Here is a 72089-nt window from a genome sequence, read left to right as displayed (position 1 = left end):
ACTTCATCTAGAAAAAAATATTCTTCAAAAGCTCCTAGAGAATATACTATATGAGTCTATGGGTCCTGCTCTGTTCTTATTACATCAGGAAGGCCCCCTTTTCTCTAGTAGTGCACAAAATTTTTGATTCTTTAGGTTTAATGCCAGATGAAGTCACTGGCTGGTATTTAGAGCAGCGTGGTCTAAACCTGATTATTTCTTTCAAATATTATTTTTATTTAACTGTGCATATTGGTACAAGTTGAATGTCAGCTTGTCATACACAGTGTGTGTACCACATGCTGTAGCAGCTCATCTTGGCATGTTGAGTTGTTCTGGGATTAAAGCAGAAGGCTGAGGTCACTGTGTGCTGCCAAGGATGTCACACAGCGGGGAGGCCTTGGAGTCGAGAATCATCTTACAACTTGTGCAGCTCTTACATTCAGACCCTTGGAAATTCCTTTGTTCTATATTAGATAAAATAGTATGTCACGTTCTGTCATTACCACACCTCATGACAGTTCTCTCAAAATTGTTCTTTATTCATGGTGAGAAAATGTATGTTCCTCTGTACTTATGAAGGATGGAGTTTATGTCCAACATATTAATTCTAGGAACTCAACATTTGGCAAAGTAATCTAATATAGAAGAGCTGTGTATTCAAGAGTTGAGTTAGAATGTCCCTTAAATGCCAACACCACCCGCCCCACCCCCACCCCACCACGCCTTATTTTCTTAACTTTATGTAGCATGACTTTGGAGACATCAGAATCTCTCTGGACCCCAATTCCTTTCAAAAATTTAAATTGAAGTACAATAACTACACATTGTTATGTGGAAGAGTATGGCATTTCAATACATGTTTACCGGGTGAAAAGATTAGCTAAGATTGATTTCTCACATATGTCATTTTTCCTCATTGGGGTTGTACGAAAACCCTCTCTGCTAGTCATTTTGAAATATTCAATTAATGGCTTCAAGCACGGCTTCCTTTCTGTGCCAGAGAACATAGAGAACATACTCTGCTTCTCCAGCACAGTCCTGTACTCATTTACCACCAGAAACTTTCTTTTCTATAATATGGGGCTCAAAAAAATACTTGCTAATGTCTATTTTCATCTCTGTTGTAAAGATTAAACAAAGCAATATGTAGGATATAGGAAAAGATTTTATGAAAGAAGTGGAGGTGATAAATTACTATAGTTTTCTATTATGAATATCTGAATTTTCGTTCTGTAATTTTAAAGAACTATTTCGAACTATTTGTTGATGTATCTGGATATGAAAAGTTATTTTTACTTGAGAGAACAAATTATCACATTTTAGATAAATCATTTAAGGGAGAAAAAGAAACCTAACTGACTGTGCTAGACAGCATTAGCTTAATTAGATTTTATAAACACAAAGGAGAAAGAAAATCAATAATGGAGGAAGAAATTTAATACAAAATTTAAAATACTCAGCATTGAGGCCATTGGTGTAGATGATGACTATCTCGAATGAGGCAGATGGGATTTGACCAAAGCATTGAATTGCTTTGCATGACTTATGAGTTTGCAGTCTTTTACATGGAAAATGGATAATGTGGCCTGGGGCGATGGCTCAGCGGCTAAATCTTCACCTTGTAAGCACTGGGATCTCACATGGGCACCAGTTCGTGTCCTGCCTGCTCCACTTTCCTTCCAGCTGCCTGCTTATGGTCTAGGAAAGCAGTGGAGGATGGCCCAAAACCTTGGAACCCTGCACCCTTATGAGCAACCTGGAGGAAGCTCCTGGCTGCTGGCTTCAGGTTGGCTCAGCTCTTGCTGTTGTGGCCACTTAGGCAGTGAATCAGTAGAAAGAAGATCTTTATGTCTCTTCTTCTCTCTGTAAATCTGTAAAAAAAATTGATAAGAAAGTGGGTAATGGACCAAAAGAACTACGTGCTGTCTACCTTCGTATAGCTTCTGGGTTCTGAATAACCAGAAACATTTCTAGCATATGTGACTGTGTGATACATTTCATGAATTTTTGATTTTCAAAGGTGGGGTCTGATTTTATGGGTAAGGGTGAAAGGGAGAAAGTGAGAAGGAATCTTCCAGCTACTGGTTCACTCACCACATGGCTATGAATGGGACAGGGCCAAACTGCAAGCTAAGAGACTGAAACTCCACTGGGGTCTTCCACACGGGTGACAGGATCCTGAGTACTTGGATCATCTGGTACTTTCCCAGGTGCATTAGCAGAGAACTGGATTGGAAATGGAGCAGCCGGGAAATGATGCTTTTAGGATATGCCAGCACTGTTCCCTGAGCCATATCATTGGCCCCAGTGCTGGGCTTTATTGAGCCACATGTTGCAACAGACCTAGGTTTGGATGATATATATTACTTATTCTGGTCATCAGATATTGTCTCTCTCTGACCTTTTCTTATGGAATTAGAAATTTATATCAACTCATCAGTGGGATAGACGAATGTTTCATCTTTCTGGATTCAAAAAGAGAAGGAAATTAGGCTTGATTCTTTCTGCTTTTGATATGAAAAATCTCTTACTTTTGCAGATGCTATTCCAATATTACATATAGGAAGGATCTTCAAGCTATTTTAAATAAATGTTCTCTTTGTAGGTGTTGATAAAGTAGCCAAAAAAACATATTTTCTGAAAATGTAATTTTCAGAAAATTTTAGCTAATTTGCTAAAGTTTAGTTTCTGTTCAGCTATGATTTAACAGAAAAAAAGATAAAATACATTAGGGACTGTCATTTTCTGGCTTGACTGATCATATTGTTCTAGTTAATTGTGAACTTGTCAAATTTTTCCTGTACCCTCTGTTATGAAGGAAATCTACTGGCATTTGCTTTGGAAATATGAGCTTTCCTTGAGTAAAAGAGCATAAAAGTTTATTCTATTTTATTAAAGCAACAAAATACAATTTATAAAAGTCAGAAAGGTCAGCTGGAGTGCACCTACCAGAATTAAAGTCAAAAGACTGTAAATCATCTCCTAGGAAGAATTTGAAGTTGAAAAAAGTTCTGGGGACTCTTGATACAGAAATACACATACAAATTTTCTCATATTTATCTCCTTTCTAAGTGTAGAGCAGAATTTTCTTTCCCAGTGGACTGGGCTTAGTGGTTGTCTTCTAGCACGTAGTGATATGATCTAGACAGGCAGTTAGTTCAGGGTCACACGTTTGGAAGCCACACCTTTCCCGCCTCTGTAACCCATTCTGCCCATCTGAGTCAAATGACTCACCTATCATTATCTGGAACCTGAGCAGAGGTGGTATTACATTGTTGCATAACCACTCCACTCCCAAGCCCTTGAAACCCATGTTGTAGGGGTGGGCTCACTCTTTCACTAGCTCCAGCTCACCTGCCTCAGTGCATGTGTCATTGCTCAGGCTCTTGGCCTCTCTCATACCTGCTTGCTCTCTTGTGTCCCATCAAATAACACTGAAGACAGAGGTATCAATCTCTCTCTCTTACCCTTTCCCTTCCTGGCTCACTGTCCCTGAATGTGGCCCATAAATTAATCAGAGGCGACCAAGTGCTGGTGAGGAGATGGAACAAGTGTGTGGTTGTTGGCCTGCTCGTTCAGCACGTGAGGTCCTTTATAATTTATGGAGTTGAGGGTTTGGGAGGGGTAGGGAAATGGATGGAAATGTAACTGTTTGGGTGGGTCAGAGGGGTTGGGGTGGGGGTGTTTCAAACTGAGTGGGGCTTCCTTTCTGGGGGTTGAGTGATTGGAAAGGACTGCAGAGGGTGGGCTGAGGAAAAAAGACAACAAAGTGTTTGCTCTGGGTTTTTGAAAAGGCAGGATGAGAGTCCCTCGGGAAATGGCTCTATTTACAGCCAGGCAGCTACAGAATCTGAGGAACTACAATGGCTGAAGCTTGTGTTCTTGCTCCAGCCAGGGGAGACATGTTGTGTGAGAATCACCAGATAAGGGATACATTTTTACTTCAAAAGTCCCAGGTCTCAGTTCTAGACAAATCAGAATGTCTGTCCCAGCTAGTGTTTCCTGAATTCTTGACCTGCAGAAATTGTAACAGTAATGCCACTAAGCTTTCTGTTAATTTGTCAAACATCAATAGATGCTCATACTAGAGTGCTTGTTTATTACTGTTCATTGCTGGCCTTGTAACAGCAAAACTCAAAAATCAGGGGCTGTCTCAGACACACATTTGTGCAATCTTAAACGTTACACTAACTCTAGATTTCATTGTTTAATAAGTAACTGCCTAAAAATCAAACTGTTGTCTTATTGTCATCTCGTGATCCTTTGAAAATATTTCTTCTTTCCCCTTAAGCTTCATGGCTAACTACCACAGTTTGAATCATCGTTACTAAGTCTATTTTATGAAGACCACCTGCGTTAGACTCATTTGGAAAACCTGCTTCAAATGCAGATTCCTTTACCTCATTCTAGGTCCACTGAGAGGGGAGGAGGGGTGGATGGGGACCAGGATCTGTACGCTTATTAGACTGTGCAGGTAGTTCAGCGAAATGATTTTAAGGAAAGTCCTACACTTAACCATCAGCTTTGAAGCCAACAGATTTAATATGTTGACTGTAATAGGCTATGAAAAGCTGCTCTTGATATCAGCATTCCCATTACCCTTGGTTTCAATCTTCTTTACTTGGGGAAAAGAAAGCGCACTGACAGAGCAGATGGATGAGTTCAGTGATTGCTTTCAGGAGACAAATAATAGGTCAGCAAACATGCTGGGTACTCATTTTGGGCAGTGCCCAGTGTTGTCTGGTGTGAGGAGCAGAGGAAAGCAATTGAAAGCTCATTGGCTGTAAGGTCTCCATGCATGCTCTCCTTGTGAGATTGTACAGACATCAGATGGCCCCACTCATCTGCTACAAAGCTGAGCTGTTCTAACTGGAGTCAGGCTGTTTTTGAAGCAAGATGAGCTTCAAAAGACAAATTGAGGAGATGCAGGAGAGCTAAAATGAGAAGGGCAATTGCATTTCCAACATAATGACACATATGAATAATAAAAACACCCCTTTCCAGCATACGCATCGCTACGAACGAAATACTCTACAGATTGTACAAATAACATGTCCATCAAGACAGGGAGCGGGGTATAGTAAAGTACAGCAATCAAGAAAGGCAACACTTCCTGGGGAGGATGGAACAACCCAAAGCAGCAGATGGAAGCCGACAGAAGGAAAAGGAATAGAGCTGCAAGGCGCCTCTTGTGCTAACATCAACACAGAGCAGGAGGCCAAGGGGGAAGAGCAAAGCAGGATGGAACTGAATCAAAGAACATCCTTTTTCCTCTTTGATTCACTCATTTAGTTAGCATAAAATTGATGGGTTTTAAGTCAGGTTTCCTTTAAGCCTGTCCAACATTGTTAACTGTACTACCCTTTGCATAGGCACTGGAGTTATCCAGGAATGATAAGACAAGGTTCAAATCCTCAAGCTGCTTACAATCTAGAGGGCCACATAAAATATTTGTGAAAGCTTCTCAGCTGAAGAGGAGGTCTGTTCTGTGGACTCCATTGTGGATGAAAATGTCACCAGGTGAAAATGCATTTAATCCATCTAATTTTGTTCCATGATAGGGTGTACTGTAGAGGGCTGGCTGTTTCATGGGTTCACGATTAACTGGGACCTGGACTTATTTCTGCCTCCTAGTAACACGGGAGAGGACTGGGTTGCAAATCAGTATTTGTGGCCAAGATCAAATGTCAAAATTTGAAATAGAATTTCCACCGAAAGCATGATATTTTCACGCCATTTTGAAGTTGAGAGGTCATGTTGAACTGTAATAAATGGGGGCCATCCGTAGTGTACTAATTATATTATTCTTTGCTGGAAGATATACAGCATGCTTTTCTTTAATATTCCAAATGGCATTTCAGGGTAAAAGATCTAACAATCTGTGGAGTATATACAATTAATCAGCAAACTCAAGCAATCTCATTATTGTTATTATTGTTGTTGAGTTGTCACAGAATTTCTAAGTTGCTATTTTTATTTCCTCAGATGCAAAATGTCAGGGGGCATTTATTTACTAAAAACCACCTGGAGAAAGATATTCCTCTCAGACACTTATTACTGAAATTATTACAGATATTTATCTGCATAAGGTTTTCTAATTTTCATGATAATTATATGAAATAGTTATTACTGCCCACATTTTAGAGACGAGACAGTTTGAATTGGGTATGTTGCCCGAGGTTACACAGCTAGTGAGGGGGACAGCTGCAATTATAATCCGTGTCTTTCTATTAGCATGCTCTCTTGAAAATTGTTATGTAGTTTTTGCAGACAGCATAAGAGAGTAAAATAAGTGCTAAGTAGGCATACAAATGCACTGTAGACATGCAGATGAAGAAGCATTTTTGGGGGCAGTTGTGACATGGGGTTAGACAGTTCAAAGGCAAGGTGCCAAAAGAATGGAGTCTTGAAGGATGAGAAGATTGATAATAAAGGCTTGAGAATTGAGGGAGCAGAGATAAGTCAGCTAAGAATGCATCTCAACATTGATTAGATCTCAGGGCACATGGGTATGGAGAGAACAAGACTGAATGATAGTTTCCAACTTGTGCTTGAAAACCTATGAGAAAAGTGCTTGGTTTATTGCAGAAGTGATAACGACATCATGCTGGTTTTGAGAATGGAAATGAAATAACTATGAGTTTAGTTGATAGAGAATGGGAGGCTTGAAATGTTGAATTTGTGAGTCTTATCAAGAGGCTTTCAGATTAGTCTACATTAAGACAGAAACAAAAAGCTAAGACCACTGTTAAGGGCAGAAACATTACAAAAAAAAATAGGACTGAAGATTGAGGCTCTGAAATCTGATTACCTAAAACTCATAACGGTCCTTAAAGTTGATAAATACCAAATATGCTTAAAATGTATCTTAGAGGGCCCAGTGTGAGAGCGTAGGGGCTAAAGTCCTCGCCTCGAACACACCGGGATCCCATATTGGCGCCAGTTCTAATCCCAGAAGCCTTGCTTCTCATCTAGCTCCCTGCCTATGGCCTGGGAAAGCAGTCAAGGACAGCACAAAGCTTTGGGACCCTGCACCTCCGTGGGAGGAGGTTCCTGGCTCCTGGTTTCCGATCAGTACAGCAGCAGCCGTTACACTCACTTGGGGAGTGAATCATCGGACGGAAGATCTTCCTCTCTGTTTCTCCTCCTCTCTGTATATCTGACTTTGTAATAAAAATAAATAAATCTTTAAAAAAATGTTTCTTAGAGATACTCGGCTGTTACGGTCCATCCACATCTGAATCCGCCAAATAGTTGACACACTTATGATCCCAACCATTTGGGATATGGAATCTCTAACCTGTGTCAGGATCTATTGAGTATCTGGGTACAGTAGACAAAGCAGGAAAAGCTGTTGAATTTGACTCTAAATTATGTGTAAGTGACTAGGATATGATGGAACTAGTAAACAAGACAGAATCTCAGCAGAAAAGCCACTTAAGGGAGAGGGAAAACAGAGTTTGTTTTCACTAGAGTTGAGTTTCTGAAAAGCCCGCAACAGTTGCAGTTTTTGTTCTACAGCTCAAAAGAGAGATTGGAGTTGGGGCATCGTCAAGAGTATTTATTCTCATTGTGTAATTTGGAAGATTACCTCTGTTGATTCTATAAGAAATTGGAGAAAATTAAGAAACATTCTTTTATTCACGACCATCATTTAATGAGGAAAAGGTATATAGTACATAACCAGTACAAGTCCAAGAAGGAGAAAAAGAGGTGTTCAGTTTTGTAAATACTTTAAAAATACTTGTTTTGCCTAACGAAATTAACAACCGAAAAACTCTGTGGATCCTTGGTAGAAGGTAGCACCATGAGTTGTGAATATGGGGTTAAAAGGGTTACACAATGCTCAGACTTTAGAACACCTTGCTATAGGCACTGCTGCATCCCAGTATTCATTTTTTCCCTGACTTAGCATTGCTTGATTCTGTAATTAAAGAGATGAGTTTGGCAAATATATTGTTTCGTTTCCTGCCTTTCTGAAAAAAAGTTTGAACATCTATTTATTTTTATTGGAAAGGCAGATGTATAGAGAGAAGGAGAGACAAAGACAAAGATCTCCCATTTGCTTGTTTATTCCCTATATGGAAGCAATGGCTGGAGCTGAGCTGATCCAAAGCCAGGAACCAGAAGCTTCTTTTGGGTTTTCCATGTGGGTGCAGTGTCCCAAGGCTTTGGGCCATCCTCAATTGCCTTCCCAAACCACAAGCAGGGAATTGGATGGAGTATCCAGGATGCTAACCAACGCCCATATGGGATGCTGACATTTAAAGGGGGAGAATTAACCACTTGAGCCATTGCACTGGTCCCTGATTCTTTCTTTTTAAAAATTATTTATTTAGACATAGAAAGGGGAGAGATCATTCCTGTCTAATGGTCATTCTCCAGGTGTCAACAGCCAAGGATGGACCAAGCCAAAGCCAGGAACCTCATCCAGGCTTTCCACTTGGATGGGAGGGGCACAGATACTTGACTTACCCGTACCACCTCCTCCTCTGGTCTGGATCAGTGGGAACCTTGAGCCAGCAGCTAGGGCGAGACATGAACTCAGGCACTGTTGTGCAGGATCTGGCACTTTCATCACTAGTTTGAACATTTATCCCTTCTTCTTTTAGTGGCTTTAAAAAATTATATTATAAAATTATAAAATTATATTTATTTTTTATTGGGAAAGCAGGTTTACAGAGAGAAACAGAGAGATAGAGAAATCTTCCATTCATTGATCTGCTCCCCAAATGGCTGCAACAGCTGGAGGTGAGCCAATCCAAAGCCAGGAACCAGGAGATTCGTCTGGGTCTCCCACATAGGTACAGTGGCTCAAGGACTTTTCCAGGTCATAAGCAGGGTGTTGGATTGGTAGCAGAGGAGCTGGGACTTGAACTGGTATCCTCATGGGATGCTAGTGCTGCAGGTAGAGGCTTAATCTGCTACATCCCATGCCACTCCCCCAATAGCTTCTTAAGAAATAGGAAATACGACTTTCCTCTCTAATTTTACATGGAAGAGATGTTTGCCATTGTCATTCTGAAAATTAATTAACTGTAATGTCACATGTGTGGCATATTATCACACTAATTTTAGAAACACCAGGAGTGCTATTTTAACTATTATATTGTAACGCTGTGAATGTAATTATCATAATTATTTTAAATCATTTCTGATAGACCTTAAATGGATAATATTATTTTATTGCAAAAGGAAATATTATCTTTATTAAAAGTTGCTTGTAACTTGACTTGTTGACTTTTTTTTCTAATAATTCAGAGTCCAAAATTCTTCTACTATTTTATAAATACCCATAAAACACAGGTTTCCTAGAACTTAGACAACTTAAACAGAGTATTAAAAAGTCACATTGTCTAAATGAGATCATCTAAGCGAAATCTTTCTGGTTTATCGAAATGATCTGAACTCCGGAGAGCCAGGGATTAGAAAACTGTAAAAGGGCTAGCATTGTGGCAACAAGGGGCTAAGCCTCTGCCTGCAATGGTGACATTGCTTATCTGAGCACCAGTTTGGGGCCCAGTTGTCATGCTTTCAGCTGAGTGCTCTGCTAACACACCTTGAGAAGCAGAGGAAGACAGACTGAGTTTTTGGGTTCCTGGCACCCAAGGGAGAGACTTATACAAGGTTCCAGGCTCCTGGCTACTGTGGCCATTTGGGGGAGTAAAGCAGTGGAGGGATGACCTCGCTCTGCATCTCTCTGTATCTCTGATTTTCAAGCAAATAAATACATTGTTTAAAAGAAGACAGCACAGACATTTGATGGTGGCCATCTTCCTAGGCATTAATCTATCAGTGCATCCAGAAGAGAGGCATTTCAGAGCTGCAGCCCTTTGAAAACTTGGCATGGATGCGCTCCAGCTGTCCCAGGGATGATTCACCACATTTTCCTAAACTCAGGCTAATTTGCCAGTTTTACACTTAAAAAAATGTTTAACATCTATTGAGAGAGAGAGAGGGAGAGAGAGAGAGAGAAAACTCCTGCTGGCTGTATGACTACCTCAAACATCTGCAGCAGTTCAGGCTGGGCCAGGCTAACACTAGGAGCTGGGAGCTCAGTCAAGGTCTCTAAGCATGAATGGAAGAGACTTGAGCACTTGAGCTAGCACCTGCTGCTTCTCAGAGCATCCACTAGATCAAGAGTGACACTAAGACTCAAACTCCAGGCATTCCTATGTGGGATGCAGAAGTCCCAAAGGCATCTTATCACCTATTGCAAATGTCCCCAGCAGGTGCAAGTGCTTGGAACTAGAAGTTATTCCCAGGGTAGCACCCACAGGATGTTGACAAGTCTTTACCTCTGAGGCGGTGAATGTCCTCAAGTGGTAACTGAACCAGGAATAAGACAAAAATTTATGAGACAACTGCAATTTTATTAGGTTTTAATACTGTGTCTGGTAGGAAAGAGTACAGAGGCTCATGTTACTTCTAATTTTTGAATCAGCAATTCTAATGAGATTGTCTTGGAAGGGGTTCATCTTACATTATACAACATGTAAGTCCCCAATGCTATCTAAAGTGTTTGAAATACTGTGTTTATAAGAATATTGAGAAATCTTCAGCATGTGGTCTATTTTCTCATGAGTAATTAAATGCTGACTTGTCAAAAAGGCAGTTAGATGAGAGCTTTGAATTAAAGCTTTTATGTTAGATCTATTTTGAAGCCTGTTCTGCCATTTACTAAGTGGGTTATGTTGGTCAAACTATTTGAGCTGTAGAAATTCCTGATTCCCATAATCAAGTGTGAGGATTCTATAGGAGAGTGGACATTAAGTGTTAACATGGAAAGTGATGCCTCTTTGGGTCATCAGCCAATGACCATGGCCTCTGTGTCCACCAAGCAGTTTTTAGGTGTTTTACCAAGATGCTAGTGGAGGCATAAGGTGTGGTGGGACCATTGCTGCATGGACTCTGCATCTCTAAGTGACTGAACATGCCTTTGGGGGTTAAGCGTGCCGGTAGGCTCCCAGGTCACTAATGGTGAGATGGCCATGATAAGAACCATTGGAGACAAGCTGGTAAGGAATGTCTTGTCTGCTTTATTATGCACAGGTTACAGATTATAAAGACTAAGGAAGGTGAGGCCAGGAGAGTGTCTTCCAGCAGGCTCCCCAACCACCAAAGACACTGCATTGGGTATATGACACATCTATTTCTCTTGTCACAGGTCATGTTGCATGTGTATTCCCTTAGACCTCCTGGTCATGTCAGAGGTCATGTTCCACATGTAGGTAGGCCTGAAGCTGTACTTCAGGCCATGAGCAGGTGACTCTAAGCCACACCCACCAGGTAGCAGTCAGGGGTTCAGAGGAGAGTGTCCACGTATGCCCTTGGGGCTTGACCTCCCATATCTGACTACTGGAACTATGGCTGTCTTCCACCTGCCAGCACATGTCTGTGTCCCAGAGTAAGCAGCACATTGAGAGCTCCTAGGGCTTGAAGCAGGGTGTTGGTGATCATCTTTATTCCCCCCCAAGATTCGTATTTATTTGCAGAATTAACAATGCTTATTAGACCAATAAGCTTAATAAAACAGTGAAAAGTATTTAACATAGGTGAAAATATGAGTCACTTTTATTTCACCAAAACCAGGCGCAAGGATTGGAACATGCTTTGGAAACCTCCACACCTTCCACGGAAATTATACTGGAGTTGGGCTTCCTGATGTTCACTTTTGAATGGTATCTCGTAGGCTACTGGAGCAGGTTCCTGGCCACCAAAGGCGCACTGATAGTAACGAGCATCCCAGGCCTCATCACTGTTCTGAGGCGATACCCACCAACATGCCCGCTTGCTACAAAACTAGGTCAAGGTCGTGCAGCCTGAAGTGCTGGGCACAGTGCTCGCCTATGGTCCACTGCCACTCCAGGGCCTGTGACCTTAACCACCTCGGTAGTTCCCAGGCTGGCCACGGGGCAGGGATCCCATTTCTGTCGGCTTGTTGCAGTACAGGAGATGGATTAAGAAAGCATATGGTTGTGGCATCATAACAATGTAAACCAGGTTCGAACTAGCCAGCACACGTGTCACTGAAGGTCCTCACCTGTCAGTCCCCAAGGTCCAAGCTCATCTGCCACTTCTGGGTTCTGGCTCCACCCCACTGCTTCGGAGCATTGCTGGCTGGTTTCACTCCGAAGAATTTTGTCCCCAGTGTGAACTGTTTCCCCACCTCTGCCTCTGCCATAGTGATCATCTTTAAAAGTCCTGGTGCTATAGCCTAGTGGCTAAAGTCATTGCTTTGCATGCACCATACACTGTTTCGATGTTACTGTTTTTAAACTTCTTTCATATTGAGAAAAAATGGTTAAAGTATATTTGAAAGAAAGCTCTGCATTAGGCAAAGGGATCTGAACCATAAATTTGTAGGGGTCTTCTTGAAATGGGAAATTTGAAACCATCTCTAAATGTACCTTTCTCCTATTCCCATCTTGGGAACAAATTTTATGTCCCAACAAATTGACTTCCAGTTCTTTTTCTCCCATGCTTTCTCCCTAGGATAGGAGACTTACACTTCTCCCAACTTAATCAATTCTGGAGATGTTGCCTCAATTCTTCAATGATTTATGCAAATTTATACTGAAAAAACCAGGAGCCCTCCATCCCTTGTCTATAACATCTCAAGCCATGACCAGTTCTCGGTGGCATTCATGCCAACACATAAGATGCTGAAGCATTTGGATAGATCACAGCTATTGGATCTGTAATCCTAAAGTAGAAGTAGTAACTGGGGACCTTCCATGTAGAGGATGGCATTAGGAGACTAAGAAAGGAAGGATGAGAGCAAATCCAACTCAGGAAATTATACACAGGCGCAACGTGGCCACAGGGTTGTTTAATAGGAGATGAAGTTAACATCGTGCTTACTCCTGGAAACAAAATAAATCTTTATGAGAAATATAGAATTTATGTAGAGGGAGGATGGATAGGAAAGCAGGCATTTATTTTTCTGTGATCCCTAATCTTATTCCTGAACCACAGGGGACTAAGCCCCCAAGTTTTCAGTGCCCCAACACTGGGGAGTGTTTGACTTTATGTGGTGGGGGGCACCTCATTTCCCCTTTCCTAATCACTTCATTGCACACCTAATGACCCTCTTCTTCTTTTCTAGGGTGGCTAGAGTAAGCAAGTAGACTTATTAGGGACAGGGCTGAGATGATTTCAGGCACTTACGTCTTGATCATTTATTTGCTATGGGAAATGCTTAGGAGAGTAACTGGGAGTCAGAGACATTCGTGCTCCACACAGTGAGTGTGTATCGCATGGCAGAAAGCTTGGACTGCAGGTGAAGAGCATAGGTGTCAGAAACCTGGAATGCAATTCTACTAGGATCCACAGACTTCAGGAAAGGTGGCGCCTACCACAGGGGGAGGAAGCCAAGATACTCACCCAGCAAGAACATTGGACTGTGGGTAGAATGGAGTTTCCTAACTGGGTATACCCAATTTTAATCTCCTGGAAAAGGAGTTAAAAGTTAAAATGTTTATCCAGTGCTTGCCTTAGGAGGAATCTTTCAAAGTTTATTAGAAATGCATAATAGGAAAATTATATAGATTTCAAAATGTTTTGCCTCAACATAACTCATATTATCTTTTTAAACTTAATTTAAAAAGATAGGTAGATAGATAGATAGATAGATAAATGATAGATAATCCACCTATTGGTTCCCTTCCCAAATGGCTACAACAGCTGGGGCTGAAACAGGGTAAAACCAGGAGCCTGAAACTCCATCTGAGTCTCTGATATGAGTGACAGACCCCATGTACTTAGAGCATCTGCCGTTTTCCCAGGCACATCAGCAGGGAGCTGAATTGAAAGCAGAGCAGCTGGGATTCGAATCAGTACTCCCGGATGGGATCCTGGTGTTGTAAGTGGCAGCTTAATCTACTGCACCACAATACCAGCCAACAAATCTTTCAATATCTACATCTATGCATTAAAAGCACATATTAATATGTACTTTGATGACTTGTGTTATGGTCTATACGTTATAATCTTATAAAATAAAATGAATTTGAAAAGTTCAGGGAGGGGTGGTTGTGGTACAGTGGATTAAGTCATAACTTGTGTTACTACATCTGGTATTAGTGTGCCTGGCTCATGTTCTGGCTGTGCTCTGCTTTCAATCCCCAGAGACAGTGGATAAAGTCTCAAGTATTTCATTTCCTGTCACTTTGGCAGGAAACCAAGAAGGAGGTCTTGACTCCTGGTTCTGGCCCTGGCTTAGCCAAGGCTGTTGTGGGCAGTTGGAGAGTAGAACAGTAGCTGGAAAATGTCTGTGTGTCTATCTGTGTCTATGCCTTGCAAATAAATTTTAAAACGCAATTTTTAAAAGTTTATGGAAATTTTGCAGTAATTTTCATTACCTTTCTCCATGAGTTTTTGAAGCCTCTTTCCCTTCTGCAATGGAGATGATAAATTTCCTAAAACTTACAAGATTGAGTTTTCACAAGATTCACACATAAAAATTAAAAATATATATAATTTAATTGTTACTGCACCAAAATAGTTCCAGGGAGTTTCAGAGAGGAGCACTGAGGCAGTAGTCTAGATTGATACCGAGCGCCATGAACTTCTTGCTCATCTCCCAGCTCCATCTGTTACTGTGGGCTTCGCATGTGGGACTGGAGGAAATGGATCAAGAAGAAGACAAGATGATGGATGATGGCTTCAACCCTGAATCAACACAGTTTCTCTGCTGTCTGCAAAGCCCACTTCCCAGTTACCCATTGGAGAGTCTGGGCCACCGTGAATTTGCAGAGACCACAGTAACAGCCCACAAATTGTAGTAGACAACAGAGCGCTCCATAATGACCGAAGGGTAGATGTGGGAGGTGGAGAGAGAAAGCTTTCTGAATCTCAAAAAGGAGGCAAGCACAAATAAATCTCAGAGTGGTGGTGACAAAACATGTTCCAAACCTTGTCATTAAGAAAGGTTTCCCTTGCTTCAGAGTCTTTTCAGTCTCATATCCTTTGGGTTTGTTTTATTTGTTTACCTGTGGTCTCCAAGCAAAATTATTTAGTTGGATGTATAAGCAGCTTATAGATCCATAATTCGTAGTGAAATAGACTTGTCATACTTTGGTCAGTGGCATATGGTGTTAGAAACATGGTAGTGGTAAGCCCAAGATGTTGTGTTCTTGGCAGGATTTCAAGCAAAGGGAAGCCAAAGGTTTGGTGACAACCTGCTTGTGGTCTTTTTCTTCCACAGCCACATCATTTAATGGCATATCCATGTGTGGGTGTGAAAATATCAAGGGATATTGATCTTGTCTGAGAAAGTATTTGAGATGCTGGGAAGATACCAGTGCATATTCTTACTCTCATAGTACGTAGGTTTGTAGTTGGGCAGACAAGGATAGACAATAAGCAAGCTTAGTCAGGTCCAATGTCAATTTAGCTGATGATAATCTTTTGAAAAATAATATAAAGAAGTGTATGGAAGGGGTTAGGACAACTGAGGAGGGGCCGCCAAGGGGACAGAGTTAAGGCCAAGGTTAGACTAAAATGGTGTGAGGTTTCTTTAAGGGTAGCAGGTGTGGGTTTAGCAGATCCTCTGGGGGGAAGACAAGGAACAGCAGAGTGAGAGGGGGAAGCTGTGATGAAAGAGAAGAAAGTGACAATTTCAGGACCATGCTGTTGTGTGGGCAAAGTGGCAGCGGCTTACAAAGGAAACAGAGAAGAGCTTGGGTTTTCAAATATCTGCAGCTGTGTTTTGGTGTCAGTGTTTTCTTCCAACTCATAACAAATAAAGTCAGCTGAATTTAGCAGCATATTTCCTTCATCTGAACGAGTCCTTTCCTCCCATGCTTTCTTCATTTCCTCTCAGAAGGGAGAATTGTTGAAGGAAAAGTTAATTTACCTAGAAAAGCTGAAGCTGACAATGTGGAACTCTGATTTGCTCACAAATGCAGCCCTGATCATTGCAAAATCTGCTGGTGACAGGTCTAATATGTCTCTCTTTAGTGGTAAATTATCATTCATCCTGCAAAGTGTGAGAACTTAATCCTTTGCATTTAAAAAGCCCAGAATCAGAGCACTGCAGTCACCAACCCATTTCTTCTTTTTCTTGAAGCTCAGAAATAGTGCCTAGGTTATGTTCACGACACCTTCTTGGTGTCATTGTGGGCTCAGGTTGGCCAACTGCGTGTTATCCTACTGATGCTTGCTTTCTGATCTCTGATGTTGCTAGTGTACAATTGTGCTTCCTCAGCACCTCAGTAAAGCAAAATAAAACATCTACCCTCATATTGTTTGCACAAGTTAAATATTTTTCACAGTAGTATGAAATACTGGGGACAAATGGGAGACATTTGGAGTCAGGCGAATGTGTCTTTCAACCATGGTGTGTCATTGAGTGCTGCTTTAGCTGAACAAGTCATATTAACTTCTTGAGCATCAGCTTCCTCTTGTACAAAGCAAGGTTAATAAACTTTACCTTGTGTGGTTGTGTTAAGGAAGGTGTGCAATTCGGTACCTGGATACTTGGGTGCCCGATCCTGCCATGTGCCTAAGACATTCTTAATTCACCATGAATTAAGGTTTAAAAATTAACACTAATAAACACTAATTGCTACCCACTTATCATACATTGAATAGCTCAGATCCTGTACTGTATCTTTGAGGATTTGGCAATTGTCACATTTTATCTAGGCCCTTTTTACTTCAATCTATGATTCCTTGTCCTTGTTTTCCCCATTACCTTTCCCTAAATGTTTTTTTTTTCTTTAACAGGAGGAATTTTTAAAGCAATCTTATTCATGTGAATCAATTTCCTTTTTTTTTTTTAAAAATTAGGTTTTATTAGTGAATACATTTTAATAATGTAAAATTATGTGTGTATAAATCCATTCATAACAGTGAACACTACTGAGCACCTGACAGATATTTTACATAACTCATTCTTTGTAGCAGGGGATTAGTGAGAAATTACAGCTGATTCAGAGCAAAAACTAAAGACACACACACACACACACACACACACACACACACACACACACATACACACTGCCAAAATTAGTTTTTATTCAGAGAGCAAGAAGAAGCTCTCTTGTCTACGAAGAGGAATCTTTGACATGTGTTCTGTAATTTACAGTGCTTTAGAAGAACTAAAAGTCAATGGCAATAAAAGATAGCTTGGAAGGATATGATAATTGAGATACATTCTTTCCCCCTCATTTCAAAGCCTTTCTGTTTTTCCTGAGAGCTCACTTCTGAGTTATTCTGACAATACACTGATGGGTTACTTTTGTAGTAGTATTGTCCGTGAATTGTGGTGAGAAACTAACAAAGCTTTATTCTTTGTTTCCAGGAGAATGCTGTTGCCATCTTGACTTTCTTTCCTCTGTTTTCTCTGTTACATAAGCAAAATACCAGTATATTGGATGTGTCCAATAAAGGCTAATTCCCTCTTGCCCTTCCTTGCTTGTTCTCCACTTGTCAGCTCAGTGGCTGTCATATGCTTTTTTGTTATTTCCCAGAGTTGAAGATATTCTACCCACTGTGAATTTCCACATATCTGTATTGTTATTGTATCACAAAGCAGGGAGTGCATGTCAACTGCTTTCAGAAACAAGTAACAATAACTGATGCATTTGTTAATTAGATTTAATCCTTCCAAAAATATTGCAAAATGTTATATTGTACATAATAAGTGCATGCAAACCCATATGTGAATTTTGATAGCACTTTGAAATCTTACAATTACAGGCTTCATTGAGAAGAAAAGAATGACTTTTTCAGATTGTGAGGCAAAAATAGGCAAAAGTTGTTTACATTTCATAAATGGAAAAGTGATCTTATTTTTCTGAAACTGTTCACGGTGCTATAATTACGTGGAACTGTGTTTATCAAAGTGGCCTAACTGCATTAGAATCATCCATGGGCTTGTTGATTTTAAATATATATATATTATATGTATTTAATAATATATTTTTAAGCTGGGTGGTTTACACATCAGTTTCTAAAACAGAATATCTGGGAATGAGTCTCAAAAGGCTAAATTTTCAGTCCAACTTCAAGGTCGGTGTCTTAGTTACCACAGTGTGGGAACAAGGCTATAGAAAACACCTTCATTTGATAATGATGATGCACTCCTGTTGTTAGCAGGGCCACAATAGGGACATAACTATGCAGGCTAGTGGGATGGTCAGTAGCTCAGCCTTGAGAAGACCTGGAGTGTGACCGGTGTCCACTCATGAGCTGGCAGAGTGCCTGGCTAAGTCTCCAGACACTTAGTCCACTCAGAGAAATTGGTGGATCGGATGACCCTTCCTTCTCTTCCACTCCAAATTCAGCTCACTGTTTTTTACTCACCATGTTCATAAGTAAGCAAGAGGATATCGTTGTTTTTCTGATGACAGTGCTTAGAGGGTATTGTGCTGTGTCTTTGGACCTGACAAACATATTAATTGAGTTCCCAGATGACAACTCTCTACAGAGAAAGACATCATCCAAGGTTACTAATATCATTTCATGATCCATTAGTCATCTTTGTTCTATTCATGTGATTGATGTTTGTGTGTATATTTATTTTCCTTCTCTTTTTTTGTGGCGCTATTTTTCCCTTGAAAGAACCAAAGAAGAAAAACTTCTGAACTTCCTCCCCTAGGGTTATGGCATACCTGATGCCTAAGAGAGAATCAAATAAGGATGCAGACAGACAGCGTTATGAACACTAAGAGCCTCATTGTTCTTTCGGAAGTAAAGTGAGTGGAATGCTCAACTTCCCTTGCACTCGAGCTCAATTAATTTAGCTAGACTAATTTTTCTTCTTTTATTAACTGTCCTCTGTGCTTAATGGGACCAAATGTGAGAAGGGAAGATGGAGTGTTCAAGTGTCTCTAGGACTAATTTTAGCATCTGGGACAGTTGTGCGGGACTTGGAGGAAGATGCATTTCAGTCCTAATGAGGTGGCACCTTCCTGATGCTTTTGACCTTGTCTATTCTAGGTGGGAATTTGTAGAAACCATTTAGACAGCTTAAAGCATAGTTGACAGAACTGTCTGCACCATTCATCCTTATCCATTTTAACAGGCCAAAAACAGGCCAAGTGCTGTTTCTTGCAAATAGAGAATAACATACGTTTACCTAGTCACAGAGCAGATATAAATGTGAGTTGGCACTCTTTTTGACTCTCCCACCCAACAGGAATTCAGCATGGATAAACCCCAATTGTCCTCATTGTATTTTTTATGCAAACACCGAGTTGACAGATTTCTTAGAGCACCACTAAAATCTAAGGCCAACACCTGACGACAGCAAATGAAATGTGAAGCTCAGCAAAAGCAGTGCATGGTGGTCTCTTCTACTGGAAGTTACAGGCCAGCCACTAGCAACATCCTTGTTGCTTGAGCCTCATCCCAAAACAAGAAAAATCACAAAAATCTATGGAGTGACTCCTTATGAAAGAGTTACTTATTCATTTGTAAAGATCAGAGAGAGAGGGAGAGAAAGAGAGAGAGATTGATTTTTCATCTGTTTGTTCACTCCCCAGACAGCTGCAAAGGCCGGGGCTAAGCTGCGAGCTTTTCATCCACCATCTGCTAATTGTCAGGATGCATAATATCAGATAGAAGCTGGTTGTAAAGCAGAGGGGGGACTCGAACCCATGCATTCTGATATAGAGGGTAGGTGTCTCAAATGGTGAGTTCACCAGATTTGTCACAGCTCCTGCTTCAAATTTTACAGCAGTTTGGACTTGGGATTTTCAGATTAAGGATACTCAATTTGTACAGAAAGATGCTACATCAGATGCAGATCAGTAATGCAACTTAGCAGTCCTTGGATGAGTTGAGATGCAATGAAAGCAGAATCAAATCTCTGTTTTCTGCAGTTATAATCAGGTGGACTTAATCCTACCTTTTTTAAATTAATTTTTTTTGTTAACATAGTTTCAAAGTTAAAAATAATGTTAAATATGAACAGACTGGAAATGAGCAGATTTAAGTATATACAAGTAGCCTGTGGACATGATTTTGGTGTCTGGCAAATCCCAATCTTGGGGGAACCTTGCCTTGTTTGTTTTTACATCACTAGAACAAAACATCTGAGACTTTTTTTTTAAGAGAGAAAGGTTTTATTTAGTTTGCAATTCTGGTGGTTCAAGTCCAGGCATGTGTTGGCTCACTGGTTTGACATCAGTGAGGCTACAGGATGGCAACAGCAGAGGGCATATTGGGAAATGAATTATTTGTTGAACCTGGAATCAGACTGGGGTTAACCTTGGCTGTTTATAGCCACCCTCTTGTGAGAGTTCCATTGCTAGGGCATGCCATCTAATAATCTAAGGACTTTCCACTGGGCCTCACATCCTGAAATTTCTATCACTTCCTTAAGCGCCACTCTTGGGACCAATGTCTTTTAGCACATGGGCCTTTGGGGTATATTCCACATCCAGACTGATATCTAAAACATAGACCTATTGCAGAAGCATAGAACATCTAGCTAGAACCAGAATAGGCACTGTTCAATGTGTGAGTGTACCAGAAAGGTCATAGGAAAGCTTTTTTGAAAAGCCCGAGATGTGATGAAAGTGCAAGGTTTGGTTACACAACAAACAAACAAAACACTCCTTGGCATAAATGAATGCTAGAAGGCTCTCTGGTGAGGGTCAGTTAGCTGTCTCTCAAAGATCCCATTCATATGGTCCTTCTCTTATGGGGACCCTAAGGAAATAACAGAATACTATGATTAAACTTCTTATTATGGTTACAGGTGAAATAATCTTGGCCTATTAACTCTTTCTTGCCAATATGATCTCCCTGGTTGGTGGCTTTACTAGCTTGTTAAATCCTTGCTTGAGTGTTCACACTTCATTCAGTAGGGTGCCGTGCATTGCAGTTTCATGGTCCTGTAGTCATTTGCCACAGACACAATTCCCCTATACCTCCTGAAGCTGACTGTGGAGTAAGAGGGTAGAAATAATGGAGATACTGATGTGGATGAAGAAAACCTATGTCGTTTTAAGCACTGGGCTATTGGGACAAGGCTTAGCAACCTGTGAGACTACATCACGTTAGGATCTGCTTCTGATGGGAGTTCAGGGAACGCCTCCGGGAAGCAGTGACTCTTAACCTCAGACTTGAAATGTCATGGGAAATGGGATAAGCATGAGAGGGAACAAGATGTGCAGAGACGCTGAGGAACTAAGAGAAAGCCAGTGTGGAGGTGAGTAAGCAGGTGAGATGCAAAGCCAAGAGAGAGGCTGGGCAAGGAGGGAGGCTGGGGTTGCACTGTGTGGCAGAGGACAGTGGGGAGCACTGTGGGATTTTATCCCATGTGGAATTTCCAGGCTGATTTCACAAAAACTAAATTTTGAAAAATTACTTGGTTATTGGAAAGAGTTAGAAAGAGAACAACAGTGCCGTCTCTTAGTTGATTTACTCCTCAAATGCTAACAATAACCAGGGCTAAGCCAAATGGAAGCCAGGACACAGGAACGCTGGAGCTCCCGTGTGGGTAGCAGGGACCCAAGTTCCTGAGCCATCTTCTGCAGTTTTCTGAGGCATGTTAGCAGGGTAAAGGATGGGACGTGGACAGTGCAGCAAGGGCTTGAATCAGCACTCTTATATGGGACATGGGCAGCTCACTGTACTGTATCACTTGTCCCTTAAAAACAAAGAAGTGCTTTTTGAGCCTGACGCAATGGCTCAGTGGCTGATTCCTTGCCTTGCAAGCTCCAGGATCCCATAAGGGTGCTAGTTCATGTCCCAGCCACTCCACTTCCCTGCTTGTGATCTGGGAAAAGCAATTGAGGATGGCCAAAGGCCTTGGGACCTGGCATCTACATGGGAGATCTGGAAGAAGCTTCTGGCTCCTGGCTTTGGATCAGCTCAGCTTTGACATTGTGGCCACTTGGGGAGTGAACCAGTGAATGGAAGATCTTTATTTCTGTATCTCCTTCTCTGTATATCTGCCTTTCCAATAAAAAACCTTTAAAAACATTTATTTATTTTACTTGAAAGGTAGGTAGAGATCAAGATGAGAGCGATGGAAGAGGGGAGAGGAACAGGGATAAGAGAGGAATAATGATAGGGATAAGGTTAGGCAAAGAGAGTGAGAGCAAGAATGAGAGTGAGTGAGACTCTTGGGTTCACTTACCCTATTTCTAAATGCCTACCACAGTCAAGCCCGGATCAGAATGAAACCTCTCTGAAATCCTACAGGCATCCCAAGAGGTAGCTTAACTTGCTGTGCCACAATGCCCACTTCCTTTTTAATTTGAGAAGTCAAGAAATTATACATGCTTATACACACACGAGAGAGAGCGAGAGAGATCTTGAGATTGCTTGTATGTTGGCTTATTCTTCAAACACCCATAGCAGTTGGGGCTGGGGCAAGTATTGAGTAACTGGGAGCTAGGAACACAATCCAGTTCTCCCATGTGAGGGATCAGAGCTCCCATGCTTGAACTATCACTAGGGCTTCCCATGGTATGCCTCAGCAGGAAGTTGGAGGTAAACCCAGACACTCAAATGTGGGATGCTGGCCCCTGTGTCCATGCTTCTTCATTGTCACGCTCATGTCATCTTTAAGTCTGTGATTTCCTCATGCCTGGATTCGCCAAGCAGCTTTATACTCTGTCCTTTGGTGGTTTCTGCTTGGTCCTCGGCGTTTCATCCAAAGGTGTATGAAAGGAAATAACTGTGTATGAAATAATGCCACAGTAAAAAATGAGACACAAGAGGCAAGCAATGAGAAGCAACCCTGAACATAATAGAAAAGGGCATTTTAGAGGTGTGAGGGGCTTCTACCCTAGGAGCATGGAGGTGCCATCCAGGGCATTCTCTCCTGCAGTATGTCCACACTGCCACCATTACTGTTCAGCTAATCCAAGGCAAAGTGGACTAGATGGAGATATGCTAGAGGGACTCCCCTGCCTTTTTAAAAAAATTGTTTATTTCTTTGAGTATTGGAATTACAGGGACAGAGAGGGATTTTCCATCTGTTGGCTCACTCACTCCGTGGCTGCAATGGCCAGGACTGAGCCAGCCTGAAGTTGGAAGCCTGGAGCTTCATCAGAGTGCCCTACATTGGGTAGCAGGGGCCTTCTTCCTTTGCTTTTCCAGGCACATTATCAAGGATCTGGAAAGGAAGTGGAATAGCTGTGGCACACATGGGTGCCGGCATTGCAAGTGGTGGCTTTGCCTGTTACACCACAATGTTGGTCCCTGAGATTCTGTTTTTATTTTACTTCTTCTAGTGGTAATTTGATTTTTGACAGTTATATGTCATACAAGCAAATAACAAAGAATTCTCTCTTTTTTTGTTCTCTGATTTCCTTCTTTAAAAAAATTTATATATATAATTTTGGATTTTATGATGCAATTCCATAGGGTTTGGGATTTCCCTACCCCCTTCCCAAATTCCCACTCCCCGACCGATTTTCCCCATATTATTATAATAGTATAGTCCTTGATAAGCAGTAATATGTTCATCAGGCTGTTATTTAAGTGTGTCCTGACATTGTCGGTCCAGCATTCTATTGTCAAGATACATCCAATAGTTTCACTGAAAGTTCATCTTCGATTTGGGAGTAGAGATGCAATTCTAAAGCCTAGCGTGTTCCTGGTGGTGCCTGGGTTTGTGGCTCTGTAGCCAGAGCCTGTGGATTCCATGACCACTTGCCTCTGAGATGTCCTCAGCAGTATGTCCCTGCTCAGCTGCGTGCAAGGGCACCTCTGGCTGTCTCTACCATCAGGGAACAAACAGGAACACCTGCCCAGGGGGTTCCAGAGGGTTGTTCTCTGGCAGATTCACTCTTAAGCTTTTACATTCTCTCTCTTCCCGAATGTATTCCCCAATTACCCTTTTCTGTGTTAATACTGAGGGTCCTGAGGGGAGGGCCAAGAAGGAGAGGAGGTATTAGGAAGGAATAGTGACTGAGAAAAACAAAACAATTTTTAGTAGAGGAAAAGTTCACCAGAGACTTCTGTGTCTTTACGCCCTGAAAAATATCCGTCATGAAAAGAATGCATAGAATCTCAATAGCTAGCAATTTTGAAAACTGTTTAAAGTGGTTAAAGGAGTATCTAAAAATGAGATTCTAGGGGTGAAAAACCACTCCTAAAAGGCCTAAGTTCATTTTAATCCTTGGAGAATTTTCCGTTAAAACAATAATCAACAGACTGTTCATATTCTTCCATTATTATTGCATTTTTCCTTAAGGAAAATATTATCTTAGTCACTTCCACAGATTTTATGGAGACTGTACCTGTACTAATTTTCTTTCTTCCGCCTGTCACTTGGTTATTACTGCGGCTGTAAGAATAACAATGGGCAAATGCCCTTGGGTAAGCACCCTTGGAAAGGTATCATCTGGATTTAAATATCTCGGCTTATAAGTCTCTAGGTGAGCTTCTGGGAGATGAGAAGCTGCGGAGGAAGTTCAGCCACCACGCACACACACCGATCCTGCATGTTCTGTGTGACTGTCTTCCAAATACAACATGGGCCTAAGTAGTGGCACTCTCTTTGGAATTAAAAAAAAAAAAAAGAATAGCCTTTGCTATATTATTTGGGATGAGGAATGCAGTTCTTTCCTCTAAACATATAGGTTCATGCCATGAATGAAAGACAAACAGTATAGGAAAGACAAACAAATAGGAATCAGTCCCCATGAAAAAGGCACTTAGTTGCAAACCAGGTTCAGCTAATTGCATGAGGGGCAGAGGATGATGGCCCAAATACTGGTGAGCCTGCCACCTGGCTGGGGGTCACTCTGTCTTAGTCCTGGCCATCACAGCCATTGAAGGCGTGAACCAGTGGTGAAAGAACTTCGTCCCTGCTCTCTCTCTCTCTCTCTCTCTCTCTCTCTGTATCGTTCTGCCTTTCAAATAAATAAAATGAATCTAAAAAGCTGGGTCTGTACTGCACAGATGTTTTCCCTGTCCTAATTTCCCAAGTAATAAATTCAAGCAACTATACAGAATTTGATTGCTTTAGGGACCATAAGTAATCTAGAGATGGCTAAAAGCATAGGAAAGCATTGCGTAGGTTGTAAATAAACGTTACATCATCTTATATAAGGAACCTGGACATCTCCAGAGTTAGGTATCTGTGGGGAGAGACGGCCAGTTCTGGGAATAAATCCTTCTTGGCTACCTAGAGATGACAATAGCAGAACTGGGAATTTCTACCATATAAAACATGACTCTGGAAAGACTTGTTCTCCTTCTCTGGAGAGAGCTACTTTCACATACTTTCATTTCTAGGATTGCTATGTCTTATACATACAGGAATGGTGATATCCTCAAAGGCCTGTTCCCCAAGTGAGGTGATATAGTCAAAAGAATCCCTAGTAAAGATTTTCTAGAGAAAAGATGTGAAAAGCAGAGCTCGCCTTTTATTTTGTAATCATCTTGCAGTTATGTGGAATTTGCATGTACACAGCCATGGCAAGGAGACATAGGAAACTCAGTTCAGGAAATTCTGTAAAAGTATAAGTCATTATAAAAGGGATTATGATGCAGTGGAAGAGGTAAAACTGGTTGCAGGGAACTTTAGCAAAACTACCAAGACTCAGAGATCACCAGGATATGGGAAAGTTAAGGAAAGGAAAGCTTTTGAGCAATGTTCAATTTCTTTGCTAAGTGAATCTCATTTTGGATATGTCAGTCAGGATGGGCTAGGTTAGGATGTGCAAGCCACAGAGTCTAAAGAGAGCCATTCCTTGGTTCTTGTTCACATAACTTGGCAGGGGCTTGTGTGCATTACCAGATGGGCAAGGTACTGTAATGACACTATTTCCGCATTTGCCTCCACATGCAGAGTCTGAGCAGGCAAGGCTGGAGACTTATGCACCAGCCTTGGAACCTACAGGGAATTTGTAGACACACATTCATCTGCTCATTTTTCATTACTGGCCAGACTCAAAGTCAACTATACCTTATCATTAACGAGTAGGGAGGCATAACCTTTCACGTACATGAAACTCTGGGAGATCCAGTGAATATGAGTGATAATACCATGAGGGGGAATGTGAACAGAAGGAGCTAGAGGTGGTGGTGACAAGCATGATGGATGAGATTTCACAGTGTGATGTGTGGCAGTGAGTGAAGATGTGGTGAGTTGGGGCTCACCTGTGAGAGCTAAGTATGCAACATCCAGGGGAAATGATGAATACTTGGGACAAGACATACAGAGAGAGATCGCTGGTTTTGAGTCATTGAATACTGCCATACCTAAAAGTCTTGGGAGTGTATAAATTCATACAGGGAGAGTGTATTCAGAGAGAAAAGAAACAGATAGGAACATGACTTTGAAAAATCTTAACATTTACTGTCTAGTTGCAGAGAAAGAAGCAGAAAAAGATCAAGATAAACAATTAATAGCAATAGGGGATTTATAAAATATAGGATGACACATGCTTTGAAAAGCCAATACAAGGATACATGCTTTTTTTATATTTCCCACAGACTTGCTGCACCCAGGTACGGGGAAAGCGCCTGGCAAATAACCTTGAAACAGTTCCGCCTGCCAATCAGTCAGCTGCAGCAAGGAGCTCAGAGGAATTAAATGGCTCACACAGGGAAGGCAGCAGTCTTGTTAAGTTGGGCTCCTAAGTGACCCCTGACTGACATCCCTCCAGCTTGGGAAGTCTTTGCCTTCCACGGTGCAGACATTGAAATCTAAAGAGCAGCCTGTCTCTTTGGAGTCACGAGGACAAAACCTACAAGAAAAGTGAACTTTGAATGTTAAGCTCGAGGGAGCTAGCACAGATGATCCTTGCTGCTCCCTGAGATACTCACTCTGGTCAGCTGAGGCGCAGGTGTGGGACAGGGTCACAGGTCCACTTAGGTAAAGCTGTAAGGTTCCAAATCCAAGGCAAGATGGGGGCTACCGGAGCTGGGAAGCTCAGAAAGTCAGGTGTTAAGGGAAACCTCCTGTGCTAGTGGTTTCTGGAGTGAGACTGCTCCGGTGAAGAGATCATTACCTGTGCAATAGCAAGGCCTGAACGATGGTGGAGTGGAGTGTCAGGGGACCAAAGCACAATTCAAGACAAAAAAAACTTTGATGTTTCCTCCTGTGACTCCCTCTCTGGAGCCCATGGGGTGACAATGACTGCTCCATGTGGTAGAAGTGACTGTAACATTATAAAAACGAAGGGAGCATGATACTCAAGTGACAGACAGAAGGGAGGAGAAGGGTCTGTGAGTGGAGGGTGTTGTTGGAGACACCAGGAAGTGGGTGGTCTCCAGAACTGGGGTGGAGTCCTGGCTGTTTTGGGGACCTCACTGAATATCCATCAGCTCTGCCTCACACTGGAGGAGGAACTCAGTGGGACATGTGACACAGTGGCTGCCTTGAACCAACAGGGGACGGCGTATATTCCTCTCGTCGTCAGAAGGTGTCAGCCTAAGTAAGGCCAACAACACCTCAGGCGGAAACACTGCCCTTAGAAAACGCACATTGAGGGACCACGAGATTTCCCTTTAGATGGAGAATTAGACCCAAAAGCAGCAATGACAGACTGCAGGGACAACGAATGATGAGGGAGGAAAACAGCAGCCACCATCTCATTTACCATATTTTTCTGATTGCTTTCCCCTGATCCTCATGAATTAGCCCAATATTTCATTGAGAGTTTGGATTCTGTCTTGGTTTCCTGGTTTCATGGCCAAGTCAGCCAGAGACCTAGAGGGTAATAACAGCAATTTCAGCCATTATTTCCATATGCCTCTGTGTAACACGCACGCGTACACACACACACACACACACACACACACACACACACACACACACACCCCAAGGTGAGGACTCCTCTGGCCTGGTGATGATGGCTGGAGTTTCATCTCCTAGAGATTTGTTGCTGCCAGGAATATGAATTATCTGGTTTTCTTAAGATGCGTGGCTTCTTCTAATTCTCTCTATCCCCTTCTTTTGGATTGGTTTTTGGCTATAATCTGCCTCTCTATGTTTCTCAGGATAAACTAGTTTCTGCTCAGATAGCATACTGCCCTTAAAGTCTAACTAGATACCTATTTATTGCTCCCATGGAAAGCCCATTGGCTGGGAACTACAAGAGCCTGCACTGTCTGGAATGCAGCGACAGAGAGAAAGAACTATGTGAGTTGGTGCACTGACATTCGTGGGTGTCTTCCCTGAAGTTACATGTGGCTGTCTCTTAATTTTGTGTTCATTAGTCAAAGGGCAAGTCCTGTGGCTTGAAGTCTAGCAGGGTGGTAGAAAGCTAGCAGATGTCTGGAAGGGAAACTGGAAAACTCACTGATCACCTCAACTGCTCTGTCGGGCATCACTCTAGCTTCAGCACAGGAACATGGCCTGAGATCTGTTGAGGAGTGGAGTTTTTGCTACTCTGGTTTTTCTCTCCACCTTTGTGCATACTGGCTACATGATTATTGCCTGCTGCAAATTGTAGGAATCTTCTGTCCTTGTGCTCTGCCCACTACAGCAAAGGTTTCTAAGCTCACAGCAGAAAACAGTGTCTGTTGCAGATACAGTGCACACGAAGCTGGTAAGACCTTCTAGGTCAGCTTTTGGATGCAGTTCTGATCCTTAAAGTTTTGGACAGACTTCCACCTCTTTTGCCTTCCTTTCCTTCTTTCCTAGAAGGGCCTCTCATATCTTAAATCCTTGTTATTAATTATAAAAAAAGCCAAGGAGGTTTGTGTAAAACATTAGTGTAGGAAGCCTATGATATGCAGAAGAATAAACAGAGTGAGGAAGAGGAGGAGACCTCTAGCGAGACAGGGGGACGATGCGTGCTGTTCTCACCGGTGGCAACACATTGTGACCAATAGTCACATGGAGGAGAATCTGAGTTGCTGGTCTACTTGCCATGGGCCAGGGCTTTCACAATGTGCTCCCTGCACTGGCAACACCCACATCACCTGGGGACCAGTCTGAAGTGTATATTCTTAGGTCCCACTCGACACATACTGTGATGGTTCAATGTATGTGTCAACGTGACCAGTTCACGGAGTACCCAGAATTTTGTTAATTATTGTTCTGGTTGTGTCTATCACATATCTAAATGAGACTGACATTTGAATTGAATTGCAAGCGTATTGTTCTTGCAATCTACTGGGCATTCGGATAGTATGAAAGGGTAAGGAAGAATATACTTCATGTCTGAATGTATAAGCTGGTATGTTAGTCTTCTCTTAAACTTGAACTGTGATATAACCTTGGGTTGTCTTTATTCTTTGGCTTTTGAATGTGGATGAGAACTATTCCACCAGCTCTTTGTGATCTCCAGTTTGCAGAGAGATTATGAGATTCATCCATCTCTTTCATCATGTGACTCTTAGATCAAATCTCTTTCTCTGTAAGCATATACCCAATTTGTTCTATTTCTCTAGAGAACCCTAATACATCTACTGGTTCAGATACTCTGGGGATTGTATCCAGAGATCTCCATTTTACCAAGCTCTGTTTTGATATTAAACATTGAGAACAGGTGAAGGAAAGAAAAGACATTGACTTGGATGTCCCTTATGAGGGTTTACATTCAGAAACGTGGCAATTTCTCAAATGTGTCTGTCTGTATGACACAAAAGGAAAGGTTTTCTAGACCACAGGCAAGGTAAGGCTCGGAGATGGCCTGAAAAGGTACGTTTCGAAAGAGATGCACAAAGTAAGAGTGAGAATTGGTTAAGGATGCTATGATTCTTCTCTCTGAAAATCCTCTCTATTTAACTTTTAGAAGAATATATTGATAAAAAGTCCAGCATCCTATTGTCAAGATATGTTTAACAGCTTTATCGAAAGTCCATCTTTTATTCGGGAGTAGAGATGTATATTGCAATGTATTTTCACTTCTCAGTATGCTAGTCTCTATTATACAGTTCCTCTAGATGAACATATGTACATACCTGTTTACATATATGTATATATGTATGTATATATGTGTATATGTATATATGTATATCTGTGTTTTGCATGAAGGTTGCTTTATGTCAGTGAGAATATATGATATTTGTCCTTCTGGGGTTGGCTATTTCACTGGCCATAATGGTCTCTAGTTGGGATCATTTGTTGCAAATGATCGATTGTCTATACCTACAATGTCATTATATACTTAAATAGCAGAATGATGGACTTGTGACTGTTGTCAAAGGATTATACTATTATAATAATATAGGGGAAAGCAGTGGGGGGGAGTGATAAATGGGGAGGAAGGCAGGGGAATGCCCTGAGCCTATGGAACTGTATCATAAAACAGAAAAATGAAGTAATAACAAAGAAGACTATATTTTCTCTGCTCAGACTTTGAGGAGCCCAACTGGAATGTTAGGGATGATACGCTGGGTACTTTAAAGTGTTTTGATCTCTGCTGCATCTCGTTGACTTTCCTCATGGCATTGACCATCATTATAGGGACCAACTGCGGCAAATGCAAATCAACATCCAAGGAATTGCCGGTGTTTTGCTTTTGGCTTCTTCTTTTTTCTTTTACGCTCACCATAGAATATACTGGCAGGACTGGCAGGGGCTCCACCGGGCCATTTTGACCTGGAAATGTGAGAAAGTTATCATTCTCTACAGTGACATTTGACAAAAAGAAGACAAATTCTTGGTCTCATATTATGGGGGTCATTTGGGGAGAACTGTGTGGGTCTTAGGAAGTCTGTGTTGGACTCAAGACGCCACTGTTTCATGTAGTTATCATAGTACTACAAGGTGGCCCTCACGTTTTCTTACATAGCTTACTCTCTGCAGGCACTACCTCTGTATCACAAGTTCAATCCAAAAATAAACTGCCCCAAAGTAAGCTTGGTCTTTTTTTTTTTTTATCAAAAACTATTTTATTAGAAATGAGCTATGTCGGGCCCGGCGCGGTGGTGCAAGTGGTTAAGGTCCTCACCTTGCATGCCTGGGATCCCATATGGGTGCCGGTTCTAATCCTGGCAGCCCCGCTTCCCATCCAGCTCCCTGCCTGTGGCCCGGGAAAGCAGTCGAGGACAGCCCAAAGCTTTGGGACCCTGCACCCGCGTGGGAGGCTCGGAAGAGGCTCCTGGCTTCGGACCGGCATAGTATCGGCCGTTGCACTCACTTGGGGAGTGAATCATCGGACGGAAGATCTTCCTCTGTCTCTCATCTCTGTATATCTGCCTTTCCAATAAAAAAATAATAAAAATAAATCTTAAAAAAAAAAGAAATGAGCTATGTCATCACTTGCTCTGAAAACACGATTACACTTTACTTTTTATAACTTGACAAAGATTTCACAAAATTATCTGCAGATTATTTGAACAGTTGTTCACCAGGTTTCAATCTTGCACAAACATTACTTGTTTTATTTTTTAAATTTTTATTTATTTTTTATTTTTAAAAATGATTTATTTCATTTATTTCTAAGAAAGAGTAATATAGACAGGAGGAGAGACAGAGAAACAGAGAGCGAGCTTCCATCTGTTGGTTCACTCTCCCAATGTCCAAAACGACAGAACTGGACATGGAGCCGGGATCCTGGGTCCTGGATCTTGAAGCATGGAGCCTGGAGCCTGGAACCTGGAACCTGGAGCCCAGAAGTTACTTTGTGTCTCCCATGTGGCATTTGGGTTGTCTTCTGCTGCTTTCCTAGGTGTATTAACAGGGAACTGCATAGGAAGTGGAACAGGCAGGTCTTAAACGGGTATCTGAAAGGGCTTTAGGCATCTCAGGCAGAAAGCCTTGGTCTTAAACTCTGTTTTTGTTGGAGAATTCTTACCTTTTGGCCCTCATCCATGACCCTTAGCCAAGTGGATATGTCCCTTCCCTGCCACATTTCTGTCTATTTTGGTGAAAACCTTGTTTGAGAAAAAATAATGGCTCAATTTATTTTACGTAAGCTCTTTTATAACAGCTTTGAAAGAATATTTGAATACTATAGAGAGTTTTCATATACTTTAGATGTACATTCTCCTGTTACTAATTGTTCCCATTAGTGTGGTGCATTTGTTACCACAAATGAACTGAAAGTGATGTGTTGCTACTAACTGAACCCACACTTTATTCAACTGTCCTTAGATTTTAATCCAATGCTTTTGCTGTTGTCGTTCTAGGAGCTCAACCAAGATACAGTACATTTACTAGTCAGGCCATTTTGGACTCCGTCAGAGTTCTTTATCGCATTTATCTTTCTCCTGCTTTTCATGCTATGCTCTTCAGAGGGAAGTCATCTTGTACAACCTATATGGAAGCACAGGGCATTCTTCTTCATCTCCTTGTACGCAGAGTAAAGAAATTATTTGAAATTCTCTTGCACAGAAAATTGATCTATCTATTCACTTACCTATTCATCTAATCATTCATTTATATCACCATGAATTCATGAATGCTTTTTAGATTTTGGTTTATAATCCAGTACTACTACTTTTTTTGCATAAGCCATTTCTTTTTTGGCCATTGGGATCTCTGTCCTTTCGATGTAAGTCTCTCATTGTGTGTTAGAGTATTGTGTGACACTGGAAGTTACCCCAGTTTAATCTTGTAAACTTGTTGCCCTTTTTTTTTCATTTGAAAGTTGCATTAGAAATCAAGATGTGGGTGCTAACAGAGCTCTGAACCCTTCGTTATTTTTTTTTAAATTCTCTTATGTCACTCCTCAAATTGAGTCATCTTTGCTGTTTGCTTTAACTCAGTCTGTCATATCATCCATTCTTTCCGTGGAGGGAGTGAAGGTTTCAGCTGATTTTCATCTGTTTTGGGACCACTTAAAATCTTACACTCAAATTTACTGCATTTCTCTAGGAGTATGCTGGATCAGATGGGACAGATGTACCTGACCGTGGAAATCACTGGTGTTGCTGAATTCTGTATCACACAGAATTAGCTGGCTATAAGGAATGATGAAATGGCCTATTGAAAAATCAGTTAAGGTGACAGTTTGAAGTTGGAGCACTGGTAACACCATGCTTCAAGGTCAAAGAACTGAGGGGTGCAAGCTAATTTAACATTCTCACAATCATTTTGAGTCATATGTGGAATTTGTCTTTTCCATCTATGCATTCTTTTTGGATTGGAGGTTCTGTTTCCTGGTGGGGCAGGGTAGAGAGAGTGTAGTGAGAAAATAGGTAAGGATTTCCACTGACAGCTAAGTGTCACTGAACACGTGAGGATGCCTTGTGCTGTTCTCCCACCTTGTAATTGCAGTAAATGTGACTTTCTGAGGATAAGACAATCAAAAAATAAAACTTCCCAGCAAAAGCCCCGACAGGAAAACAGATTTATCAAAGTTCAGGCTGAGAGTAAGGAATATTTGGATAGTGGCAATAGGAGATAAAGAATACAAGTTATGGATACTTAGTGACAGCAACAAAGACTGTGGTCTCTTCCACTTGCTATTTGAGATTGAGTGTTTTGTAGAGACTGAGTTCACTACCACCCCGAAGGCTCTGAGATGGCGTGAATTTATGAAGGATATGAATAGATGCAAGTCACTCGCGGGTGGGTGATGTGAGTATTCCTTGCTAAATTGCTCTTGTGTGACTGCCAGCTCTGTACTTCATCCTTTCTGCCCCAGGAATTTTCTATTATTGTTTTGTGACATGCTGGAACCAGTCAGCTCAGTCTATTTAACCCTGGAATTGTTCTCTGAGTTAACATCCCTGAGGGTAAGGAGTGGTGGTGGTGGCAATTATTAACCACTTCGGCATCGGAACCCTATTACATTTCCAGTTGATAATGATGTCAATTGCATGTTTCAGAAAATTCCAGTAACATGAAGCTTCTGTGACTCACAAAGGAGACCTTGATATCCTGTGCTTATATTTTACCTCTCACCCTGCTTCATTCTGCCAGGGTTGTTATTCTTCTCTTTTGATTTACCTACCACGCAAACTGCCTTCTCAGATGTCCTTGTGTCAATTTCTGCTCTTGTGACAATCCAAATTAAAATTGATGGATGGAGGCCAAGCATAGTGGCCTAGAGGCTAAATCCTTGTCTTGCATATACCAGGATTGCATATACGCACCATCCAGCTCTCTACTTGTGGCCTGGGAAAGCAGTAGAGGGTGGTCCAAAAGCTTAGGATCCTGCAACTGCATAGGAAACCCAGAAGAAGCTCCTGGCTCCTGGCTTCAGATTTGTTCAGTTCCACTCATTGTGGCCACTTAGCGAATGAACCAGCAGATGGAAGATATTCCTCTCTTTGTAAAAATCTGCCTTTCCAATAAAGTAAATAAATTTTTAAAAACACCTCACAATGGATGGGTTTACAGTGTATTAGGGAAGCGAAGGAGACAAATTTGTGAGTAGAGGACTTTGTTATTTCTATGAGAAATCTCACTGTATCTCAGGCACTGCTCTATTTGTCTTTCAAAATCTGTAGCCAGTGCTTTAAAAAAAATTTCTCTTCCTTTTCCTTCTCTACAAATTATCATTAAGCATAAACTGAAAGTCAAGAACTGTATGATAAAATATGGGGAAACACAGAGTTATGACACTAATGAGCTTATGAAATCTTGGTAAAATGAAGAAGTCTATTGGATACCATATGTATGTGTATACACATGCGTGCACAGTGTGTGAGCATGTACTACATGCACTGGGATCTGGTAGGGATGGTGGGGAATAAAAGGAACCGTAGGAGATGTGATTTTCTCCCATCTGATCTTGGGTTCATCGTTAAGGGCTCAGTATGAGCCCTGGGCACTTGTGTGACAGCAAGAATTACTTGACTGTTACTGAATTGCTCTCACCAGAAAGATTAACCATTGACACCTATATGAGCTAGGTATTCCCTGTGACCCCAGATGAGAGACCTAAGACCTGACAGTTTTCTCTACCTTCCAAGCAGGCTCACTGCAATCCACTACCCTTATCCGTATCACTTTGTTTTATTATCCTAAAAAAATGACTATTACGTGCAATCATGAGCTGCTGACAAATAAACCAACAAGGAATTTATCTTTATTCTTATGGATTCTTCAGAGTCAGCAATTGATGTGTAATCAACCAACAGCATTAAGAAGTAGGGTCAAAGGCGCTGACTTCTATCAAGTGTAAGGAAGCATTTGATTAGCTGAAGGCACTTCTTCTGGCTCTGCTCCTTCTTTAAGGCAGGCACACGTGAAGATCCACACACATTTACTAGAGCATCCTTATGAGTCCACACATAACACATTAACATGCACATATCGAAGCACAGATATACACACTGTATAGTGGTGTGAGCACGTATGCAGTCCTTTAGCTTGTAACTTACAAGTCATATAATATAACTTGCTGGGTGATATGAAGATGAAAGAAATAGTGCTTATAAAAGACAGGTAATGCAGAAGCCTGGTGCCGTGGCCTAGTGGCTAAAGTCCTTGCCATGCATGAGTCAGGATCCAATGTGGGTGCTGCTTCGTGTCCCAGCTGTTCCACTTCCATCCAGAGTCCTGATTGTGGCCTGGGAAAGCAGTCAAAGATGGCCTAAAACCTTGCGTGGGAGACTCAGAGGAAGCTCCTGGCTCCTGGCTTCCTATCTGCTCAGCTCCTGCCATTGTGGCCCCTTGGGGAGCGAACCAGTGGACAGAAGATCTTTCTGTTTCTCCTTCTTTCTGTACATCTGCCTTTTGAATAAAAATAATAAAGAAATCTTTAATAAAAAGACATGTAATGCAAAAAGTGATAAGCACTATATCAACTGAAATAAAATGTGTAGTATAAAAAGTGTATAGAGAAAGGTGGAACTTGAAAGAAATAGATCAAATAAACTAACAAAAGGAATAACATTTCTAACAACAAAGAATTCATAAGTGGAGAACATCAGTATCCATGGAACCTGATTTTGTCTTCTTTCTTCCCTTCCCCCAACCCCTCATTCCATTCATAACACGTTTTGCACATCATCAATCTATTTCCTGCAAATGAGGAAGTCATTTCTACCTTATGTCTTTCTCTTCTTATTTCCCTTTTGTTCCCTAGCCTGCTTTGCTGCATCCTACTTTCCCCACGTGCCATGTTAGGTGTCTGATGTGCTTTCAGAAGGATTCCCCAGCTTGTAACTAGTGGAGCCATTCTGCTTTCGGGATTCTCATCTTCCTTGCGACCTGCACCACCACCCACAGGACACATGTTACGTACCTGATTGAAGAAACATGCAAGGAAATAGGGAAGGTTCCATCAATTAGGCTGTAAGAATATGGAAGGCCAGATCTTACTCTTCTTGGCCTCTTCTATGCTGAATATTCATGCATAATTGGAGCTTCACAAATGATCTATTTTGCTATTGAAGATGGTGATGCCTTTAAGAGATATTGTGCTGTTCATAATCCCCTTTGAAACCAAAAAAACATCTCCATGGAGATGATTGGAGAGCACATGTCTACATTATTGCCTGCAATTGATGTAATAACATTTCCTAGTTTTATATGCTACTTAATATGATTTCTCTCATCTCACATACTATCTATAACAAGAACATTAATAACAGGCTCTACAAACATCTCCGTGAAGAAGGGAAAAAAAAAGTTATATTATTCCTACTGGACAGATGATAACTAACACTTAATGAGAGTTTACTGTATTATTACAGGCACCACTTTAAATGTTTTTCACATGGAAACTCGTTTACTCTAACAATTTTATGAAGTCAGTACTACTGTTATGAGTTTTATTTCAAGAAGTGAAGAAAGATGCAGAAGCAAGGCTGTAATTTGTACACAAGTCATCATATGTCTCCTTTGTTAGAGGATCAAGAACCCTTTCCCTTTGCTATTTTGTTTCCTTAATTGTCCTTGTGGAAGGGGCATAAGGCTTTGTGCGCTGGCATTACTGCTGAAGCCAATAAAATGTGAGTGGAAGATAGAATAGCTCCGTTTGAGTCAAATGCTTTGGGAGGTATTAGCTAGATGTCCAGTGCCTTGTAATAGATCTGCCATCAGGCCACATTACCTATTTCAGCTAAATCTTTGAAGGAGGAAATGTGTAAAACTGAACTATTGAACCATACAGCTGCATTTGATCTGTATCTGTGATGCATCGTGGCTGAGACACATCCTTCTTGTGGTTAGTCACGGAGACCTTTTGTTGTATCGCATGAACAAGTAAAAATAAGTTGGGTAACAGAAAAAGTAACTTGCCCAAGTTTTATATGGTGGCAAATCTAGGTTTCAGCAGAACTTTGGCACATGGCTGGCCTGAGGTCTGGTTCCGCTTTTTATTCAGTTTTCTGGAAAAAATGTACACCCTTGGAAGAAGCAAGTGATAGCCCGAGCAGCTGGGTCCCTGATGCTTGTGTGGGAGACCTCTATTTAGTTCTTGGTTGCGGGCTTTGGTTTGACCCAACTGCTGCTATACATTGTAGACACCTGGGGAGTGAAACAATGCATGGAAAATCTCTCTCTCTCTCTCTCTTGTTCTCTGTCTCTCTCTCCTTTTTCTTCCTTCTCTCCCTCCCTCTCTTTCTGTCTATCTCTTTCCCTCCATCCTCTTTCTCAGTTAAAATAAATCATTTAGGGCCAGGCGCTGTGGCCTTGTAGCTAAAGTTTTTGCCTTGAGTGCGCCGGGATCCCATATGGGCGCCGGTTCTATCCCGGCAGCCCCGCTTCCTTTCCAGCTCCCTGCCTGTGGCCCAGGAAAGCAGTCCAGGATGGCCCAAAGCCCTGGGACCATGCACCTGCATGAGAGACCCAGAAGAGGTTCCTGGCTTCAGATTGGCACAGTACCAGCTGTTGTGGTCACTTGGGGAGTGAATCATCGGATGGAAGATTTTTCTTTGTCTCTCCTGCTCTCTGTATATCTGACTTGTCAATAAAAATCTTTTTAAAAAATCATTTATAAATCAAATTAAAAACTGAGCCAATCTGGCTAGCAGAGTCATCTATTGACCATATATATGTATATATGTGATGTGATCCACTTAACTTATCTAAATCATGTCTAACATACCCTACCAAGTTTGGATGAGAAACCTGTTCTAGCAGCTCCTTCCTATGGCCTAGTCAAGATTCTGGTTTGAAGAGTTACGCTGTTGTGTCTGACAGGTAGTAACCTACTTCTAGTACACTAGAAAAGTTTCAAAATCACTCCTGTGTTTCATGGCCTGGCTGTAAAATGATTCTCTGAGGTGCAGCTGGAATCGGCTGCACTGCAGTCTTCAGCATTCAGGCTCTGTCTCTGAGGCTGTCCTCCTGCTTGGGGATTATTTATGAGCCAGGAAGGAAGGGGGGCGTGTGCACAGTTATTTGTTTTCTGCGAAGCTGGGGGATTGGAAATGTTTTAGAAACATAACTGGTTGACACAAAGGATAAAACGTTAAACATACAGAACCCAACATGTCCTCTCTTGGGACCCCTGTCTAGCTAACAGCAGGATTCGTGCCGACCGTGTGCTGCAGACTGAATGAGGAAAAAGACAACCCTGTTCAAACAAAGGCAAGAGTACGGTGGTTCTGAAGGCCTTGTACTCAGTGTTGCAAGAGAAAGTGCAGCTGGGCCCTAGCGCGGTGGCGCAAGTGGTTAAAGGTCCTCGCTTTGCACGCCCGGGATCCCCTATGGGCGCCAGTTCTATCCCTGCAGCCCCACTTCCCTTCCAGCTCCCTGCCTGTGGCCTGGGAAAGCAGTCGAGGACGGCCCAAAGCTTTGGGAGCCTGCACCCGCGTGGGAGACCCGGAAGAGGCTCCTGGCTTTGGATCGGCATAGCATCGACCGTTGCGCTCACTTGGGGAGTGAATCATCGGAGGGAAGATCTTCCTGTCTGTCTCCTCTCTGTATATCTGCCTTTCCAATAAAAAAGTAGTAAAAATAAATCAAAAAAAAAAAAAAGAGAAAATGCAGCTGAGTGCTTGTTTGGGTCTACTGCAGAGACAGAATCCGCTTGTGTGGGTGGGAGTGCTTGGGAAATAACTTCAGAGTTGCTCTTGTTTGGTTACTCGTCTACACACCAACACCATGACTTGGAGAAAAATAGATATGCAGAAATACCTACTTACTTATTCCTAAATATAATACCTACACCACCATATACACAAACACAAACATTTGGAATAAAATAGTAGAAAAAATACGATTGCAATGATTGGCTTCAAGATGGTTGATTTCTTCAAGATGCTTAACACAATGGCACAATGGCAAGGTCTTGATATCATAAATGATTTATTTGTCATTGCCTTGTAGGAGAGCAAGGATGGCCCCTTTGACATCTGATCTCTAACAGTGGAGATTTTGATCACATGATATTTCTGGCCCAGAAATGTTCCATTACTTGTCTGAGACTGTATTACCAAGTCCATAGCACGTTGAGGTTCTTTGAAGATCTCCAGAGCAAGGGACGTTTTATCTGTACATATAAGAAAGTAAAAACTAATGCCGGGCACTCTTGGCTAAGAAACAAGGACATTCCATGTTACAGATGCAAGGTAAAGTGTCTTTGCATTCTGAAATAAGCCCCAATGTAAGAATATTCTGCTCAGAACTCTTTCCCCGAGTAAATGAAGCCCTAGGCTCTGGTTCATGGCTGTTCTCTTATGAAAATGTTTCTATCCTTGCATTTTGCAAATCTGACTTCTAAAGTTTTACGATGAGCCCTATGTAAGTACACTTCAGAATGTTCGTGAAAGGTGAAATGACAAACACGTGCAGTGCATGCGGGGGGACTTCAGAAGGTGTATGAAAATGCGTAGCATGAAAAAAACTATGTGTAGATTTATAAATTCTTTTGCACAAAATAAGGTTATCTTTTAGTTCAATTTTCCACCAACCTTTTGAAGTAGCTTGATTTTTAGGATATCATGTGAAAGAGACATGCTTTCTCACCACCAACAGACTTTCCATATCTGTGTTTAATAAGCTCTAAGAAGCTGATGTGAAAAGTAAGATCAGTAGTGAAAGAATTATGGTCTGGCATGATGGCTCAAATGGCTAATCTGTTACCTCCAAGTGCCGGTATCTCACTTGGGTGTCAGCTCATGTTCTACCTGTTCCACTTCGGATTCATCTCCATGCTTATGCTTAGGAAAGCAGTGAATGATGGCCCAAAGCCTTGGGATCCTGTACCCTCATGGGAGATGCAGAAGGAGTTCCTGTCTCCTGGCTTTAGAATAGCTCAGTTCTAACTATTGTGATCATTTGAGGAGTCAACTAGTGGATAAAGCCTCTTCCTCTGTTTCTCCTTCTCTATAAATCTGCCTTTCCAATAAAATTGAATCTTTTTTTTTAAGGGAAAGAATTTTATTAGGGGAAATTTTAGTAGCAATTAGAGGAGAAGGAGTTAATGAGTGTCCTGAGAGTATTGCACAGGTGTTCACCTGTGAGAACAGGAAGCAGGGAGAGTGGACAGAGCTTTTTCCTAAGTGCAGTTGTGCAAGCATTCAGGGCACTGATGGAGTAGGAACTGTCCACTTTCGGTAACTCCTTAGGCTCAGGGGTTGGCAGGAAGAAACCCAGGGAGGAATGGCTTTGGGTGAAGAGCTGGCTGCTGTCAACCATCTCTTTTCCTGAAGTGGGAAGGCGGAGGAGATGAAGTCAGGTAGGTGGAGGAAACGAAGTCATGTAGGTGGTGATGGCGGTAGGTGTGGTCGTTTCAACCAGAGTAACATCAGAGGAAGTCAAAATCAGTGGGGAGACTCGGGCATCTGATGAAGATTTAATGATGGATTTCATATGTAAGTGGTAAAAAAAATTAAAAACAAAACCAAACCAAAAACCAACTTCATGATTAGGTCAGCAATTGACACAATGGAACTGTGAGGCAATAAAATGGAATGATTATATGTAGGACATAGTTCAGGAGAAGTGATGCTAATAGGACAGTTAGAAAAGCCTATATTGAAAATATCCATTGGAGAGTCACTTGCAGGAATTAACTGAATAGACGAGGACCTGGAAACACATCCTCCCACAGAACAGAGGCTATCCTGTTGTATTCAGTGTCCAGGGCATCACAATTGTTTTCAGTCTAATAGGTGAGGATGGCTGTAGCCTGGATTTTCTTTTGAGCCCAAGCACTGTTTCCTCAAATCCTTTGGGTGTCTTTTTGTTTTTGTCTTGCTTTTGTGTTTCTTTCCTAGGTAGCTTCATCACTGCCCTCTGCAGATCTCTGGCATTCTCTCAAGGTAGCTCTCTCTCCTCTTCTACCGACATTGATGGCTTAGTTCTGGCTTCTTGCCTCTGCGGTTGTGGCCGGCATCACCTGTGTTCCTCCTCCCCTCATTGTGACCTAAAATCATTCCTGAGATAATCAGCTGGGGCCTTAGCTACATTCATGTGATTGGTTTTACATCTATCAGAGATCTGCACCATTTCTTTCTTTTTTTTTTTTAAGATTTATTTTTATCACTTTTGAGTTGGAAAGGCGGATATACAGAGAGGAGAGACAGAGAGGAAGATTTTCCGTCCGATGATTCACTCCCCGAGTGAACGCAACGGCCGATACTATGCCAATCCGAAGCCAGGAGCCTCTTCTGGGTCTCCCACGTGGGTGCAGGGTCCCAAAGCTTTGGGCCGTCCTCGACTGCCTTCCCAGGCCACAGGCAGGGAGCTGGAAGGGAAGCGGGGCTGCCGGGATAGAACCGGCGTCCACATGGGATCCCGGGCGTGCAAGGCCTTAACCACTGTGCCACCGCACCAGGCCCCATCTGCACCATTTCTATTTGAAGCTGGCACTGGAAATCTGTGCAGGATTGTGGGGAGGGGCTTGGTTATTTAATATGAGAAGGAAACTGTAATCCTTGCTACTAATCTTTAGTTAGAAGTTTAGGTAAATTTCTTCCTATGCCAATCCATACCATCCACGACATTTATAACTTCGATAAAATGGGGCCGGAATCAGAACCCAAGTGTAGTACTGCTAGCAATGACACGTTTACTTCCTCTGTTCTTAGGATTTTGTTGGCTGTTTACAAAAGCAGAAAAACACCTGGACTGAGGAACTGAATAAATACCATCAGGAGACTCATCTCTTGAACAAGTTAAAACTTTATGCAACTCTGGGAATCAGAATTAAGAAGGCAACAGTATTGCAGCTCCTGGGAGTTTAGAAGGAGTTTTCTTATTTTGGCTGCAATGCTGATTCATTGAACATCCAAATTTGCATGCGCAACAATACCTTCAGCATATCCAAACATGTTCTCATTCTCCACAGATGTATTTTCAAGTTTCCCCATTTCTTTCACAGTCTTAGATTTTTCCTGTCACAAAACATTGTTATGCTTGCGGTTTTGCTTACATCTCAAGGTGTACTTATTCAATCACCTGTTTCTTCGCGTGAAATGCTTGCCGAATTTTCCCATTTCAATGTTTCTGTTATTCCAGACTGATTTCCCTTCCTGTAATTCTTAGCCAGAACTCCTGGCTAATCTCTTTGCTTCTCAACTCTTTGGCCAGAATTCATTACAGGCAGCCTTGATGGATCAGAATTTCTCGCTATCCACTTTAATCATGTCGCTGTTTTTTCTTAGCATTCAGCTCTCACCAAACGATGACTCTACTTTCATTAATTCTTGTGCCAACGCTTGCTTCTCTGTTTTATTAATGCAGCCCTTTATTTATTTATCAATTCAACAAATATTTATCAAGTGCATACTCTCAGTACAGCCCTGGAGTTACGGCATAACTGGCATTCCCTACAATCATGGCTATATTTCTGATTAGAACTTAAATAGTGGGATGCACTGAGTATGAATTTTAAAGTGTGTAACAAACAGTAATGTGTTTAAACTTAAGGGGCAGGTGGAATATGAAATGAGTTCAAGATGATTCAGTAATTCAATGGGAGGGCTCATTGAAGGTGGTCAGGGAGGTTTCTTTGAGGATGTCAGTGGCAAATACAATATTTTGAGGGATAAGTAATATCTGTTTTAGGAGAAAGAAATTTGAAGGAAGAAACTTTATGGTAGACTATACAAACAGAAATACAAAGGTGGCATGTTTGGTTTATGTACTGAATCACTGAATACATCATGAAGATGGAAAATTCTTAAAGGGGGATTTTGAATATGAAACTTCATCTTGTAATAATAATCTTTGCAAGAATTTTTAATTGTTGGGCTTGCCATTGTGGCTCACTTGGCCAATCTTTCTCTTGCAAGTACCAGGATCTCATATGGACTCTGGTTTGTGTTTTAGCAGTCCACTTCCCATCCAGCTCCCTGCTTGTGACCTGGGGAAGCAGTGGAGGATGGCCCAAATGCTTGGGATCCAGCATTCACATGGGAGATGTGGAAGAAGCTCCTGGCTCCTGGCTTTGGATCGGATCAGTTCCTGCTGTTGTGGTCACTTGGGGAGTGAAGCCACAGATGAAAGATCTTTTCCTCTGTCTCTTCTTCTCTGAGTAAATCTGCCTTTCCAATAAGAAGAGAATTTTAAATTAGTAAGACCTTTCTTTGTGCTGGCATGTCATACATTATCCCACTTCAATCTTCATCAGATTGCTAGATGTGTGGCAATCTCTTCAAGTTAGAATGGATAATAGAGAATTTCAGAAACCCGAAGAGACATTTAATGATATAAAGGCTGAGATTTGATTTGATTTTACCTGACTTTTTGTATAAATTTCATTTTTTTGATAATTTTTACGTATTTGATTAGGATGTGAAGGGTCAAGGGCCCTTTTTTTTTTTTCCTCTAGGAAAGTGGGTGAGACCATTTTTTTCACATTCTTTTCTTTTCTTCCTGTATCTAGGGGGAAAGGAGAGATAAGGAGAGAAGCCCCATCCAGCCTCCCAACCATCTCAGGGTCCCCAATGTGGGTCATGCTCTGAAGGTTTTGCTCAAGTGGTTTTGATAGTTCAACAGTTGTTGCCAATTTTGCCACTCCAATCATGATGAACTATCTCCAGACTCCACTGACTGACAGTCCACCTTGGAGTCTGTTTGCCCAGGTATTCACTGCCAACACTTGGCTGGGGTAGTCGATTGATTTGTTCTGTCCTCTGTTATAGTATCAGGTATCCTCTTCAGATTCCAGTGTATTGCCCTATCCTCCATGTGCACCTGGATATGTTGTCCATTACTCCATCTAAGTCACTGAGGAGGCCCAGCTGTCACATGCACTCAGTCAGACCATGGCACCTACAATTCTCTCCATGGTTGGGGTTCAGAATCCAGTGATTCCATTAGGGGAGATTAAAAAAAAACTTCATTTGAAGTGATCCATGACCTGATTCTTGTGTGACTGCCAATACAGGATTTGGCACCGTCTGTTGCCCAAATTGGCCTTCATGCACACTGCTCACTGCAATTATTGAGTCAGTTGTCTCCAGCCCTATCTTCTACACAAACTAATGTGTTTTGGAATTCAGTCTGGTTCTGTCTACTGCACACTTGGCCCCCATGCAAACCAATGGGAGTTGTAGCCTAGTAGGAGTGACCTGCAATAACCCCACCAGACCCACCTCCAGTCCTGGTTCCCGTGCTTGCCAGTAGGTACAGTAGACTCCTCCAGTCTGTCCCACATCCCATTTAACTGTCATATATGTCAATGGGCATTTAAACTTATTTCAACCCAACCAGTCTCACTATCCGGCCCACACATGTGCTAGCAGGTGCCACACTCTAGCCATGCCTGTCCCAGTCCTGGTTCTCATTCTCACCAGTCAGAGTCGCAATCCAAGAGGGAAGTGCTATTATTTTGCTAATGGGCTCACTCCCACTCCTGGATCTTGCACTCTCCAGGTGGTACTGCAGTCAAACTCAACAGTTCCCCGTTGCACCCCACCAGCATTTGCCAGCTGATGCTGTAGCAAATGCCATTCAACCCACATCCACTCTGGCTTATGCCAGAGTATTATTTACCTAGCCTGGCTTGTCCCCAGGCCAGCTTACATGCAGGTCAACAGGTGTTGTAGCCCTCCCCATCACAGCTCTCAAGCACACCAGTGGGAACAGCGGCCCAGCAGGTGAGCTCCCTGCAGTTCCCCTACCAGGTTCCCCTGCTCTCCCCTTGGTCTCTCGGCTGGGCCAGGTCAAAATCAGGAGCTTAGAACTCTGTCTGGATGTCCCACATGGGCGGCAAGGGTCCAGATATATGGTTCATACTCCACTGCTTTCCCAGGCATATTAGTAGGTAGCTGGGTCAGTCCTGGAGCAGCCAGGGCATGAACTGGCACCCACACGGGATATAGCATTGCAGATGGAAGTGTAAGTTGCTGTGCCCCTATACCGGGCCAGAGACCCCAAAATTCCATCTAGATTAATTTATGGCCCAAGAACTTGAGTTAATATATGACTGTAGAGTTGTGCATCACTGGGGCCAGTGTTAGGAAGCAGAGAGTTAATTTACTGGCTGTAATCCTGGGATTCTGTATCAAAGTGTGTGTTCAACGGGGAATTTGCCACTCCACTTCTGATCCAGGCAGATGGTACTCTGTTTTTCAAATAAATAAGTCTTGGGCCTGGAGTGGTAGCCTAGTGACTAAAGTCCTTGCCTTATAAGCGCTGGGATCCCACATGGGCATTGGTTTGAATCCCAGCAGCCCTGAATCCATCCACTTCCCTGCTTGTGGCCTGGGAAAGCAGTCTAGGATGGCTCAAAGCCTTGGGACCCTGCACCTGTGCGGGAGACCCAGAAGAGACTCCTGGCTCCTGGCTTTGGATGGGCGCAACTCCGGCCATTGTGGCTACTTTGAGGAGTGAATCATTGGATGGAAGATTTTTCTCTTTGTGTTTCCTCTTCTCTGTTAATTCCAAGGTAGGAGTAAATCTGTGGGATGGGTAATTGGTCCTACCATTACAAATCTGCCTGAGATGTTCTGCATATTGCAATGTCTGTGTTCACATCCTGACTCTTGCTAAGGTACACCCGGGCAGGCAGCACTGATGGCTCAAGTAATGGTTCCTTGACACTCTTGTGGGAGACCTGAATTGATTTCCCAGATCCTGGGCCATGCAGACATTTTGAGGAAGGAACCAGTTGATTGGAGATCTCTAGTTTCCTCTGATTTTAAAATAAAATAAGTAAAACAAAAGAAGGTTGCTTTGGTTTTATCTTAGATATTAACAATTATTTATCCATTTCTGTCTAAATATTTATTATGGTTATATCTATGCTATCATCTACATAGTGTCTGTGTTTGTATATTCCATCCTTACATAATTTAAAGCTTCATTGGAATAAAAGAATCCGCAAAACAGTTGATTTAGAACTCAAAATGTCCAAGGTCCACTTTTCACATTATTAATGAGAACCCCAAGTCAGGAATGGGGAGGGGTTTGCTAGGGTCACAGCCATCAAGCAGTGACGGGGCTGGAACTGTAACAGGAGAGTACTAAGCTGACCCAGTGTTATTTCTATCCTACGGATCTGTCTGGGTAATGAGAAAGCAATGCTTATTAGTATATTTAGATTGTTATGATCTAATAGCATGTCAAATGACTTTACATTTCCATAACATTTTGAACTTTCCAAAATACTTTCACATCTGCTGTCTAATTGAATTCTCACAATAGGCTGTGAGGTACTTATAACTTGAATAATTTCATTTAAAAAAAAAAAAGGAGAGTGAGTTAGCACTACAAATCAGGAAAGGGCCCAAAGTCTAAAGAGAATACTTTCAAACAGATGGAGAAAGTGCTGTTCATCATCTTCCAAATTTGACTTCCAAGTCAGAGGTGGAGGAAAAATATGATGGGGAGCTTTCTGGATGAGTCTTCTTGAGAAAGTGTCCATTTCCCCTGATGAATATATCAGGGGTCAATTACTTCCATGATTCTGATATACAGAGAAATTAAACCTTATCTAATTTTTTCATTGTGGCAAATGCATTGCTGGTTAATAGGGACAATGTAAATTTGAACCCAATCCATATAATATTTGGTCTGCAAAGATCATTTCATTGTTCTGTTTAGAGAATGGTGAGTCCCTGCAGAAAACATATATTTTTGTCATTCAATTCCTCAAACCTTGCAGATTAAGAAGAGTGGGACACATGGGCTTCCCATGACTTAGAGTAGAATAAAAGGCTTGGTTCCCGAGTGAAGCATCTTCTGGTTTTTGTGAATGAAAGGTGAGTGTTCCCTGTCTGTTGGCTGCTGTCTATCCCAATAATATTTATTATTGGAGTCCATGACTGGTATGAATTAATCTTGATGCTCATTCTTGGTTTGATTAGATGAGGGTGTGCGTGGAAAGAAGGTCTCTGGCTGTCCTGGTGTCACCTAGTTCTCCCTGAAATTATGGGCTGTTTAAAGTGCAGTTGTAGTTCTTATTCATTTTCAGTTGGCTGAGACACCACCTGGGCTAGATTGTGATGATCACATAAATTCCCCACTGCTCCCTGGGCATGGCCTTAGCAGTTGCTCTCCCTGAAGAAATGGCTTCTGTTTGTCAACTCTGCTCCCTCTCTGCTTCAAATCTCTGGTTTTTCAGCTTGCTTTGGATACTGGTCAATTTCTTTTCTTTGTTTCAAAATGAGTCAGCAGTAACATTGTACTGGTTCTGGGCCTTGATCCTGAAGAGTCCTGGCCCATTTCTTCTTGTTCTATTGTGCCAGAGTTCCCCTGGAGGAGCTCACACATGGAGTGCAGGTGACTTACCAACCCAGTGTTCTCTCAACTTCTGCCCACTTCCTTCCCAACTCTGGATTAAAAGAAGTGTTCATTTTGTGTCTGCTTTAGAGATTCAGATGCATGTGTTAGTGCCTGAGGACTTCTAGTTGGCCCATATTCTAACTGTATCGTGAACAGAAAAAGAAATAACTTTTCCAGACAGACCACCATGACAATGTCTGTGTTTCCTCTCTTTCTCAACTGGATTGTGCTCATTCAGTGAGTACATCCACTATTTCACCAAGGTGTGCATGGAGATCTGAGGTGGGAAAGCGAGAATAGCTCTGGCTTTGTATATATGGTAGTGGGCAATGTACCAAAGAGTTCCATTTCCCCAAACTGTTAATTTTGGGCCAGACTCTCTTTATTAAATCTGTTACATTTCTCTTTGAGGAAGATTAATTTCCCCCTAAAAACTGTCTCGCTCCCCTGCCCCTACCACCATGCTTTTTTTTTCACCTATAGAAAAAACTTAGTCTTTCTTGCTTTTTTAGGATTTATTTATTTTCATTTGAAAGGCAGATTTTACAGAGAGAAAAGGAGAGATAGGGAGAGCTCTTCCATTTGCTGGTCTACTCCCTGAATGGTTATAATGGCCAGAACTGAGCTGATTTTAACACAGGAGCCAAGAGCAACTTCTGGGTCTCCCACATGGGTACAAGGGCCCACGGAGGACTTGGGTCATTCCTTGTTTCTTTTCTAGGCCATATGTAGAGCTTAATCAGATGTGGATTAGGACTGGAGCCTGAAACAGCACTCAAATGAGATTTGGTGCCACAGGGTGGACGATGACTCTGTTGTACTAGTCTTATATTACGGTATTTTTGATTGCTATCTAGGTCAAATAAACTTCTGATGGGGTAGTGAAGTGTAATGATTAGAGAGCCAAGTGTGAGCTATGGGTTGCTTCCAATAGGAAAGCAAATGCAGGTCAGCCGCAGGTCAGTAGGGGACAGGCTGGCCTCCTAGACATCTTGTGGCCATGTGACTACCGGCTGGTATGATGACAGCAAAAGTCCAGTCCATTTTTGTATCAAGGCAATTGTTCGAGGCCATACAAGGACAACATCTGTGAAAGTGAAGGCCCAGAATCATTCAGCACATGTGTCGGACAAAAAAAGTGTAAGACCTTTCAGATTCAAGGCTATGGGAAGACTCTGTGCCCTGGTGGGAAGAGATACACAGCCTCCTGGCAAGGGAGCACACATGCAGGAAGGGGAGTAATAGGACTGATTTACAACGGACAAAAAGTGAGCCAGATACACTTTTTGCTTTTCACATGAATCCAGAACTTTAAGGGACGTGTGTGCCCCATCCTTGCATGTTCCAGTGCTTGTCCCAACCTAACTAAACTGTTAGTCAGACTTTACTTGAGCACCAACTGCCAAAGGCAGCTCCACTTTTGACTGGAGTGGACTTTGAAGGTGATAAGCTGGAATTAAATTGAAGAAGTTACTTGATCTCTTTGGAACTCCTTTTCTGTGAAATACTGAAAAGCTCTTCAATTCATCCTAGATTTAAGACTATATTTTAGCTCTCTGAGATTCAATGCCAGATATCTAAACTAGATATTACCTCTCCTTATCTTTCTATTCTTTCCCTCTCAGTATAAAGGAAGCATGCATTTTTGAGGATGAGAGTCTTAGGAACATGTTTATTTAAGCTTTGCCGAGGACCCAGAGGTCAGAAATATAAAAAGATTCAGATGGCATATAGTATTTTTTAAAGGGTTTTGTTTATTTGATTGTGAAGTCAGAGTGGAGACACTCACTCCCTGTGCACTGACCACTCGTAAATGCCTGCAGTGTTGCACACTGGGCTGAGGCCAAAATCAATAGAGAAGAACTCAGTTAAGGTTTTCCATTGTGGAGACAAGATTTGAATTGTCCCCTGATGCCTATGCATGAGCAAGATGCTGTCCTAGGAGCTTAAGCAGAAACCCAGCAGCTCTGGTAGGGATGCAGGAATCTGAACTAGTATCTTAAGCACCAATTCAAACGTCTGCATCCAAACGGTGTGTTCTCTGTATCACTTTCCTGATGGTGTCTGTGGCAGAATGTTGCTTGATAGAGAAGAATGCTCTCAAAGGGGGTCACGGAGCATTTCCAAAAGGCTTGGAAGACATTCTCAGGTTTTTTTTTTTAAATGAAAATTCTGTGGTGTCATTGAAGGCTTTCATTCTTCTCCATTACCAGGAAATATTTAGAAGCAGGTGGTATGCTCTAGTTAACAGGATATGTCAGTGGTTGAACTTGTATAAAACCCGAGTTTCCATCAGCTTGCTGGACTGTCTTTCTGGGTATCAGAAGGTAGAATGAGTTCATGGGCTTGGGTTCCCCTCTGCAGCTTTCCTCCTGCTGGAGGTCAGAACCTTATACTGCCCAGCAAGATCTTCTAGTCCAGGGTCAAGCTCTGATCTGGTTGGGAAATGGCTCCAATGTGTTGGAAAGAAACATTTTAACAAACATGCAGACTAAAAAGACAATAAAATAGAAGAATAAAATCTGCTGTCATGTGGCAAAAGTTTCTAGAAGTAGGTATTTCAATGTACAAAGTAGGTGTTATGGGTCACCGGGGGATGGTGGATCAGGATTGTGTGAAGGCTCAGAAGAATGTTGGAACCTTTGGAAAGAGTGTATCATCCTGAGAAGGAGACAGGGCAGAACAAGGGCACAGGCAGAAGGTCCATGGAGACAGGGCATTCTCTGGGATGTTAAGGGGGCCCAGGTAAAGATGTGGTGTGATTGTGTGAGAGATGCATCCTGTGAGAGGTTTGGCGTAAGAGGCGGTATTAGTTTCCAGTCTAATACAAGTGCATGATTTCTTGGAGGTGATGTTTTATCAAATTTTAATTATGCAAGGTTAATTGATCTCTAGTCATTATAGCTTTATATCAGAGCAGCAGCAGTTAAGGTAGCTGGTTCACTCTGGATATGATCTCATACTACACAATACCATTTCAGCCAACAACAGTCCTCATGAGGAAGGGTGACCTTAAAAAAAAATCACATAACCTAGTGACATCACAGCTGTCTTGTTTAGTACGGATACATTCTATGATGCCTGCACAAGAATAAACTCACCCGATAATTCATTTCTCAGGGCAAATCCCCCTCATCCAGTGATGCATGACTGTTCAACTTTAAGACCAGGCAGGCTAACTGCAAACTCAATGGATTCTGGGTAGAGGGGACTTGGGTGCATTTCTCCTATAGCATGAGACAGGTGAATCAGAGATCCGAAACTCTGGGAAAAATAATGGAAACAAGAGCATTGCGACCTTGCCAGGGCCCAGAAAAACGATCAGGAGGGAGCCATGACCAGTGCATTAAAGAAGCTGAACATACACAAAGGGGTTGTAGAAGCTGTCCCATCAGAAATGACAGATGCCTCTCTGCAGCCCGGGAACATGACAAGCTGCTGTTTAGCCTGGACACTGCAGTCTACGGCTTGAGAGGATACTGCAAGCAATAGATGATTTGAGGCTCTCACACTTAATCTAAGAATACAGATATTGCTGCCTGTAAGCAGAACATAGAACAAATAATTGTTGTATTTTTCTCATTCCTAAGGCTGCAATCTTTTTTACTGCCCCTGTATTCCAGAAGAATTCTCTCTCGCTTTATATTACCTCAAGTTTCATCTCTTCCGTCTACATTGGGAGTGTTATGAAAACCAGAAAACATATTGTTTGCATCCCCAGTGTCCTGCATGTGTGCAAAACAGTCTTATTATTCCATGATCACTATTGGTGTTATTAGTATTATATTATTTGTTTTTTTACTAACTTTACCTTTTTATATTGAGAGATTATTTATTGCAAGAGATATTTGTTACCCAAAGCAGGATAGTGATGGTAAAAAGCTTATTAGCTTCTTTGAATGAGGAACACTTCCTGTTAATTCTATTTAAACTTCATTGGTTAGTCTTCAAATTCTTGAATTCATACTTCTCAACTGAATATTGAATTACTTTGTAGTTTAACAACTGATGGAAAATGTAAAGATCGTTAATCATTCTTCCTCATCCTTCTTGACATATAATTACAATGCCTTCAACATGTGTTTGAATAGATGTTGTCCAGGTTCTTTCTCATGGTTGTCTTCTTGGAATTATTGTTATTATTATTTTGGCTTGTGTTATTTATTTGAAATGCAGGAAGGGAGGGGGAAGCATAGGGAGGGATGGATGAGGGAGGGAGGGAGACAGAGAGAGAGAGAGACAGAGAAGGAGAGAGAGAATGTCTTATCTTGCAGTTGCTGTGGCTGGGCCAGGTCACAGCCAGTAGAGCCGGGGTCACAGTCCAGGCCTCCCAGGTATGATCCAAGCACAGGGGCCCTCTCTTGCTGCATCCCGCGGTGTGCATTAGCAGCAGCAAGATAAGATTAACAGGGAGTTGAGCCAGGGTTCAAACCCAGGCATTTTGAATTGGGATGTAGGCATCTCAAGTGGCATCTTAACACAAAACATCTGCCCTATATTTTTCATTTTCTGTTTGGTTATGTGTTATGTGCTAGGACAATTGAAATGGAGCCCAATGTTTTGCTGATGGTTTAAGTTTAAACAACCACAGACTGATGATTCTACTACTTGGCCAAGATACAGAATTTCCACTGGTACCATTAGATATATCAAACATGTGATTCCAAAATAGTTTAAAAAATTATATCAGAGCCCAGCTAGGTACTTTTCCAGTTTTAACTGGCTTCACCTGCTTTCACAGTGCTTTGTCACTTGCTCCATGGAGTCCTGACACAGTTCACCATTGACAGACCTCATGATATGTCCTATCGCCTCCCTTTCTCCTACAGGTTGGCCTGCTCTCCAGTGTGCTGCTCTGATGCTCACCACGGTAAAAAGCCTCAGCCCCTCCCATGCTCAGGCTCCACCTAACCACATCAACACAGGCTCTGGCACAGTTCCCTGATCAATGCAGGACTCAGATGAAGTGTCACTGGCCGTGTGATCTGGCTTCTGAAGAGCCAGATGACACACACCGGTGTGCAAATATTGATTCCTTGGAGGGTAAGAGTTCACCAATGACAGACAAGAAAGAGAAGAAAGCCAGTAGATTTCCTTCCCCTTTTAGCTTTTCGATGGGTGTTCCAATGTGCAGTCTATTCCAAATGCAAGAAGACCTGATGTGTAAATGGACAGTTAGCTGTAATGGTTGAACACGTGGGCAGCAAGGCAATGCATTATTTTATCTGTTTTCTTTCTTCCCTGTCTCATGGCTGCATTTTCCCTAACCTTTCTGCTCTGCTGTTTTGTGAAAACAATAGTATCTCAGCTTTGTTTTGGTTTCTGTTTTTAGAGATGTGGCCTAAGTCACATATTGGGCCTGCAATTATTTATAATGCAGGCACTGTCTGATGGCTTTGTGTATGTTCCAGATCATATGCTGGAAACTCTGGCACTTGCTCCAAGTCTAGTATAGGCAGCCCATTATTTTTCTTTCACATATAGATTTCTGTTAAATCACAACTCTCACAGGTGATTTTTTTACGCTTGAGGTTTAATAGTGATTAATGTGAAATTTAGCACTAGGACTTAAAAAACACTTAATCATAGTATTTTCTCATTTCATTTAACATATATAAAACCATCAGGTTTACAGTCATCTATAAAAGTTTCATTTAATGAATATCTAGCAATTAATCATTTTCCTAAGTTATGTTGTGTTTCCTAATTTTTTCTTCTCTTTCACTCTCTGTCCTGTCCCTCTTTCTTGCACCTCTCCTCTTTCCCACTTGCAGGCACCATATTTCTATTTCCATATCTTTGTTTTTCTCCTCTCTCTCTTTCTCTCTCCCTCGTTCTCTCTCTCTTTGTACATAAGAAATGGCAAGCCAAGAGGAGCACTTTGGCAGGCAAATCTTGTGCATCTTCTAGGAAAATTTCTTAGAAGTGTGTTGATGGATAAGAGTAACTCTAGGCTACTGGTGGAGATGGCTGAATATCTTTGAAAACCACTTTTCCAAATCTATCCTAACTGAAATGAAGCGTAATTCTGATGTTGTGTAGGTGAATATAGCCTATTGCTATTTTAATTGGTGTGGTTGAACATATTTCCTTAGTATGTTTGATGGTCTTTTCTTACGAATAATATATTTGAGTTACTGAGCCAAGCTGCAGCTTGGGACTCCATCCGGGTCTCTCACGTGGGATACATCAGCGGCTAGCTTGCTAGGTGCATTGGCAGGAAACTATATCAGAAATAGGTCAGTTGGCTCCAACTCTGGTGCCTCTATAGGCAGAGGTTTAACATACTGTGCCACAGTAGTGGCCTCTGATACTTGATTTTTAAAATTTTTGCTCTCTTTTCAAGCACCAGATCTTGCTTTGAGCTCTGTCTTTTTGTTAGTTTGACTTTCAACTTTGTCTCATCTGCAAAGCAGATAGAAGGTGTCTTTTTAAGATACCCTACTCTACTGTTGGTGGAAATATAGGCTAACTCAGTCATTATGGAAGTCAGTATGGAGAGTGCTCAGACAACTGAAAATTGACCTACTTTGTAACCCAGCCACCGCTTTGCTGGGAATAAATCCAAAGGAAGTCAAATCTGCATATAAGGTAATGACTTGCCACTCTCTATTTATAGCAGCACAATCTGCAATAGCAAAGAAGTAGAAACAACCCAGATGCCCATCCAAAGAGGAATGAGTACAGAAACTGGTGCATCTATCCCATGGAATATGACTCAGCCGTTAAAAAGAATGAAATCTACCATTTGCAACAAAATGGTCCCAACTGAAGGCCATTATGTTCAGTGGAATAAACCAGTCCCAAAAGGACAAATATCGTATGTTCTCTCTGATATAAAACAATATTCATGTGAAGTAAAAATCCAAATAGGTATATAGGTGAACATGCATATTTTCTCATAAATAAACTGTATAAAGGACACTAGTATACCAGAAAGTGAAGGTACATTGCAGTAGGCATATCTTCTTCTGAATAAAAGAAGGACTCCCAATGCAATTGCAAAATACACCTTGACAATTTGATACCAGATTTTCTACCATTACCTATGCCAATACTGCCATAATACACATAAAAAGCAGAATGATGAACCTGGGACTGTTGCTGAAGGGCCGTATTGTTGTAACAATATGGGGATAATAGTGTCGGAGGGGGGAACAGTGGATAAAATATCTCTACCGCTGTAATTCACTTATGCAGGTGAGTGAGGGGAGACGGAGGGGTGAAATTCCTACGCTTACAAACCATAGCATGACAAATAATAATGACAATAAAAATACACAAAAAGAAGACATTGTCTTAAAAAACTGAATAGTTCAACTGCAAAAAGCATCGGACGTATTAAGCGAAATGTCTGCATCTTGGCCCTTGAAAGACGTACCTGCAGGCCATGATCTGTGTGCTAGTACATCTTCGTGTTTTATCATTCACCATGGCTTTCCTCTTTTCCTCAGAAGCTGCTGGGGAGGCATTGGGTGTCTTGATCTCAGCAAGGAGACGGATGGCGTCTCCACCCTGCCTCTTTCTGCTGCTGCTTGCTAATCAGCTTTATTCCAGCCACATTAGAAGGAGACCCAAGCTTGGCCAGGCTGTGTTTCTGAAAAAAGCATGAGGTGCATTGGACAGATGCACAGGCTCTCTCTTCTCTCACATGTTCTTTCTGTGTTAATATATTTCACATTCTTTCTGGAGGTGGAGCAGTAAGTTAGTATTTAAAAACTAATTCTATAGTTGGGCCCAACGCAATGGCTGAGTGGCTAAACCCTCACTTTGCATATGCTGAGATCCCAGATTGGTACCAGCTTGTGTCCCAGTACTCCACTTCCCATCTTGCTCCCTGCTTGTGGCCTGGGAAAGCAGCCTGTACCCACATGGAAGGCCTGGAAGAAGCTCTTGGCTCCTGGTTTTGGATTGGCTCAGCTGTGGCCCCTGCAGCCATTGGGGGAGTGTACCAGCAAATGGAAGATCTTCCTCTGTCTCTCCTTCTCTCTGCAAATTTTATATGCCTTTACAATGAAAATAAATCTATACATTCTGCAGTTTTCATATTAAGAATCAGGACAGAATGTATCTGGACGATCATGCACCAAAGGAGAGATGCTTCAGTTCACTGTCAGTGACGTTAAAGAGACATCTCTGTGATTTCCTCGAACCCAGGAGGTCCTCCTGAGAGAGAACGACTGATATTGGGCTAGGAGGCATTCTTCCAACTTGGGCTGTACTTCCTTCTCATCTTGTTTTCTACCCCACCCTTTATAGATTTGAACAATTAGCCATAATGAACAAGATATAAACCTGTTAGAGGCATTTTTTTTCTTTCTCTCTTCTTTGTGGCATACAAGGACACCACAAAAAGTTCATGGAAAACAGAATTTAAAGACACATTTATTTTTGCTGCAAAAAATTGAAATCTATGTACAGAGGAATCCTTCAAGAAGTGCACAGAAAATGCACATTATGAGAAAAGCCATATGAGGATTTTAGCTTCCTTTTTTTTCCAATGAAGTGAACTTCTCTTTTAAGCCCATTTTCTCCATGAACTTTTAGAAGCTCGCCCATCTAATCGTGTATTGAATGTCATTGTAATTAGGGTTTCTGTTGTTCTAGTTATTACGGTTTCTTATTTGTTCTTGTCCTCTCTGAAGACCTACAAGGATAAAAATCAGTCAGCGTGAAATCAGTATTCACAACATGTGGGGGTGAGTTGGGCTGGAGCCATAGGAGGTTTATGGGCTGACCATCACCAGTGCTGATCACACGTAGAACTCTACTGCTGTAATTCACTTCTGACCCTGCTAAAGGCCTCCTGCAGTCCCAGCCATCAATCAGCCAGCACTTTGAGCTGAGGACTGACATTTCCATTCTGCGAGGAAGGGCTGGGACCTCCAGACCCCGTGTTCATTTATGCAACATAAATCTGCTTGTGTCTGATGGCTCTCAACAGATTAGTTTCCACTTGCTTCCGAGGTTTCTTCCTTTGGAAAGGGGAAAGGACTATTAAAACTAACTGATCCTGTTTCTCTCTAAGGATTAAGGTCTCTTCTCTCATCCCAAAGAAGATCCTGGAAAATATACCTGTGCTTTAGGCAGTACCTAGTTTCCCTGAATGTCACCCCATCAAGTGTCTGGCTAAGGAAGACAAAAGGGTATGGTTTGGGTGAGAACGTCTTCTGTGCTATTCAACTTTCAAGCCAAGAAGCATCTCTGGTGTTTAGCTGCAGAGATGGATAACACATGAGCTTAGCTTTAACCTGCAAGCTGTTGAGGGTAAAGGGCACAGGAAATTCAATTCCAAGCTCCAGTTGTTCCTGATCAGACCTGACATGCATACCTGGACAATGAGATTTGTGACCTACACAGAATAAATGTAAACCTAATCCCAATTAGCATGTATAAACAGTTGTGCTTCAAGCACCAGGTCTCCACTTTGCACTCTGCACACACAGGGCGCATGCAGTCTGTGTGCTGGCTCCATGGTCATTCTAGATGGGCGGGTAGCTCCACCTGGCTGGACATTAGTTTCTTTAGTGAAAACAACAAGGGCAAAGGGAGTTGTTTTATAACTGTGTTGTGAGAATTAATGGGAAGTAGTACATGCAATGCGCTTAACATAGGGCCTGGCATGTAGTTCATAGTAATAAAATCTTAACATTGATAATAAGACCATAATAATAAATAGTAGTCCTTAGTGATATTAATAAACTTTAAAGACATGTATGTTTCTATTTGTTTGGAAAGCACAGTGATGGAAGAATGAATAGAAAGATCTCCATTTGCTGATTCACTCCTCAACTGTTTGCAACAATGAGGGCTGGGCCAGGCTGAAGTCAGAAGGTAGGAACTTTCTCCTTCTCTTCCATCTGGAGGAAGGGGTCAAGTACTTGATCTATCACCCATTGTCTTCCTGGGTACATTAGCAGGGAACTAGATTGGAAGCAAGATCGCAGGAACTTAAAACCAGGCACTCTGATATGGGGGGGCTTCATGTGGTGGTGTATCCCGCCATACCACCACGTGCACCCCAATTGTAAACATTATTATCATCATCATTATCATTTTTAAGGGCCAAGAAGGGAGATGAAATACAACATTGGCCCAAAAGTAAATTTATAGACACAAAGTCTTTTTTACTCTCATGGTGGTGTCATCCTTCTTTTGCCTTTTTTCAGACAAAGAGATCCAATGGGTGTCATCTCTTATTTTTATGATAACATGAAATTGATTCTCCTTGTCACCCACTTGTGTCCCTAAACTAGATTATAGGTCAGTCCACATGGGAGAGTGCCTGACAAATGACCATGCATGAGACAGCCAGGGAAAGATACAAGCCAGTCAGAGCTCATTTTTAGAAATTGGATTATTCGAGCCATTTTTTTGAGAAGGAGGTCAAAGATTTCCTTGGGATTTGTGGTGTCACTTGAAAAACACCCCGATTTCTCTTTAATCCCCCAAATAAATCCTAAGGTGTTGATCTGGAATTGTTTTCCTCAATCTACCTCCTGAATATCCTTCACTTCTCTACCAGCGCTGAAGATAGAGCCCCACTTACTCCACTGGAGAAAAGAGCGCTGCATTTTCTCCACACGTGTGATGTAAGGGTTAAGCACAAGACATAGGTCCCCAGCTTCATCTTAATTTGGTGGAAACCTCTCACTTCTTGTGAACAATCAATGGTACAAATGGTAGCTGGTAGTGCTAATGATAGTTGTATAAGTTATCTAATAACCAGCAATAAAATGAAATTTCTTAAACAGTTTTCACTGTGTATCACATTTTACATTCTTCAACACATTTAAAAAAACCCTATGATGCTGAATGGTAGCTCAATGTTTATGAAAACCCATTGAGGTTGAGAGGTTGAATAAATCCCTAAAGTCATTTTAATTTTTAGAAAAAAAATATTTATGCCTCCTTCTATGTGGCATACACAACCTTAACATTTGGGGATTTATCAGAAAATAGTAAAAAGAAAATTCTGTCTCTCAGAGTTAATGTTATAGCAAAAGAGGCACAGGATAAACAAAGCAAACATATGTTATGTTAGACATAATAAATACTAAAGAGAACTGAAGCACAGGAAGGCTGTTGCAAAGTGTTAGAGGCAGGCATCAATTCCAGAAGGAGGATCAGGGCAGGCTCCAATAAGAAGAGACCCAAAGAAACTGAGGAAGAACTAGTGTTCTGGAACAGTAGGGAAACCTACCAGAGCTTGTTCGAGTTACGGCTACTCCATTTTTATTTTTATTTATTTATTTATTTTTAATAGATGGTTTTTTTTTAAGATTTATTTTTATTATTTTTTCATTGGAAAGGCGGATATACACAGAGGAGAGACAGAGAGGAAGATCTTCTGTCTGATGATTCACTCCCCAAGTGAACGCAACGGCCAATGCTATGCCGATCCGAAGCCAGGAGCCTCTTCTGGGTCTCCCACGCGGGTGCAGGGTCCCAAAGCCTTGGGCCATCCTCGACTGCTTTCCCGGGCCACAGGCAGGGAGCTGAATGGGAAGCAGAGCTGCCGGGATTAGAACCGGCGCCCATATGGGATCCTGGGCGTGCAAGGCGAGGACCTTAACCACTTGCGCCACCGTGCTGGGCCCGGCTACTCCATTTTTAATCCAGCATCCTGCTAATGGGCCTGGGAAGGAAGTGAGAGATGACCCAAATACTTAGGTTCCTGACACCATGTGTACTACCAGGATGGAGATTTTTTCGGCTCCTGATTTTGGCCTGGCCTAGACTGGGCTACTGTGGCCACTTGGGAAGTAAATCAGTAGATCTCTCTTTCTTTCTCTCTCTCTTTCGGTTTGTCTTCTCTGTCTGCTGATCTGCTCTTCAAATATGAAATCAGTCTTTAAAGGAGGGATCTGAGCATGCAAACAACAGAGGGAGAGAGTTTTGGGAAGTGCACGAAGCCTGTGGGAAAGGACTCAATCAGGAGTAAATCAGGAGCAAATCAGGAGCATTCGCAAAACTTCTGTGTGATGGAAACAAGCTGTTTGATGTCTGAGACACCGCAGGACTGGATGAGCCAGTCAGCAAGATGAGAAACTGTTGAGAGTTGGAATGGAGGAATAAAGCAACCTGTCTTCTCTCTGTATTTATTTTTAACTTTTGGAATAATTTTAAATTCAGAGAAGAGTTTTTTAGGTAATGAAGTGTTTCCATATACTATTCTTATAATTTTCTCTGTTAACATCTTATGCAGCCATAGTACACTTCCCAACATGGAGACATTAACATTGTTACTTTTCTATTATCTAAATTACAGTAATCCCTCCTTTTCTGTGAGAAATGCAGTCCAAGACCCCTGTTGGATATCTGAAACTTCAGATTTTACCAAACCCTGCAATTTCATGCCTTTTCCTTCTTAACTAAACACTTATCATGCACTGTGACTCTAATTTTTGTAGTTGGAGGTGTGATAGCCAAACCAGTGTGAACTTCTTTTTCATCCTTAACAATTTCTCAGATAGAAGATTTTCTTACGATAGCTCTTAACAACCTCAGTATGAGATTTCCTTCCCTTCTTTGTTAAAGTAGAATAACTTTCTTTTTTTACCATTTTGCTGTAACAAAGTATGCTATTGCTTTTATTTTTAAAGAGATTTACGTATTCACATATTTTAAAGATTTATTTATTTTTATTGTAAAGTCAGATATACAGAGAGGAGGAGAGACAGACAAGATCTTCTGCCTGATGATCCGCTCCCCAAGTGACCGCAACAGCCATTGCTGCTCTGATCCAAAGCCAGGAGCCAGGAACCTCGACTAGGTCTCCCATGTGTGTGCAGGGTCCCAAGGCTTTGGGCCATCCTCGACTGCTTTCCCAGGCCACAAGTAGGGAGCTGAGTGGCTAGACCGCTGTGCTGGGCCCTACTTATTTTTATTGGAAAGGTGGATTTATAGAGAGGAGAGACACAGAAAGAAGGATTTTCTATCCGCTGGCCCACTCCTCAACTGGCTGCAACGGTGAGAGCTGAGCTGATCCAAACCCAGGAACCAGGAGTTTCTTTCAGGTCTCTCATGTGTGTGTGCAGGGTCCCAAGGACTCAGGCCATCTTCTGCTACTTTCCCAGGTTATAAGCAGAGACTGGATGGGAAGTGGAGCAGCTGTGATAATAATTAATACCCACATGGGAGCTGGTGCTGCAAGGTGGGGGCGAATTCCTGCCCATCTCATCACACCATTCCTCAGTGTGCCTCCTGTGCAGGTGACTTATCACCAGAGATGTCACTCTTCGTGTCTGCCTGATATCTCCAAAGCAAAATGTTCTTTGTCTCCTTTCTTATTTTACTTTGGACAGCTGAGACATTAAGCCTGGCATGCCAACAGAAGCGAACCCAGTTATACCTTTAGGATTTTTTTTTTGACAGGTTGTCCTGTCTATGGTGCTGAATGAAACCTGGGTTGGAGTTTTGGAAGGAAGCTGTTGTTCAGTTCTAGGAGGAGACAGCAGTGGCTTGACTAGGGTAGCAGCTGAGGAGGCAGTTGGGACACTGTTGGAATAGAATGAGAAGGAGAAACTGTTCTTACTGTTAGCCAACATGAGGAGAGTAAGTGCACAAATGCAGTTCTGTCTGACTCCAACATCCCAGCTCTCAAAACCTAAGCTGCTCCAGAAAATACAACAAAAGGTCAAGGTGTTCTTAGTGTGAGTTTCCTGTGTGATTCCTTGTATGCACCTGATCTTTACCAGCATATTTTGCTCAGGTATTCCGTGGGGGAGAGCTTCCTCTTACTCAGCAGGTACACTGCAGCCTCCTGCAGTGATGCTAGGAAGACCAAGCATGCTGGGGACAGCCATCTCCTATCACGACTATAATGGACTTTTATTGGATTCCTTTATTATCTTACTGCAAATGTTGGTTTCTTCTCTGCTAATTAAACAGCAACTTCCTATTATCATGGACAGAAGTAGCCAGTAACACATGCCCTAAAGCAGTCCAGATTGGGGAAGGTTAACAGAGTGCTCTATGATATTCAGTACTAACATGTGATGTGTGGGGGATATCTGGCCACACTGGATGGACTGATTCTATAGGTTAAATGGAGGACAATGCAGAGACACATCCTCATGCACACATCTCACAACTCCTGTCCTTTTTCTCATCGTTACTAGTGGGAGTTTGGTTGTGAGATGGTGGTATTCCCTTAGCCTGGCCATGAGCATCTACACTTGGCTTACTCTGTTAGCTCTGAGCAAGTATTGGTGGTTGTGTATCTGCTAAAACGTCTTCTCACTGTATTTCAAATAACATCCAGATTCCTCAGTGTGGCAAACAAAGTCATCTCTATTTCCACAACTGGAAGTACTCTGGTTACAGCAGTCTACTTACTGCCCAATGATTTTTGTCATTCTTACCTCAATGTGTTTGCACCAACTGTACCTTTTTGCTAATGTCTTCTTCCCCTGGCCTCCGCAGGGTTCGTGGGCTCATACGGATGGTCTTCAGAACTTTATGGAGAATCTGTATTATGAACAGGCATGCATAAATAATCGTTCTTCTGTACCAAAGTAAGCTTATCATTTGAATTCTATTTTCCATGAACTTTTTGAAGCGCTTTTGTGTATTTCATGCTTCAGTTCCAATGGTGCATGATTTTACTCTAAGATCTGAAATTGGAACACTCTTGTGTGATCTAAAATAGCAAACTCTTTGTCAGTCCCTTTCCAGTATAGGAACCTGTTTATGTCATTTCCAGAACCTGAAATAATGAATGCTCGTTTTCCTGATGCTTTGATTGCTTTTTGACTCTCTCCGTTTCATGGCGGGGACATTAACTACCAATTTCATTTCTGTGTCCAGAGCATCTGGACTAATGCCTCAAAATAATTAATCAACAAGCATTTGTTAAATGAATATGTTATGGGTCCTGATGGTTTCCTTCAAAGAAACTGCAAATGGCTTTTCATCTTAAATAGGAACTCATGAACAATGTATTCTAGAATCAGTCAGCAATTGACAACTCAAAATACCTGATACGGACCTTTCAAACACCAGCAACCAGAATGGATGGAAGCAGGCTGTGCATAAGTGGAATTCAGCTGAGCTAGCACCTAAACCAGTGCTTAAGCAGAGGTAGTAGGTTTCTAAAGATAGACAGTAGTGGTCACATTCAGCCCCATGCCCGGAGTTGGAATGTGCCATACATCAAGCACCCAAAGAATTGCAAGTTGTGGTGTCCAAGAAGAGTGTCAGGGAATGGAGAAAGGGTGAACAGCAGGATATTCTGGAAGCCAATTATCTTCGAAAGTTCGTGTAGTCATTTCCATCTCCTGGGAGCAATGGCAGATTCTATATGGGTAGTTGATTACCAAAGTTGGAAAATTAAGAGGAAAATGGCATTTCAAATGAGGTAAAAGAAGCATTGAATACCTGTGGGAAAATGATGTGTTTTTTTTTTATCTTATCGTATGAGAAATTCAGCCTGGGGTCATTCTGTCCACTTGGGAGCCATAGTGCTTGGGAACAGAGGCTCTGCTGGTAGACTTTCCCCCCTTAGTGTCCTCATCCTTCAGATCCCTATGGAATCAGGTGAATGTGATCCCCCGAGGTGGTGTTCAGGTTAGGATCTCAGACATGATATCCGGATCTACAATCTGATTATGACAGGAGGTAGAGCTGCTACAAATTCTGAGGCAGAAGGGTGCATAAAAGGAAGTCCTCCGAATCCCAGGCTTCACCTGCAAGCCAGATGCTGGGGATAACGTAGGGGCAGAGGAGAAAGGAGGCTGTGTGGTCACAGCACTTCATCGGGTCTTCTAAAGCACCACGACATGAGCTATGAGAACACACCTGTCACATTTCAGGGTGGTTTTAACAAGATGGCTTGCAACCAGAATCAGGAACAAATGAAAGAGGACTGTACACTGCATCCATCTAGCAGTGAGCAGCTTAGATTTATTTTAACTTCACAGGGACTTTTGCTTATTTTTCTCACTTTGTTTACTCTTAAAATTCATTGGCATTTAATTTCTACTTGTGGAGGGATTTTTTTTCTTCCTTTATATTGCCCTGCTTCCCTTCACACAGTGCAAATAGTAAGAAAAATTGGTTCCCTCTTGTCTTTTTACACTATCAGCAAAACAAATGAACAAATAAAAACAAAAACAGCATGTTCTGTATTATTCTGACAGTCCCTGTTCTGCTTTTCCTTTAACTCTGATAATTTAAAAAAATGTATCTTATGAATGTGCAGGTATTAATTCTGCGCAAACTATCATGATTCTTACATCAAGACGAAAGCAGAATGGAGAGGGTTTTTGGAGTAATGTTACCAGACACAGCAGCCATTGTATGTGCTTTTAACTTGCTTTGCCCTAAGAATCCATGAGGGTGGAGTTGAGAACGGGAGAATGAGGGTGACATTCCACTGAAATCCGTTTTCTCTTGGCTTACACTGATGGCCCCCCACTCCCCACAATGCATCCCACTGCTTTCTCCCTGGTGTTCCCTCCCAGGACGTGCCTTATTTGCTCTGAGTAGGGCTGACAGAGCTGACAAGCTGGGAGCCGCATCTGATTTGACTCTGAGGGACTGTCTCCCCCATCATGAAGCCATAAAAATTCCTCCAGTTCTGCCAGAGGTGAGTTCAGACAGGAGGTGAGCTGTGGACTGCTAGGATTGCTGGCAAGGGTCAGGACACATGCAGAAAAAGAAATCTAATCTCCAGCCGCAGTTGTTCTTTCCTCCATCTACTGCATGTAACAGGTAAATCAAATCTGGCAGCCCGAGTGCCTGCTACTGGACAATGTGTACTTGCTGCTTTACCACAAATGAGACTCTCTAAAAATGTGGAGAGAGGAATACAAGGAGGGCACAGAAGGAAAAAAAAAAGTAGAAGAGAAAGCAGTCAAGTAGAGGTGCCCTGGGTCAGAGACTAGCCAGTTTTTGAGTCTCTTTCTTCCCTCCCTTGGAGGGCTGCAAAGGCAAAATATTGCATTGAGATGAAGCGGCAATACTGCATGTAGCTGAATGGGGCCAGAAGCACCTTTAGAGGACCGTGCAGGGCTGCACCCTGCCTCCCTGCTTCTGGATGAGGGAACTGATGTTGGAAGAGGCAAGGCTGTGCATGCCTTTTCGGATCTCCTTCTCCTAGCAGGGGTTAGAAGAGATGAGAGTTTGCTAACATGTGCATTTTAAAAAATAAAGCACATCTTCCAAGTGATGCTTTTAATTCTCAGCTTGCTGCCTCTGTGCTGCCCAGGAGAGGAGCAGTAAAAGGGCATGATCGCTCTTGTTACAAAGTGAGCAGCAGAATCAGGAGGACTCTAGCTACCAACAGATGTGCATTTGGGCTGAAAGTCTGCTGTGCCTTGGACTTAGGTGTCTTGATCTTTATTCCAGGTTCTGGCCCCCTTCAAAAATAAGAATTCAAAGCAGAGGCATAATGCAGTCCACAACCAAAGGCAGAGCCTATTTGAAATAGAGAGAGGGATTACAAATTCATGTGTGAGTATGGGTCACCCAACGTGAAGAAAGATCATGAACGGGCCAGAGAGCTGCCCATGGGCATGAAGAGATAAAGAAGGTTGGGGAAGCATCCACAAGCATTTATGAAGTGCCAAAGAAGGGCCAGTCCTATGTTAGCAACCTCTATATGAGTTAGAAGATGGTCGCTTAATTGAGTATACAGATGGAGTGGGGGTCTGTGTGGAATTTAGATCTCCTTGGTGCCTCCACACAAAGGGTAAGTTCTACAGAACCGTTATGGTGTCTCATTTTTTCTGCTCCCTGACAAGGCACAGGTGCATCATGGGAAGGTGGATATGGACAGGTAAAGGGGTGAGTGATAGTGCAGGGCTGGCGTCAATTCCAGTTTTGCAGTGCTTACTGAGTCCTCTGTCTGATTTGCTAAGTCAATTGGGTTAAGACTGATTGCTAGTCAGAGTTACCTGAACAAATTTTCAGAGATATTGAGAAAAATTCTAAGGACAAGGAAAAAACAAGAGAGCAGCCAGCATGTCTCTTGAGATGCTCCTCCGTCAGTTCCTCCTGGACCTGGTTTTTGTTTCCCATGTGAGTCTGGCTGGATACAGCGTGCATGGAGCCCTTTGCCCAAGACCCTGAGGTACAGCTCCCATTCCAGCTTTCCTTGGCCATTGGGGAAGTTGTTCCTGACCTTCCTTCTACTCTCGGGGTGAGGAACCATGTTGGGGTGATTCATAGGGTTCGGCCTAAGATTCAGCCATCAAAACTCATGACAATGCAATAGATTTTAAAATAGAAACTTGGAGAAAAATATAGAAATTCAGGGCAGGCAGTTGGTATAGTGTGTTGAGCCATCACTTGGGATACCTGTAGCATTCTATATGAGCATGCTTGGCTTCAGGTTCAGGCTGTATTCCTGCTGTTGTGCACCCTGGAAGGCAGTAGTGTTGGCCTAAATGGTTGGTTCTATGCCACGTGTATGAGAGACTTACATTGAGTCCCTGGCTCCTGGATTCATCCTCACTCAGTCTCAATGATTTATAGGATATGGGAAATGAACTGGTAGGTGAAAGATCTTTCTCTTACTCTAACTTTTAAGCACGTAAGTCTAAAAATTAGAGGCAGAATCCATGGTGAGCCAAACATTAAACCTATCAAAATAGATAGGCTTAGTGTTACCAATCATTCTCCGGATGGCTTGGGTGGGCACTGTGCATACGACACCATCTCACAGCCTTTTCTCACCAAGGCAGAAGGTGTAGCAGTGTAGTAGCTGAGCCCAGCCTGGAGGCAGGAGTCTCCCCCATCAGTTGTTCTAAGCCTGTTTCTGAGAACAATCCTCATTAACTGAACAATTTCTTCTCTACCTCCCACCTGCACTATTCCCAGCTCAGTGTACAGGGATGTGCCAATCCAAAAGGTTAACATTCTACCATGCAAAAGGTTGGAAGGCCATCACTTGAAGCATTTGCTTAGCTGTTTCAGGTGCACTGCTTCCTTTATGGCTGTGGACAAGATGCCATGTGTCTGACGTGTCTTTCCTCCTCAAATTATTCTTTGGGAAGAAGATTTGAGTCCCCAAGGAAGATGTTTCATAGGGCCTGGTGAGTTCTTTCTATCTATGGCCTCTTAGGTGAGACTCTGGCTCTTAATATCCCATTTCACTTCTGTCAGCAACACTTCCTATGGTACAAGATCTGAAACCCTCTCAAGTTAAAATGTAAATGATTAATAATCTGCAAGTACCCCCCAGGCAACAGCATTAGCTTAGGGCTTTGATCTCCACCAATAGTATTAGTGAAACTACAGGTAACAGCCAAGGAGTAAAAGAAGCAAAAAGAATTGTTCTTTCCCCTGGTATGAAAAAATGGCTGTGATATTCTGATTATCTGATTTGTTTTTTGTACAAGGACTACAGTGTCATTCTCCTTGCTTTATATCCTCCTTGCTTTCTTCCTTGTTTTAAATCCGGAAACACCTTTGTCAGAGAAAGCTTATATTGTCATGTTTTCTGACTGTTATTGCTATTGTTACAGCAGTATGAGAACAGAAAGTGTCTTGCAAATTATGAATTATTTCACAAGTTCATTCAGCCTTTGGAATAATGTTAGGAGGGAGAACATGTCATTTCTATTCTGTGAATGAAGAAAATGGAGTTTTAGAAAAGACATGTTATTTTTTCAAGGTCAGACTACTAACTTCCAAGTGATGGTATTGGAATTTGAACCCGGTTAAGCTAACTTCACATATAAGGCTTAAAAGAAACCCATTAGTTCTTTAAAAATCACTGTGATAATTCTGAGTTTTCTTATCCCTGTAAGTCCCTAGCTCAATCCAGAAGGCTATTAAATAAACGGTAACCCATTGAGAAAGGAATGGTTAAATAGTAATTCCCTGTATCAGTAGCTTGAGAGTCCTCAGCTCCATTCAGACTACCGAGCACGTCTGCCTGGTTTCTCTCCTCTGACAGTGCCATAGAGGGAGATTTTGGCTGAAGAACTGGCAGGTTGGACTCTGGGGGAGGAGTCTGATGGAGAGCTGCCTTTCTCCGCTGACTTCTGAGTTTGGTGAGGCTGTCCCTGGGCACCTTTGCAAATTCCCCCAGAGCTGCATCTGTCTTGCATTCTTGCCCGGAGGAAAGCAAATGTATCCTGTATGGCACAAGTCAGAGCTAAAAGAAAGAAAAACATAAGGGACTGGGGTTAGTGTATCAATTAGCTTGTGTATTTTGGGAGGCTTGAATTATCCTGAAGTGCTTATCCAAGCATGACAAGCTGGGTTATCATTGGATGACACTGTGATAATTAGTGAGTTCAACCCATTGTTGACCAGATATAATTTCCTGGAGGGATCATTTGCTAGGTTTGTTTCTCAGGTGTTCTAAAACAAACACTTCTTTCCCCCTGTGATGTCCCTTTTTGAATAAATTATATGCTAAGCTCAGAAGCAAGTACCAAACCAAAGATCCTTTGTCCTCAAGATGTTTGAATACTAGCCACTGTGTTTAAAAGTGAGATCTGATCACAAACTATTAGACAGGAGCATTTAGATGGGGGGAAAAAATCAGAAACAGAGGAGAAAATTGCTTAGAAAATGACGAGCACAGGAAAGAGGGGTGGAAGGCTTTACCTGGCCCTCGCTTTTATTGTGGCTGTCAGCTCACGAGTGCAGGAAAAGCATGTGGCCTCCTGGCAGCGTGACTAGATTTATCTTCTCTGAAGGACGTGCTTGGAGAGAAGGGGCAGCTTAGAGCAAAGGAAAAGGACAAAAGAGCAAGCCACTGAAGTTCTGAATCCTCCTGTTGGACAGCAGATGGAGACACGGTACCTTGCACATGCTTACTAATTAGCTTCTTCATCTTTCTAGGCTGTATGATGCATTTCTCTGTATGATGCATATCACACTCCGGTTTTGTTGTGGACTTCGCCTTCATTCTCTGCATGTATAGGGGGCTAGTTATTGAATGAATCATTTTTTCACATTACTAAAGAAAACAGATTTTAAAAAGCAGAGGAATAGTCTCTGAACTATTCTCAGAATAGTTGCCCATTCCAGTAAACTGTGCTTTGCCCACAAATGACCCTTATTAATGACTTGCCTTGGGTTCTTCTACTTAAATCCTAGTGACATGGGAGTAAAGTAGGCTTTTTTTTTCTCATTTCATTATTTAAATAAATGAGGAAAGTCTCCTTTCTGTGTTATCTCAAAGAAAAACACGCTAGTGGTTTGCTTTCAAGTGCTGCTTAAAACTACTCCATTTTGGGCATGAACACATAGCTATTCCTATGGGCAAGAGGCAGAGGATACTGAGAGCATTCACTTTGCTTATTTCAAGAATGTGATTTATATTTCTTTTTGTTATAATTTTTATTTTATTTTTAATATTGATTACACAGGTGAGAAGATTGTAAACCCATGTGGGTCCCTGCTCAGGATAGAAAGGGAAGAGGTATGGAGTAAGGCCTGCAGCGGGTAGGGTGGGAAGAATGGGGAAAGGAGTGGTGCCCCTTCCTGCTAGTAAACTACATCAGCTCTCAGGGATGCAGGTGGTCATCTAATGTCATCTTGAGACCCCGCTCTGGGGAAGAATGTTTGAGGGTGCTACCTGAGTGATCCTAATAGTTCTGAGATGTTGTGAGCTTCACTGCACCAGCAGTAACAAAATCTTTCTACGATCTGTTGGCCTTCCAGGTCTTCCTCAGAGCATCCACAGACCTAGATGCCTGGTACAAAGCCTGGGTTGCCTTACATTTCCCGATCTTCTGTTGGATCTCCTGTTGCTTGGCCATTTCTATCATTCCCTGTCTCTCAGACTAGCTTATATTTCAGACTTAATCCCATACATTTTTTTGCTAGATTCAACAGTGCCTTCTCTAATGTAGCTTCAGAAGGGTCCCCATCTGCATTCAATCAGCCTGTGGACGAGGCAGCACCATTACCTTGGGTAAGTTGAAGACATTCTGCTCATGTTAACATATGAGCTCTGCTTCTTCAATATTTGGGTAAGTGGGGCCACCACTGGGGCACAGTGGTTAAACCACTCCTTCAAATCTGGCTGATCCACCTGCGTGCCTGGGAAGGTAGGGCAAGATTTTGAAGTGCTTGGGTCCCTAGTGCACACATAGGAATCCGGGATGGAGTTCCAGACTGCTGGCTTTGGCCTGGCCCAGCTCTGGGTGTCAAGATCATTTAAAGAGAGAAGTAATGTATGGAAGACTTTTCTGTTTTTCCTTCTTTCTCTTATAACCCTGCCTTTCAAATAAATAAGTAAATGTTAAAAGAAATTAGGAAAGTGAATGATAGGAAACTAGCATTCAATATACATTATGTTAAAATCTTGCATAAAATGTTTCTTGTAGCATTTGCCCTTTGTCTTAATGGTGTTTTATCAATTTCTCCAAAAAAACAAGAATTGCAATGTTTTTGTTCCAGCCTCTGGAAAATAAAAGATGTTTTCAGTATCAATAGCAGATGGATAAAATCATTTTTACACATACGAGGGATTTTCACTGTTTCCTTTCTTGGTGGTCTTTATTGCCTGATTTTTTTCCTATTCAGAGAGGACACTTAGTTACGGCACAACAATTTCACTTGGAATTATTTTCCTGAAATAATTCCTGGTTCCTGTAACAGATTGTTCCAATTAATGAACTTGATCTGATCAGATTGTAGCCTCAGGATGGGAACAAATGAGACTTCCATTTTCGTTTATCTTCCTTCCTCTCCTCCTCATTCCCTCCCTCTGTTGCTTTGTGCTTTATTCTTTCAGGAGACCAAATTATTCCCCTGTCTGATTTCTTACCTTCCTTTTTATCTGATGACAAGTTGTATTCCATCTCTCTGCTTGAAAGCATGCGGCTCCAGATACTTTTCCAGACATACACAATTCACATGCTACAATTTCATGATTGTCTTTAATTGTTAGAACTTGAAACTTATGGCTCCAAGTTGAGGTCCAAGTTACGCATTAGACCAGAATTAGAGCTTGGAAGTGGACCACAGCAGTTTACTTTTCCTACTGGTGGTTTGGCAGTTGTTACTTTCACTCTTACACACCCCAGTCACCTCTAAACTGTTGACGTTCTGATTGTCGCTTCAAGAAGGAGGCAATTACAGAGGTAACTCTACCAACAATTTGACTGACATTGGAGACTTGGGAATTTTTTTAGCAGTCAAAGTTACTGGTAAGGATACAGAGAGTGCTGGATTTTTGGAATTTGAAAGGTTTGAAATAATACCAATAAATATGTTTTATTAAGATGTAAAGAAAAAAATGTAGCACAAAAAGTCTCTGAAGAGCATTTTTAGGAAATATAAGTAGGGTAGTGGAGCTGGCTCATACTGGTGAGTCAGAGTTGGTTATTACATTTTCAGAAATTTCGAGAGCCGGCTATAAAATAGAGACATTAATAAAAATTAAATTATAAAATGTCTTAATAAAACAAATTGCATTTAAATGATAATAGAAACTCAAACTCACAATGCCCGAGTCATTTCACTAAATTTTACTATTACCTATACATCAGATTATTTTAATCTGTTATTTGCATGCAATGGAAATGCCATACAATGTGCATTTTATGTTCTATGTGCAGTTATGTCTTCCAACTTAAAATTATCAACCACATTTCCTATTATTTATTGAAACTGAACGTTGCGGGTCCATTTATCTCACAGAAGTTTGAAAGGTTGGAAAGGTGCAAAGTCAGGTCATTATTGGTCACCAGAGCCCAGGTCACAGTGAGCATTTGGGCCCCCAAGCTAACTGTGAAGCATTGGTGAGGAAGAGGAAATGTTTTAGGAGCAGTCCCATTGCTCCTTTGTCCTCTTTTCTTAACATTTTTTATTTCTATAAGGTGAAGAACTTTCATGTGTTTCATAATACAAATTGACGAACATGGATACTCTGCCCTAACCCCACCCTCTTTCTTGCCCATGTTTCTTACCCACATTCCTTCTTTATCATTTATTACTTTAAAAAAAAAAACCTTATAAAGACATATTTTCATTTAACTTCCCAATCCCAGGCTTAAAATGCTATTGGTTAATATATAAAGAAATAAAAAGTAGAAATATAGCCCTAATATTCCTCAGGATATAGAGAGGCTAGGAACAACAACTAAATTTCAAAATGTCCTTCTCATTTTTATAGAATCTGCATTTTCTATAATCTGTGTATTACTTATCACAGTCAGGGAAAACAAAATATGTATCTTTTTTGCACTGGCTTATTTTATTAAGCATAATGGGGTTTCTAGTCACACCTATTTTGTTGCAAAGATTTCATTTTTTGGCTAAGTAATATTCCATAGTGTATACATATCATATTTTCTTTTTTTATTTGGTAAGATTAGTTAATTTTTATTTGAAAGACCGATTTACAGAGGGAAGGAGAGAGAGAGAGAGAGAATCTTCCACCTGTTGATTTACTCCCTAAATGGTTGTAATAGCCACAGCTGAGCCTCTATGAACCCAGGAGCCAGGAGCTTCTTCTGGTTCTCCCACATGGATGCAGGGGCCTAAGGACTTGAACCATCCTCTGTTGCCTTTCCAGGCCACAAGCAAGAAGCTGAATCACAAGTGGAGCATCTGAAACACGAGCTGGTGCCCATATCAGATGCCAGCACCACAAGCGGAGGATTAACTTGTGGACCTACTGCATGACCCCATATCATATTTTCTTTACCTAGTCACCCATTGATAGACATCTGGGTAGATTTCGTATCTGTGCTATTGTAAATTGATCTGAAATAAACATGGGTGTACAAACACC

At 41.9% G+C, this 72089-nt stretch overlaps 1 long non-coding RNA gene across 1 annotated transcript; it reads right to left on the bottom strand.

Annotated features, from left to right (window-relative positions):
• Positions 1-30847: 30847 nt before the first annotated feature.
• On the bottom strand, positions 30848-45417 carry LOC121165519. Its single transcript, XR_005885283.1, has 3 exons — positions 45404-45417; positions 33916-33967; positions 30848-30881 (listed from the first exon to the last, which is right to left on the bottom strand). It is a non-coding gene; the product is annotated as an uncharacterized LOC121165519 (long non-coding RNA).
• Positions 45418-72089: the final 26672 nt, after the last annotated feature.

This window comes from Ochotona curzoniae, unplaced genomic scaffold (assembly GCF_017591425.1).
Source record: "Ochotona curzoniae isolate NIBS_2020 unplaced genomic scaffold, NIBS_Ocur_1.0 contig_899, whole genome shotgun sequence".
Classification (NCBI taxonomy): domain Eukaryota; kingdom Metazoa; phylum Chordata; class Mammalia; order Lagomorpha; family Ochotonidae; genus Ochotona; species Ochotona curzoniae.
The sequence above is the reverse complement of the archived record's forward strand: the minus strand, read 5'-3'. Positions and strand labels throughout refer to the sequence as shown.